General features: G+C 45.7%; 2 protein-coding genes across 2 annotated transcripts; both read left to right on the top strand.

Moving 5' to 3' along the window:
• The first annotated feature begins 15,628 nt into the window (after nucleotides 1-15,628).
• Nucleotides 15,629-47,360, top strand: Cadm3 (cell adhesion molecule 3). Its single transcript, XM_050142991.1, has 9 exons — nucleotides 15,629-15,841; nucleotides 36,218-36,358; nucleotides 36,926-37,078; nucleotides 37,756-37,893; nucleotides 38,233-38,403; nucleotides 40,645-40,735; nucleotides 41,130-41,299; nucleotides 44,354-44,479; nucleotides 45,258-47,360. The coding sequence occupies exons 1-9, from the start codon at nucleotides 15,760-15,762 to the stop codon at nucleotides 45,374-45,376; spliced, it is 1,191 nt and encodes a 396-aa protein (XP_049998948.1). The 5' UTR covers nucleotides 15,629-15,759; the 3' UTR covers nucleotides 45,377-47,360.
• A 1,502-nt stretch (nucleotides 47,361-48,862) lies between these two features.
• Nucleotides 48,863-50,496, top strand: Ackr1 (atypical chemokine receptor 1 (Duffy blood group)). The gene is made up of 2 exons (XM_050142998.1): nucleotides 48,863-49,031; nucleotides 49,458-50,496. Exons 1-2 carry the CDS (start codon nucleotides 49,011-49,013, stop codon nucleotides 50,472-50,474), a joined length of 1,038 nt encoding a protein of 345 aa, XP_049998955.1. The 5' UTR covers nucleotides 48,863-49,010; the 3' UTR covers nucleotides 50,475-50,496.
• Nucleotides 50,497-52,535: the final 2,039 nt, after the last annotated feature.

Raw genomic sequence — 52,535 nt, 5'->3', positions numbered from 1 at the left:
TTTTTTTTTTTTTTTTTTTTTTTTTTTTTTGTACTTTCTCCCTGCATGACCTCAAATGGCACAACAACACACACTATTGACTAAGAACTAGAAACCTCCATATTGATCTACAGGCCAGACAGCTCACATGGAATTAAGCCTGGTGAACACAAGCTGCCTTTGGATAGCTGTCCACTGTGACTCATGGGCATCTCAATTGCAAAGTGCATAAACCTCAGCTCCATGAATCTGCTCCTCACAATCCATTTAGTTAATGGTAGCAGCATTTCATTCATTAATTACCACCTATTTATTTATTCATTCTACAAATCTATAAATAACTGTATCTGCCAAGAAATGTGCTGAATTTTGGAGATAAAAGGATAATGATGATATCACATGTAGTTCTTAAATTAAAAATATTTTCATTCAATATACTTTGGTTATGTTTACCCCTCCCCCAACTCCTTCTAGATCTTTCCCACGTTGTTACCTACGCAACTTTATGTTTTCTCTTTCCCTCTCTTTCTTCCAAAGGCAGCAGGGGGAGAACCACAAAAACTAAAATCAAAACAAACAAAAACTTTTCATGAAAACAGAAAAATAAACCAAATCATAAAAAGAAAAACATTGCCCAACTCTACAGATGCATTCAACGCACTAAAAACCCAAAGAGGGCTGAGTCACGATCAATTCTGAGGATTCTGTATGTTTTCTAGAGCTATAGGCCTAAGCTCATGCTTAAAATAAGAACAGCTTTTAACCAGTTATAAAAGCATGTGTGTGCATCTGTGCATGTGCATGTGTGTGTGTGTGTGCATGGGCACACGCACGTGTTGGGTGGAAGCTAAGGAGAAAGGGCACTCTGAACTAACAGCACCAGCAAAATGACAACCAAACACCACCTGTGCAAAAAACTACAACAAATGAGATACTGGTAAAGTTTATAGCCTGGAAGTGGCAGTGGTTGCCTGCAAGTATCAGGTCATGAGGTTCCCTCAGTGCCAGGTTTTAATATTCTTATCCCTCACCAGATGCAGGAGCAGCGAAGGGTTTTAGGACCAGAGAGCTGTGATATCATCTACACTTCAGATACACGCCTGCTGTGCAGAGATCATCTCCAGAGGGCACAACCAGGGTGCTTCTGTAGGTAAGTTATAATGGAGAGCTAAACCCCAGTAGTAGGACACTTCAGGCAAATTATGATTTCTCTTGAAGGTAAACGTAATGCATCTTATTTCACTATCACCCAGAGAAGAGCTAAGAGTGAATTGTTTTTTAATCTGTCCTTCCAGCCCCCACTTTGTGACATGTAGTGCTATAGCACTCAAAACTCAATAAAGGAGAAAGAGTCCAAATGAAAGGGTTAAGTCCCATACTGGCATCCCTGGGTATATGGTGATATTTCCTTTCTAAAATGCCCTTCTCTTCTCCCTACCATACATCTGTCTGAAAAACTGTTCATCGTCCTTGACTCAGCTGAGTCACCTCACTTTCTGCAATATTTCTCTGACTCCCACAACAACCCAAAGCAGATTGGATCACACCCATCTTCACACCATCCCTGCACCCTGTGCATATGGCTATTGGAACCCTGAGCGCAGTATATCGCAATTAATTTGTACACGTCTTTCTCCCACCAGATGATGAGCAACTTCAGCTCTTTCTGCCCTTGACAGTCGGAGCAGTGCCTAGCACACGTGCCTGGAGTTGCTCAATATATATGTTCACTGGGGCGGGGAGGGAGCGGGAACAGACAAGCTGGTGGAGCAGTTCTCTGCCCTTCCTAGACAACCCCTCACTTATTCATACTTTAAAATAGAAGTATTAGATGGGAACTCTTAAAATGAGACCTGAGAATTATATATACATCTAAAAGAAAGCTAAGCTATACTAACAGCTAAGAGTTAATCTTTGGGTCCCAAGCCCAAATCATACGCTGATGCCCCATATATGTATACATCCTTATAAAAAGAGAAACAAGAGGGTTGATCTTTTCCTTTACCCTGAAAGGTACAGTAAGAAGGTGACCATCCTCCAAAAAGTAGAAGGCCAGGCCCATGTCAATACTGTAAATGTTAGGATTCCAGCTCCAAACCCTAAGAGAAATAAGTGTCTGATGTTTCGGCTACCCAGTCTCTGCTTCTGTGCTACAGCAGCCTGAAACAAGACACGTCTTCCATCTCAAAATATTACACCCCACAAAAAGCTTTTCCTGACTCCAGTATTTCTTTCCATGGTTCAGCATTTTCAAGACATGCAACTACCAGGGCTGAGAACTGTATCTCATCTCTTCCCCTTTCTTGCTTCTGAAACCACCACCCAATATTCTGTTTCAGGGTCAAGTGCAGGGCTGTTTTAGTTCACCCCCAGATTCCCGTAATCATCATTTGACTGAACTTCTTGGAATAAGCTTTCAAATGTAAAAACTTTAGTCTTTTAGTATACAAACACACCATCATTGCACAAATAGCAAGAATGGGATATAAACAATCCCCTTGAACATTCAACCCCACTCTCACTAACCACTGGCATTATAAATAATAATTTTTCAACTTTATAAATTTTTTTTTGATTTTTCGAGACAGGGTTTCTCTGTAGCTTTTGGTTCCTGTCCTGAAACTAGCTCTTGTAGTCCAGGCTGGCCTCGAACTCACAGAGATCTGCCTGCCTCTGCCTCCCGAGTGCTGGGATTAAAGGCGTGTGCCACCACCGCCCAGCGGATTTCTCAACTTTAATATGAAGCTGAAGAACAGAAAAACTGGGGGCTGGAGAGATGGCTCAGTGGTTAAGAGCATTGCCTGCTCTTCCAAAGGTCCTGAGTTCAATTCCCGGCAACCACATGGTGGCTCACAACCATCTGTAATGAGGTCTGGTGCCCTCTTCTGGCCTGCAGACATACACACAGACAGAATATTGTATACATAATAAATAAATAAATATTTTTTTAAAAAAAGAACAGAAACACTCAGCAAGTGCCTACTGTGTGCCAGGTACAATTTTAAACAGAATAATATACTAATACTCAAATCACACAATTCTTAAATGTATGTAGATGGCTGTCTCTATTTTCCACATAAAAAACGGAAATGCTAAGATGGTGAAGTACCTTGCTTGGGGTCACAGAACCACTAAGTAGCTATTCATGTACTTAAATGTACATTTACACATACACGAAATTTTGTATATACATGTACACCACTTTAACCTTTTTTGCTCTATTTTGTACAAAAAGATAATCATGTGTACTTCTTTACATTTTAATTGAACAATACATTTTGGATATTTTTCTATAATGGTTCGCATAAATTTACCTCATTCTTTATAACTGCAATGTGTTATTACAAAGTATGACATAGCCTTATTTATTTTACCAATTCGCTATTGATGGATTTGAGGTTGTTTTTCATTTCTCACTACTGGAAAATATGACGAGATGCACACCTTTGTACATGAATCATGGCACTCATGTGTGAATAAATCTATACACAATTTGTGGAAACAGCACCTCTGGTATTTCCATTTTTAATTTTGATGCATCCTGCCAAAATATCTCTCAGAAAGCTTTGCAGACTTACATTTTCACTCATAATATATGAAGGTACCTATTTCCCTCCACACTTACCAACACTGTGTGTTATCCATCATTTTAATTTTTAGCAGTCTGATGTGTCTCTTTGTTGCTCCTTAACAGCCTTTGTTCCCTTTGGTGCTTTAACTTATATTTTTCAAAATTCAAAAGCAGTTGATCATCTTTTCAGATGATAATTGGACAATTGCATTTTTTCCTGACAATTTCCATTCATAACTTTTGCCCAATTTTCTATTGGCTCATTTGCCTCTTTATGTTTACAGTCTGAATAATTTATGTATTGTCAACTTTAACACTTTGGTATATCTGTTCACTCTTTTTCCCAATCTGTAACTTACTTTTGAATTTTGGTGATGTTGTTTAGAAGACTAATCATGTCAGGAACACAACTCAATCCTGTCAACAATTTCCTTTGGAGATCTTGTAAGATTATTTCTTAAGAAAAGCTTCTCAACTTTCAAGAGTAAATGTATTTTTTCACAGTTTAAAATTTTAATGTAGCATGTGTGTTGGCATAAACCTTTAATTTCAGCACTCGGGAGGCAAAGGCAGACCCATCTCTTAGCTTGAGACCAGCCTGGTCTAGAAAGTGAGTTCCAGGACCGCCAGTGCTACACAGAGAAACCCTGTCTCGGGAGGAAAAAAAAGAGTATATTTTGTTTATAAAATTTTCCAACATGTCCATCTGTTCTGTGCATAGTATAAAGGAAGTTGATCTGCTCCCACCCCAACTGACAGTTAGCCATTTATTCTACTGCACTCTACAGCCCAATCTTCAGTTACAAAGAGCGAATATACAAGGAAGACAACCCTTTGTGCCAAGCACTAAATCCACACATTGATTTGAAAGGATGCCATGTCTTCGCTGTGTTTTAATGATTAGAATTTTTAAGTAGCTTGGGATAGGTCAAGGAACTGCTTCCTCTTTAATTTCTTATGTCCAGTATGATCGTTCCTGTCTTGCTTTGGCAAGGGAAAGTTCAAATCCTCCTGTCAAGTACCAGAAAACATCTTCATGTGGTTTAGCATAGTATAGCACTGGATTTACAAATGAAGATCTAACACATCTTTACCACCCTGAATACAGGACTAATATAGTTAAAGACTAATTCAGTCACATGACATCCTGCTGCAAAGTCATTCCAATCGATGCCGGACTAGCACTGAAACCCTTCGAGGGCTAGGGCTACAACTCAGGGGTAGAGCACTTGCTTAACATCTGTGAGGCTTTGGATCCATTTCCTACAGGGCATAAAGATAAAGGGCTCTTCAGTGTCTGGTTCTCCAATCTCACTTTCCTAGCTTTGGTTTAAAAGCTCTCCCAATTAATTTTCCTATATTCTCATTTGCTGCATTTTTTCAAACAAACTAGTCTACATATTCTATTCTAAATAATTCTTCAGTCTCTGGGCTAAATATAGAACACAATTAGAGAGAAAAAAACAGATACATCCTTTTTCATATAACTCACCAACATTTTGTGTCTACCCAAGATCTACTATTAACCCTTACCAAGGCATGAATGAATATGATTTCTTTACTAATTTGATGTGGGGGTGCAGGTCGTTTTATGATTAAATAAATAAAGGTAATAAGGTGTGTGTGTGTGTGTGTGTGTGTGTGTGTGTGTGTGTGAATTCCTAGGAGAGAGAACCTTACATGGGATTTGAAGCAATCCAAACTCAGCATGCATCTATGCTGCGTGCATCTGTGACAGGTGAGGAACATGGAGGAAAGGAAAGAAAAATGCTAAAGTATCTGAGTTCTTAATAATATCACCAGAGGAGAAGACACACCGAAAGGGCCTTTACATCACACAAATGCTTACTACTCAGAGGAGCTGAGGCAAGGATTCCTAGATGCAGAGAACACAGTGCATTACAGCAGAGCCGCCACACCGAGGGGGCAGAGGATCAGAAATAACGAGGGGTCAGGGTGGCCACACGAGGGTAGCAGAGAGCAGGCTATGTCGCCAGCATGCAAGTGGCCTGGGTAAAAGTGAAGACGTTGGCCTTGTGAAATCTAGATCCAGGCAGTGCTTTATACTAAGACAATGAGAGAGTATAAGACAAGAGTCTGTACAAGGCAAGCGCAAGAAAACAGCCCTCAGGCAGCTGCTCCGAGGTGAAGGAGTCGGAGAGGAAACTAATGAGTATGTGCTCAGTTCCATGCTAGGAGTGGTACCTGAATGTGCTCACTTAGTGATCTTCACAGTGAAGCTGTAAGATTGGCAGTAATAGAGCCTAATGTTTAGCAAATGAAAAAGACCAATGGCAAATACAACAACACAACGTGTATTCTAGTCTTGGCTGAGTCTAACCTCAACCGGTGGTTTTCCCTGTGCCGTCTTCTCATCCTTCTAAGCTTCTCCTCGAGGCCGGAGCCAGGACCCCCTGAGCTACCTTGGGGGCAGAACACGCGTTCCCGTCTAGGTTTGCACGATACACAGAAAACGACCCCAGATTTCCCATGAATTCAGCAGGAGCAATCTGAACACATCCCCACCCGCTTCGTTTCTAATTTACTCAAGGGAGCCATAAGGAAATCCTGAAACCAGGAAGTCTAGTGAGAAACCTCAACCGGTCTCCACTGGCAAAGGGATACTAGTCTAGTGGTAGAAAGCTCTTGAACCTTAGGGCTTAAAAATATCTTGGGGCCAAAATAGACCACAAGCTGGCTATGTATTGGGGGGGTGCTTTAAAAATCAGAAATGCAAAAAAAAATGATAGAAGTTTTGGAGCAGCATCTCATGCTCAACTCACCGCCACCAGTCCTGGCCTTACTAACCTACTATGGCCTATCCTGAACCCAACTAACAAAGAGAAAGGGATTAGAGAAGAGATCCGGGAATGATAAAGGAACTAGCAGAAGGTTATGAATTGGGGCACTTCTTCTGATGGACAAGAGGCCATGGGCCAATTTAATAACAGCCTAAACCCTCTGGAGGGATGTTACATAGTGGTCAGAGAAAAGAATGAGACATCCTCTCTCACCAGGAACCAGAGGGAAGAGCCTCAAACAGCAGGCAGAGTTTTGCCTTGGACCAAAGACAAAGGTCCTTGAGGATAAAACCAAATGCTTCTTCAAATGTGACAGTTTGAAGGGAGTACAATCTATTCCTTGCATCTATTCAACCAGGGCCTACCAGCGTGCTCTAGATATCGGTGTTACACACAGCATCTTCTAGTTTTTGGCAATATAGCTCTAATCAAAATTGACAAGGTTTCCTTCCCTTTGGAACTTACACTTGACTCTGAGAAAGGAGCTAGATGATAAATAAATAGAAGAGCAATTCATCAAAAATAATAAGTGATTTCAAGAAAATAAGGTATCTCCAACGAGGTGGTATCTAAGCAGAGAAGCAAATGCAAGACTAATCTCTCCGCACAGGGCACAGGAGAAGCATTACAGTTCGGAAAGGTGGACATGAGCTTGGTGTTCGGAAAGGTGGACATGAGCTTGGTGTCTGCCTGTTAGGAACAAAACACCGGAGCCATGAGGCTGTGTGAAGCCAGATAGGAAGGCATGGGTCACACTGTGCAGTCTTTTATGAGATTTGCAGTCAGTGGAGAGGAAGCACTGAGAAACTCAATGTCAAAAGGCAGTGTTGTTTCTTAGTGTGAACCATTCCTGTGAACTGTTCTAATGAGGTATTTACATGGTTTCCTTGGGGATCAATGAACTTTGTCAGGAGATGCAGCTGTAGCAAGTCGTTTCTTAGGGTTGTCAGGGCTTAGGAATCACCCACAAGCACTTGGCACTAGAAACAGGAATTTTCATTATTAACTCATGGAACCCGAGTATCCTGGGGAATCTAAATTGTTTGAGTAAGTGCCTCCAAGTCAGTCTTTCTTTGATCAGGCAAAGAAAGATATGTTGGAATGACCAGAGGCTTTTAAGACATCTAAGATTTCTAGAATTAAGGCTATGGCTTAGCTAGTTAAGTGCTTGCCACATAGCATATAGACTGCAGTTTATGTCCCTAGCACCCGGGTATATGCCAGGCAGATGTGATAACCCTTTCAGTCCCAGTGTGGCAGAGAAAGTGATGGTATTCCTATACCACATTGGCTAGCTAGAATAGCTCAATTGGTGAGCTCTGTGTTCTATTAAGAGACCCTACCTCAATGTATAAGATGGAGAATAACTGGAAAATAAACCCAGCATCAACCTCTGGCATTCACATGCAGATGCAACCACACACATGTGACTGTGGGAATGTATACACACCTACACACAGAGATATCACCCCCACTACTTAACATATAATTTATAGGAAACTACCAAATTGCTCGAGTCACAAATTCCTCATCTATAAAAAGGGAATAATACTGTCTGCATGCCATAAGGCTGTGCATAAAGAATACATAATGAAGAATATGCGAAATGCCAGGCACACAGTAGGCACCCCATGACTGCCAAATAAAGAAGTGTATGCATGAATATATTAAAGTTACACATGAATGAGAAGTGTTTGCATTGACTTTTTACTGTGCTTGCTGTTTGAGCCTATAACATTCTTTTCCATCAAAGAGAGCTCAAGTCTCAGAGAATGATGATGGAATCCAGGACCGGGGACCAACCTCCCTCCCCGGTTTGCTACTTGGTTTATGAACTCACCTTCCAGTCAACTGCTCCAGCTATCACCCCTAACCATTCTCACTGCTACTGCCCCAAAGCAGAAAATAATTCACTCAGTTTCTTCTTGCCTGGCCAGTTTGCCCTTGACTTGACCCATGGTATGGGTTACTGGGGCTGCTGCTGAATGCAGACTGTTTCTTCTAGGAACTGAAGTGGTGACCAGACATCCCAGTTTTATCAGCAAAGGCTCTGTTCATGGTCACTGGAACAGTCCAGTCTTACTACTAATCTACATCATAAAATATAAGCTGCTGTGAGCCAATGTCTATGTGCAGAAGCCTCATCTACACCATGTGTCAGCCCAAGTCCTAGACTGACGCTCTAGATATTTTCTCTAATTTACCTGTATGATCTAAGACAAGACCACACTCAGCAGGTCTTAGTTAGTGTCATGGTACTGGTTTTCTGGGACCCAGGGCGGTCAGGCTTTTGCAGCTCTTATCCATCATCTACCCAGCACTGCCCACGTTATCGCTCTAAAATGGAAATCTGACTTGACATTTCTCTGCTTAAGCCCTTCAATGACTGCTTGTGTGCAGAATAAAGAACAATCTAGCATAAATTTCCTCAGAGTCTAGCCACAACTTTGGTGTTCCCCGATTCACCGTTTCAGCATACACTAGTCCCTCCTTCATGTCTTTCATTCCTTTGACACCTGGCCAATTCCTTATCTCAACGTTTCTCTTAAGTTTAATTCCCATCTCTCCTCTGTTCCCTCTGTACCTCACGTATACACACTCCCACACCATCTTGTCATGGTGACTGTGTTTGCAAGCCTGTCCTTGCTTTTGGACTATGAATTCCTCTAATGTGGCTTTCATGACTTCTTCTTCTTTGTACTCTGTTTTCCAAACACTGACATTTTGCAATAGAATTTTAAAATTCACCTTCACAGAAGGATTTTTAAAAGCAACCTATTTCTGTTAGAATGGTCTCAGTTATCGAGTATTGGTATTCCCAAATAGTAACCTATTCTTGACACTTGTATTATTTGTCACAGGTAAATATGGTTCACAACTGGCATGGGGTTAGAAATGGGGTAAGAAAATTGGCCTACTGAATATTTAATTTTGTAAATTAAAAATATCTAGCTAGGCATGGTGGCACATGCCCGTAATCCTGGCACTTGAGAAGTAGAGGCAGAAAAATCAGGAGTTCCAGGTCATTTTCAGATACAGATAAAGTTAGTGGCCAGCCGAGACTTCTTGAAATGTAGTTTCAAAAATAAATAAATAGACAAATAAATAAATAACGTGATTGTTTATGCAATTTTTTAAGAGGCTACCACAAAATATCTAACTTTCTTCCAGCCAGCATTGTTCATCACATAGAAACGTCTCAACAGGCTATGAAGAAAAGAAGCCATGATTAGGGAGTGGAGTTCAGATCTGGACAGAACGTGGTGGTTTCTTACACAGCCTGGGCCTGTTTGTTCAACAGTTGTGCTTCTAAAGACTCTTGTGGCATTTAGTATATATTTACAAATGCAGAAGAACGTAACTGTTCAGAAATGTTCTAGAACTCTTCTTTGGGAACTCTCTTAGGAAGCAGCACATAAATCAACCAATAAGTCACTGACTGTTATTTTAAAACCGAGTCTTAGCTTTTTTTATTGCTCAGAATGAGTCACCAATATATATACAAAGTGTGCATCCTTAAAGGTATTTGTCCAAATTACAAGTGATATTTAAAGGATGAATGTTTCCCACAACTATAGCAGTACAAAAGAAAGTTGCATGCAGCTAGAAATGAGGCTTGTGGGACAGTGCCAGGTTAGCAAACTTTAGGACTGAGTTAGAACACAAGATGACAGACAGACAGGTGGTAGATAAATAGGCAAGTAGCGTGAACTAAAGTCAGTTATAATAATTATAAAATGCATCTTATGTAGATAAAAAGTATTTGTGCATGTATATTATAAACAGTCGAATCAGTTTATGAATAGAATATCCATACAACTAAATGCATGCATACCTGTGAGGCATATGCCATCAAATTATGATTATATGCATGTATCTGCTTATATGGAAAATGGTTGACTGAGCCTATGTTTGTAAACTTGACATTTGGTTTAATTCAGAATTAAGTAAACTTGCTATTCTTTTAGGTTATACACTGGGAATAATGGACTCATGGGTACACAGTTAGAGAAGAAAATTATTGCAAAATCTTCAGAACACAGTGAGAGATCCGTAATAGTTAATGTATACATTTAATATAATAGTAGCGCCCAGAAAGAAAGATTACCCTCAGCTGGAAGGCTTTACACAGGTGGTAGCACCTCATCAAAATTTGGATGGATAAACACAATTTTCATCAGGCTCGATGAGACGGGCAATCCCACCTACAGAGAAGGGCATGTGCAAAGATACTGAGGCATGAAACAACTAAGTGTGTTTGGGGAATTACAAGCAGCTTGATATTGCAGGAACACAGAATCAAGGTGAGCAGTGTGGAAGCTCTTCACCGGGGAGGCTACCGATCCCCAGGTAACTGGAAACGCGCATTTTCTTTTGCAGAAGATTATATACGTCTGCTGTCTTTCCATAATACATCAATCAGCCTGGAGCTGGAACAATGGTGACACACAAATTTATTATATGATTTTATTTTTGCTTGAATTTATCACAAAACAATTTCCCCCGCCTCTGCTCCTATTTGTTCGGTTTCCCTTCTGCTCCCTCACATTTTGCTCATTTCCCTCCGTAATGTAGTAATCCTGGCCCCTTCTGCCTCGCAGAGTCTCCTCCTATATCAATCTGAGTCTATCGACAGCCTCATAGGTCATCCTCTTGTCTAATGTCAGGCAACTCGGCTTCTCTGACATTAAGAACTAAGCCCACATGACCTTCAGAGCCAAGCTCTGAGCAGCTTTTCTGGCTAAGCACAAAGTTAAGAATGTAGACTTTGAGGCCTGGATTTGTGTCGTTCCCCATCATGGTGCAACCGGGCTTCTTCGGGCCTGCCATCCTCATCTGTCACAGAGGTGATGAGCACTGCGTAAGGACGTGTGAATATTAAATTGTGTAACAAGTGTAGAGAATTTAGCTGAGAACCTGGCCCTTAGTAGTTATTGCTAATTATAAATTCCAAGTGTCTAGAGATTGTCATCCCTAAGTCACACACACATACACACACACACACACACACACACACACACACACACACACACACACGGCGATTTAATTTGGTAGCTATTTACCTTGACTTTATCTGCTTGCCTGGAAAACTGTGGGAGGCAGCGCTGCCCTGTTACACAACGCCAATTAGAACGATGCCCCCTGGGGTTGTGCAATATGGCTACTCCGAGAAGGCGAAGGAGAGAAGGCTTTTCTCTGCAGTGAGTTCCTTTCTATAGTCTGAATATTTTAACTCCATCAATAAATTAATGTTTCCAAGTACCAATAGGGTCTGTGGGCAGGGACACGCAGGGATTTTGTAATTTGCTCGATCTCTACTTTGTTCTGTTACTTACTTAAAAATAAAACAACAACAACAACAACAAAAACAGTAATGATATGTAGAAGCTATTAGTTGAGATTTTAGGAGAAGATGGGCCAGAATTACTTGTTGGCAGACAGGAGGTGAGTACAGGGTCATGGATCAAGCAGGCCTGGCTGTGGATCCCCTGATTACGAATACAATCATGTTACACCCTGTTTTGCAATGGTAACGGAAGTAATAAATTCAGCCACATTAGGTAGCTGCTGGTACCCACATGAGATACTGTGTGCATAAAGCACTCAGCATGAAGGCTGTAAATGATGGCTTCGTAATTCCTGGGATCTGTGGCCATTTTTTACCCTGTGCATGTTGCTTTCTTCCTTGCCGGCTCGAACCTGGTTCCAATGGAGATACTAGTTAAAATTGATAATTAAGTTGGGGCGGTTATTAGGACTGGTAGTTAGAATCCTTAATAGATTAGGGTTAGGATTAAAATTAGAATTCAATTAAGGTTAGAATTAAAATTCGTTCTGAGGTTATTATTAAGGATGGTGTTAATTAAAACTGGATAATAGAAGTAAGGGGCGGTACTGCCAAGTACTGGTTTAGTTGGGTGGAAAAATTGAAGAGGAAAGCAGTGTAGGTAGGGACCTGCGTAGAGTCGACTAACAAAAGTCACAGAGAAGGAAAGGGTCAGAGTGCGAGGAAGGATCTGAGGGACTGCAGAGGTACATCTTCTCAGATGTGATTTTCCCTATAGGTGCTGCTGGTCCCTCCCAGAGGAACACATAAAACTCGCCCTCTACAAGCTAAGCTCCTTCTCTCTCCCCTTGGAGCAGAAGCTGCGTGGGGAAGGAATGCCCAGGGCCCACACAGCTGTGTCTAGCCCGGCATCAGTGCCAGTATCACATTCCACACCCCCAGATACCCAGGCTGTTGCTGAGTGGACAGGGGCATGCAGGAGGCCACGCTCACCCTCTCTCCACTCCCCTTCTTGACTCTCCCCAAATTTCCCAGTAGCTGCCAGCTCTGTCATCCCACAGACAATCCATCTCAGACCTTGTGCAAGTCTCTGGGAAATGCAAATTGTATGTCATAGCATTTTCAAGTGAGGAGTAACCATAGAGATCACAATCCAACATAGATACTTACGTTCTACCTATTTTTATGATCGGATAATCCTTATAGGTCAGTCTTTCTTTGTAAGGCTCTTTTTCTAAGCAAATGACATGCTTGTAAGATTCAAGGGGCTGATGCAGACAGGGCAATAGAAGAACTATAGAGAATGGCTTCTGCTAAGTGGAATATATTCCTTGTAGGAGAAACTACCATTTTGAGGTAAACAGGAGAAGGGAACCCTTCAAACTGGATGTTTTTCTTTGTTCCTGGGTCTGTCTGATCCTCCTCACCCTTCTTGACTTCAAACGGTACTTACTATCTGTTCCTCACCCAGTCCTGCCAGCCTTCACTAGCTAGATATTGAACACAGAAAGCCACTTGGCTTCTGAGCTTCATTTTCCTCATCTGTTCAACAAAGACCCAGTTTAAAAGGATGATCTTCAAGGTTCTTTGCAGCTCTAATACATTTTTATTCCATAACTCTAAAAGTCAACGGCAACTTCATATTACCAAGATCTAAAAGGCTGCCAAACTCATTCTGATGACGCGACGAAGGAAAGAGGAGCCAGTAGGAAAAGAGCATCCCAGAGTCCCATTTGCTAGCCTTAATAGTGCCTCACCAAAACAGCTCTCCTTCTTCTTCCCACCCCTGGTACCCACCCCTTACAGTAGAGGGCGGGGCCAGAGCCGCAGTCATCAGAGAATTAAGGACAGGCAGAAGGGGATCCTGTGAAGCACCAGATGGAAAAGATGGCTAATTAAAGGACTTCGGGACTTAATCCCACATCCCGCCTACCCCCACCTAACTCACCTCCACACCCCTTACCCTATCCTCTCTAAATCCAAGGCTAAACATTTCACGTAGCTCAAATACTCTTTATCCATCAAGAGCCTTTAACTAGAAAAGCCTGATCCTTCCCACCGAGGCTGACAGTTTGCTTTGTTGTTGGGTTTTGTTTTGTTTTGCCACATTCCTTCCTTTTCTTATCATAACCAACCCCATACCAACCTGGTCCCACCTCGATCAAGAAGTGTAATCTTCCTACAAACTCTCCTTACCCTGTCTAACCTCCTCCCCCTCTTACATCCATGTCTCCACATCCCTACCCTGTATGTTACTCCATTGTCACTGCTCAGATTTCAAGGTAGTAGAGAGCTAGGGGAGGCAAAATGAGTCAGAGTCACCAACACAGGTCCAATCAGACGTTGTTCAATATCATCGAGAAAAAAATAATACCCACCCAGACAGTCAAGAAATGTCCAAGAGGCAAGCAGACTTCTTCTCTAGAAACTATAAAGTCCAGAAATAGTGAGAGAAAAATATCAGAGCAGACCCAGACCAGCCTGAAGGCTTCCCTGAACAGTATATTCTCAGCCCCAACTTCACTGCTTGTCATTTAGACAAGGCTTTACCCATTACGGATTAATGTTCTGCAGGCTGTCCTCAGGTTCTTAGATGACAGGGACATTAACTACATCACCATCCTGAACTAAGAAACCTTGACATAGGGACAGAAAGATTACTCAAACATTAAAGGCTAGCACAAGAAGGCAGCATGGGAAATGGGCTGCGGGCGTTATTAGAGACACCCACATCTCACTTCTAGAATGAAGCACCATATACTCTTCTCTCTGATGCTCACTGCTGTGTCTTCTGCTGTTGAGTGAATATAAAACCTGGCTTAAGTTAGAGCAGGTTTATTATTTTTAAAGAACTCTTAACATACCTATAATTGCCTGATTTTTGGGATTCTAAAGTTTAGGAATTCATTCCCCAAAGCTAGATTCCGACAAAACTGACACAGAAAGATTGATCCTTTTCTGAAACATACAAAAAAAAAAAAAAAAAAAAAAAAAAAAAAACAAAACAAACAAAACAAAAAAAAACAAAAAATCCTCTCCCAGAGATAACCTGAAAGAACAGCAAACACTGGGGACTTGGGACTCCTGGATGTGAGCAAGTGCACTGTCTTTCTCATCCATCTTCTATATAGCCTTGGGGACCACGGAGGCATTCGTCACACCGTTTATTGGTCTGTAAGAGGGTGCGTGGGTCTGCCTTTCACGGTGGGTTCTTACTAGCTAAAAGTTGAGAAGATGAGAGTCTCTGGAAGTCTGAGAAGAAGGGGTTATTGAAGGGCTACCTGGGGCTAAAGAGGGCATCGAGGAGAGAAACTTGGAGTTACTTTGCAGGACATTTCTTTGGTGATGTCTTTGAAGAAGACTTGAGAGGGATCGAGTCCTGAGTCCCGTGATCTCCTTGGGTCTGCTTGGCAAAGGAGGTTGCCTGGAGCCACAAATTGTTGCTGGACAAGTAGAAGGTCTTAAAGAAGAGGAACTAAGAAGGCTAAGCTTAGGAGAAAGGCTCGAGTAAGTAGGTACCCTGGGGAGGTATACTTGGCCACACTGCTGATAGGGGTGCCCTAGCTTTGGGGATCCCGGTTGCCTAAGGAGAAGGCGGGGCCGGAGGATCTCAGGCTAGTGGGCACGCCCTTGCCCAGGCCTGCAGTGGACGCTCTCGCCAGCTGGCCCACCGCCCTGCCCACCTCCCCTCTCTCCACCCCAAGCCCAAGAGGGGTGCGCGTGGGGTCCCATTGCTGAGCCAGCTCCCTTCCTTTGCTCCACACCCGAGTGGTGCTGGAGGAGCTCCCGGGGGAGAAGATGGAACGCACCACAAAAACACGGAGGGGGTGTGGGAGGCGGGGGGAGTAGGGAATGCGGCATCCAGGCCCCCCCGCCACCAGCCCAGCCCCCCGTCACCCCCCCTCCACCTCCAACCGAATGGTTTGCTCCGAGCGCCCTATTTAATCCCGGCGACTGCAGCAGCGCCGGCTCCCTCCCGGTACCCGCCTCGGCCCCGGGCTTGGAAGCCGCTCCGGGGGCGCCCTTTTGGACAGCGACGCCGTCTACTCAGTGCCCCCGGCCCCAGTCCCCGGAGATACAGGCTCGCCAGCGCCAAGCCGGGGAGGCGGCCAGGAAGCGCGATGGGGGCCCCTTCCGCCCTGCCCCTGCTCCTGCTCCTCGCCTGCTCCTGGGCACCCGGCGGGGCCAATCTTTCCCAGGACGGTGAGTGAGGGAGGGGGCGGCGCCAGGGGAGGTGACCAATGCCCCGAGGTGGGGGTTCAGATTGGGAGTTGGGAGCAGGGAGCCTGTTGGCTTTGTTTAGAAGCGAGGGTTCAAGTCGCCAGCCTCTTGGAATACCCTTGTGTCTGTCTCTGAGCATCGCTGTCTCTGAGGACCGTGGGGTGTGCCGGCGTGTGCACCCTTCTATGTACAGAGCCGACTGTGTGTGTCTGCGTGTGCAATAGGGGTCTGGATCTCGGGGGGTTGCTGTCTATTTGGAGCAACCGGGGTCTGGAAGTGTTGATGTCCGTGTGTGTCTGGGTGTGCGCGTCTATGTTGGTGTCTGGTGCTGCGTTTCTGTGTCAGAGTCTGTGTGTATGTCTGTGTCAGTGTGTGTTGGGGGCGGAGTGAGATTTGTCGCTGTTTCAGTCAGGGCGTGTGTTGGGTGTTTGTGTATGTATGTCTGTAGGGGTTGGGTGGCCAGAATGATCCCCCAAACTGCTGCATGCAAACATTTCTGCTCCCCTGCGCGTCCCCCACCCGCCGCGGAGCTCTGAGTGGGCAGGGAAGGGGGCCTAGGTGAGGCTGTGGAGGGGGGCGTGGGCAAAGGAGAGGGGCTTCTCCTTGAAGCAAAACAACAACACTGGGCGGAGGGGGGCCCCAGTTTGGCTCTAGTCCTAGTGGTGGCAAAATCTGGGAAAGGAAACCTATACTTGGGTGCGGGGCAGCAAAAGGAGAGAGCAAGATATTTGGGGAGAAGGATCGATGGGAAGCCCAAAGCTTTCCTGAGCTGAGCATCAATTTCCCCAAATTTAGGGCGGGGTAGCAGACTAGCCTCTTTGCCCCAGTCTGCAACTCAACCCTTGTTGGGTTTGGAAAGGTAAAGAGGTGAAGGAAGGGAGTGGGGGGGGTGAAGAAAGGAGGCGGGGCCAAGGGAGAGGGGACTTGGGGAAGAGCCCCTCCCGCCCCAGGCCAGGCTATGTAGGTCAGCGCTGTGGGGGCACCTCAGCCTTCTTAAAAACTGTTCTTGGTTAATGGGGTGGCTTGAAGAAGTGTGTAGAGATAAGAAGAAGGGCACCCCAGTTTAGAACCTCAGGTCCCCGGAGGAGGGGGGACTAAAGGAATGCATCCTCCTCCTCTCTCTCTTGGCCTGTCAGAGGTGGGCTGGGTGGGGGAAGGGAAGGGAAGAGGAACGGGAACAGGACCTCTGCGCAGCAAAGGGAAGTGGGGAGAGTAGAGGGAGGGTGGTGGCTATGCCCGGCCAGATGCCAACGGGGGAAAAAAAGAAAAAAAAAAAAAAGAAAGAACCGCAGGGGAGGAGAAAGGGGAGGTGGTTCCTGGGCGATGGACCCAGTGGCCAGCTGGGATGGGCACAGGGCGGGGCAGGGTGGAGAGGGGAGGGGTTGGAACTGGGGAGGATGATGTAGAGAATTTCATCTGAGGAAAGCCGGCTGGGAGCCAGGGTGCTGGAGGAATAATAGCTCCACCTTGCCTGACCTCTTCCCCTTACCCTGTCTCCGTCCTGGTAAAGGAGCTTCCCCTGGTGTAGGGACCCTGGGGATCCCCTCTCTACAGTTGGTTGGCTGACTCCTTTCACTCTGTACTCCCCAAACTCCCCAAAGGAAGTTCCTCCTGTCACCACAGGGATGGCAGTCTCTTCTCTTGCACATGGAGTCCCTGTCCCCAGAAGACTGCACTGGTGACCCTGCTCACAGAGGAGATGAGCAGTCGTGGGGGACAGTGGGTGTTTGTGCCTCAGTGATGACTCTCCTAAAAAGCCTTGACTTTCAGTGAGGTCCCTGTCTTCCCAAAGCAAGTGCCTAAACTACAATCCTTTGGCAATAGGAACTAAGAGTGCCAATCTAAGACCTGAAAAGAGAAAATGATCACATCAGTAAGCTTCAGGCTTTTCTTCTTGAGAACATAAATGACAAACTGGAGTAAATTTGTTCAGTGACCATATCTTTCCTCACCTAATGCATGACAACTCTTTCTTGTTCTTCAACTTGGGAGCCTACCCCCTATTTGGGCTTAAAGTTCAGAAAAAGAGAATTGTTGTATTCTCGGCTTAGAAATAAATATAGTTAGAGCAGTAACTTGGAGGTAGGAGGGAAAGGTAGTGACTTCTGTATGAGGAACTGAAGAGAATGGGTCAGGAAAAGGGAAAGAGTTAGGACACTGTTTCCAAGGAAAAATCCAACCACGCCTCCAGAATATCTGTGCAGAGGGCAGTGCCTACACTGTTTGAAACATAACCATTAGGTATCCTCCACTAAATTAATTCTGTACCTTGATTTCTGAGTCTGAGAAAGTGAGTGCCAATGATGGAAAATAAATTTATAGATTATATACTCCATGAATGCCACTCCTGGAGGCCATTCTGACTAGCATCATGAAGGGTGTCTAGCACCCCTGAGTTCACCTGGAGCTCCTGAGCAGGGTGCTAGGTGATGCTTAACTCAACCTGTAATGTTTGACCCAATCTAGGAGAGATGTGGTGTAAAGACTTAAGGACCAAATAACCCAGCATGCTGAAGCCGCAATGGTCAAAGGTGCTGTGACCGGGAAGCTAATTCTACTGAGAATCAGAAAAACAAACTTCATGTGCTGCTGAGGTGTAAAGCTCCTTTGGGTACAGCATAAATATTTAAGACTCATAAAGATGAGCAGGGATTGAGAAGCTGAAACAAGGCAGGGCCGGCAAATGCTATCTGAACCTGGCCATTAGTGCTGTGGCCACAGGGCTAAAAATTTGCCACCTGCCCTCCCTTCTGGTCTTTCTCTACTAGGACTGGCAGACGTTGGCAGCTCCAGTTTGAGAAACACAAGGTCTGTGAACTTAATGCACCCTGTGGTCATGTCTCTGGTGAGCAGCTTGACATTCAATATTGTGACCAGCCTTCTCGGGGTTCTTTATTCCCGAGTTATTTTCAGTACAGTGATTTAACCCAGTGGATGGGACAACCTTGCTTTGCTTCATTCCAGATTATAGCAACTTAACCTTTCAGTGTCCCACACACGCATTAGTTTTCCTTCCCAATGACCTTCTGTCCACTGCCATGCATTCTGCAGCCCCCTGGCCAGGTGCCCAGTGTGGAGATCATGCCCAGTGTGCCGGAGAGGCCCAGCATTCTCTGTAGTGCTGCCCACGGATCTGCTTGGCAGATCTGCTCCATTGAGTTTCTGTTCCTTGTTATAGCTGTAAGAGTTCTGTCTGTTTTTATTTCTGTTCTCTTCTTAGTTCCTGCTATAACTCTGGGGAAGGACATACTCTCCCTTAAGATTTGCACAGCGTCTGACACAAGGAAGTTAAGGCCATCAGAGAGATACTGGGATGACATAGTTAATTCATTGACTATTCAGTTTGCCTAATGTGGATGTGAAATGGCTACCCAGAAATCATGGCTAGATATCCTAGCTTAAGTTCGGCCTAGGCATAGGTGGCACTGTTGGTTTTGATAGTTTTTTCTGGGGCCCTGGTCTCTCCCTCATTAAGGAAAAGAGACCACCGGAGAATTGCCGAAACTAAGATCTGGAGCCTCTGCCCCATTCTTGGCTTCTCTGTATTCTTTAAGCTACACCTGGCTTATGCTACAGTCCAAAATTCTCTGCCCTCCACCAAAAGTCAGCTGAGCCATCAGAGTGCACTTAGACTTCCTTTCTTTCTCTTCCAACTGAGGAAAGAAGACCTAGTCCAATTTTAAGAGTGACATGTTGGAGATACTCAGCATCCTCTTGAAGTGGGTGACTCATAGTTCTGCAGCCATGAAATTCCACAGATGGCATCTTTTGGGTGTTCTGGTCATTTTGAAATGGCAGACGGGACGTGATACCATTGCACTGTGAATCTTTAGATTGGACTTAGGCATTTCTTGCTGCTGCTCACTGCACTCTGATATGTAGAACGGTGTTTAAAGCTGTTTGTTCTTAAGTCGTGTGGTAGGGGGAAATCTCACAGTTGTCAGAGAAAGAAAACCCTTGGGGGCTGTGCCTAGTTACATTCCACACTGTCTCCTACTCCAGTGGAGCTGCCTATTGGCTCCACAATCATTTTTTTTTGTCAGCCAAGTCTCTGTAAAGGAATGTCATCTAAGGATGGCAGTCTAGGCTCTTGATTCTCCTGAAAGCAGTCAGCTTCTTGCTGAATGAAAAAACCAGAGCATTAGAAAATTGGAGAAATGATATTTTCTTTTTATTTTTTCTCTCTTTTGGTGTGTGTGGGAGTTTAACCTGTAGACTCGTGAATACTTGTCAAGCTCCCCACCACTAACCTCTACGCTATCCCAAGATCTTCTTTTATTTTTAATGTTAGAGTCTAGTGCTGTTTAACCACTGGCTACAGGTCAATATATGACCCCTGTATGGGGTCATGTCCGGGATGTCAACATAGGCTGTGAGAATAGCAATCACCACAGGAATGCTTTTAAGACAGAAGGAGGGAGGGAGGAAGAGAGAGAGAGAGAGAGAGAGAGAGAGAGAGAGAGAGAGAGATCACAAAAGAGTCTCATAAACCACTAGGAAAAGGTTCAAGTCTCTAAGAACACAGTCAAATTAAGAATAAACACTCTATATCATTTTCAAGTGGAGAAAAACATGTCTCCAGGGCAAAGACCCATCTCTGCTGCCAGGCTCAGCAGTGGTAATGGTTCTCTATAAGGTCAGAAGCAGCTGGGGCTCAGGCTCATACAACTATGCCAGAAAAATTTCAAGCCAGCACTGTTGTATGTGACAAGGAGGTCCATCCATTCTAATCCTGAAAAAAAAATATCAGCCTCTCAGGAGTAGAACACATACATCTATTGAGATATTTTTTCCACACACAGTGGCTCATTAAAGCTATATAATCATTATTGATCCAGCAAGTATTAAAGAATCACTTATTAATTTACCAAAATTTTTTTAAGTAAAAAAGCCAATGACTAAATTTCTCCAATGAAAACAGAGGACTTTAAGTCCTGGTGACACAACTCTTTTCGGGGGGGGGGGGTGAGATGTTGTTTTGTTTTATTGAGACCACGTTTCTCTGTATAACAGTTTGGCTGTACTGGGACTTGCTTTGTAGACCAGAGTGACCTCAGACTCAAAGTAATCTGCCTGGCTCTGCATCCTGGGTGCAGGGATGAAGGCATGTGCCACTTTGCCAAGCAGATACCACTCATCTTAAAAAGTCTGGTCTCATGTTTCTTCTCCTTTTTTCATCAAATATTGAACTTTTATAGAAAATTGGAGACTATCAGAACATTTGTGTACATCATATAACCTGATGATTATACACATTTTGGCTTCCTTATATCCCAGTGTTTCTGCAGGGAGCAGGTCACAGAAGCTTTATGTCATCCCCTTCACTAGACAATAGTCCTAACTTTATTTTTTTTAATAACTTGTAGCAAACTAAAATCTCTTCGTCATCACTCACACTTAGATAATTTGACTGATGATCACACACTAAGTGGTGGTGGTCCTTCTGGGTGTATGTAACAGACTCAAAGTTCTTCAGGAAAAAAAAATTGATGGACGTCACGTGATGCTAACAGAAATCTGAAATCTGGCGTTAAGTTCTGTAGGCACCACTTGCGATGCCAGGTCCCATGTCCCCTTTCAAATAAACTACCTGTGCTTTGAGCTCTCCATGGTGCTGGCCCCTCATGGTAACACTCCAGGCACTTCTTGTTGCTCTCCATGGTCCTGCTCCACCAATGCTTTATCATCTCTGCTCTCCCAGAGCAGCCCTCAGAACTGGCTGTGCTTCCTCCCCTCCTGCCGCCCCCCCCCCCGCCGTCAGAAACACATGCGGCCCTGATATTTGAAAAGGGAGTCCACACCCTGTTACAAAGATATAGAGTTCTCCTGACTAATCAACCCTAGGAAGGAGTGGTGCGGGAGAATTGTCTGTATTCGGTCAATCATGTTTGAAATAAACGCTGATTGGCCAGGCAGGAAGTATAGGCAGGTCAACCAGACAGAAAGTAGAGGCAGGGTGAGAACAGAAGAATTCTGGACTGGGGACTGGAGGAACAGAAAAAAATATTTCTCAGGTGTACATGTTCAGGAAATTGGGGTCTACAGTGTCCTCAGATGGCCTTGAAATTGACATGGGAGATGTCCCATGTCAATTTCTACATGAATGACCCAGAGAAGTGTCTAGGAGGCTGGATACCCAAATGAATTGCCAGGGTGTCTCCTTCATTTCCTCACTTGAAGCAAGAAGAAGTTTCATCCATCAAGGGCAGATAATGTAAGTGATTTATCTCTATGAGAGAGCCTTCATAGATAGGACTGAGGTTGCAGCAACAGCTGGAGTATCTTGCATCCACTCATTTCCCTGGACACTCTGCTCTAGAGAAGAGCAGGCTTATTTCCAGAAGGGTTGAAATGCAGATTCTAACATTTTTCAGTATGTCCTTCATCCCTGTGTGAGATCTTACATCTAGAAAGGTGTCCAGGAGAAATACACACACACACACATATACATATATAAATCTATATATGATTGCATTTGCTAAAGACTTATTTTTTCTTTTCCCCAGCTAGGCTTGTACTAATTGTATATTGATTGCTAATTATAAACACCTTTAGCTCATTTACTTCTACTTCAGGGTCAAGAAGGTCAGGAGTAGCGCCTTGCCCTGGGGAGAAGAAACTGTGATGGAAGTCTGTGTCACAGCCACTCATCTATAAGTCGACCACTACCTGTCTCTCTTCTTTGTCTTCAAAATTGTCCCAAATAGTAGCAAAGTCAGATGAAGATCTAGGACTCTGAATATCAGGTGCTATTCAGAATGGGCAAGACCTTGTTTTCTGTGTTTGTTTATTTATCTTCTATGCCTCATCTTTCCAGCCAAAACTTCACCCAGGTAAAAAAGTTCCTAATTGTGAATTTATTCATGGAGCCTCTGATTTAAATATTTGATACCCTTTAGAAATGCAGAAAAACTCTGCGTGCATCAGCGACAGATAACATGGAACTGACCATCGTGTCCACCCCTTTAAGGAACCTGAGGCCAAGTTCTTCCATTATAAAATGAAGGGCCAGTTTTACCATCTGCTCCTAGCCATTTGTCACTTGACAAACACAAAATTACAGTGGGACAGTGGCACTCACTAGTTCTCACACTTCCGGATAATGGCATCTTTCCCAAAGACATAGTATATGTTCCCCCTCCAACTCACATCTTATACTCTCACACAAATATAAAACACAGCACCACTAAGCCCCTGAGCCTTCCATGTTTTCATTTATCCTCAACTGCTGTTAATGCCAAGTCTTTTCTGGTTTCCAAGCCCTGGAGTCCAATGTCAGTGACAGATGGACTGAGCCTCAGCCCTGGGGAGGAGAGGATTCTGGTCCTTTCCTGGGGAGTTTGAGCAGAAGAAAGAGACTAAATTCTGCTTTGGGGGGAAGCTCTGAGGTTAAGCCATATGGTTTTCTGGAAGTAAGGGGTTCTGATTAATATGAGCATGTGAAAGGGGCTCTGTATCTGGGTCATAATAAAAGCTGTGTGTCTGAGACAGAAAAAATAAAAACAGGCATATGAATAATGAGAATCATAGTGTGTTGAAGGACACGTGCTGAAGGAGAGAAAAAGGATGGCCGAGTTGGAAAATACAGGCATCTTAGGGAGCTAAGAGAAGACATAGCCACATCAAAGCTGAGACACTCAATGGAGGTTTAAAAAGAGGGAAGGAGGGACCTTTCTGTCAAAACAGCATTATTTGCCCTTTAGGAGACTGTGAGATTTGTAGACACGGAAGAATGTGTCTGTCTCATAGAAGAGTTAAACTACCAGAAAAGCACAAAGTGAGGCTAGCGTGTACAATGCAATGCGGCACTGTTAAAAATACAGATTTTCTTTTTCAAGTGATAAGAATGAAAGAGAGAGAGAGAGAGAGAGAGAGAGAGAGAGAGAGAGAGAGAGAGAGAGAGAGAGAGTCTAAAGTCTCATTTAGTCTTAGGGGAATCAGGGAAACTAGAGTAGTGTGAGTGGGTGTATGGAGCAGAACACATTTTTCTTCATGTAACACTCCTAACCATTGCCCTGAACCTGTCATTCACGCCCAGCCTCTGATCATCCAGTGAAGGGAAACAGTAAAAACAAGTCAGGAATATCAGAACCAGCAGAGATAAATGCTTTCCTGTCTGCCTCATAACAAATTACGCTTTCCACAGCATTGCTATCCCTCCACACCAAGCCGTCACCCCAAAAGATCTAAATCACCACCAAAACAGCGATGCATGGGGTGGGACCCTGTAGGAAAGGGAATTTGCATGTGCATGCAGACAGGTCAGGTACCAGGCACCAGGTAGGAATGGCAGGATGAAAGTCAGGTGTGAGATCTCTCACCCTCAGGAAATCTGTTCTTTGCATGTCCCTGGTTGGCTGAGCTTTATCACTCAGTCTCAATCAATCCCCATCTTCCCATGCCCTTCCTGTGCACTAAGTGAGTTCCAAGTTCAATTCTGTTATGTTTCCTTTCCTAACAGCTTTCTTATTTCTGTTTTGAATTTATTTATTTAGTTGCATTTTATGTATATTGGCGTTTTGCCTGCATGCTTATCTGTTGGATTCCCTGGAATAGAAATTGCCGACAGTAGTGAGCTGCCATGTGGGTGCTGGGAATTGAACCTGGGTCCTCTAGAAGAGCCCAAATGCTTTCCTACAGTATGGGGTGTGCATATTTTTTCTAGTTCTAGTGTGTGTGTGTGTGTGTGTGTGTGTGTGTGTGTAAGAAATAACAAGTTTTAGGAAGGATATAAAACTCTTCTGCTCAGGTTAAGGGGGCATCCAAAACTTCAGACAAAACCAGCCTCTTGTCTACTGTATCAGAGTACACAGCCCACAACAAATCTGCCCTGATTTCTGAAGAATGAGATCACTGTGGGAAGGCATGAGGAGTTGAGGTAACAGACCCTGCAAAAGGCTGCCATCATCCCAGGTACCATCCTGTACCTACACAGAACCTGTTCTCCAGAAGTTCTCGGCGATGCCTTCCAGTGCTCTGCTCCCTCCACCCCATCCTCTTCACAGACTCCTGCTGCAGAAGGCTAGATGTTTGTTTAAAATCCACACTTGCAGAATAAGGGAGCTAAGATGAACAAGGAGCTGTTTAGGATCAGATGCCCCTCCTTTATGTCTCCCAACTGCGCTTGTCCTTATTACAACTCAATATTGGCTGCAGAGGGGCTTGTTTTGGTTGGGGGCCAGCCTAGGGCTCCCTCTCAGCGCTAATGCACCAAGAACACTGACTCAGTAGCAAATCAAAGCAACAGCTGTCCCCACCTCCTTCTCTGCCACCCACTTCCCAGTCTCTGCTCCTCAGAATCTTAACTAAGTCTGTGAGCATCCCCCCCACCCAGCCTACCACAAGCCCACTTCTGCCTCCAGAATTTTTTTCTTTCTAGCTCAAGAATAGGACATGCTCCTCTGCATTTTTCTTCCCATCTAGTCTAACCTCTCTCTCTTCCACATCACAATCATGTACATGTTCCCATGGCTGTGCAAGTTACACGCTCCAGCAGGTAGATTGAGGAGCATGTGCACACATGCATACACACACACACACACACACACACACACACACACACACACACAGTATGCACAAAGTCTTATTCTCATGGCCACTGTGTTTAGCTCCTAAGGACACAGCAGTGGCTTCTGACTTTTAAATTCCTCTTTTGTGGGAACTGAAGTCTGTCTTAAGGCCTGGCATTTGTGAAAATGTGGCAGATGAGACTCCTTTGTCTCATCCCAACTTCTCCAACCTGTCTGATAGTAAGCTTACTCCCCTTGAACTTTGGGGTTTTTCCCATATGGTGATAAGAAGCTGAGTAGAAATCACCAGATATAAGTGTCACACTCAGTGGCAACTGAATCTCTGAATTAGCTATTCCACAAGGACTCCTATGATGTGATGAAAAGCACAAAAGACCAGAGTCATAACTATAGTTCCCACTAACTGCCTGTGGGACTTCTTCCAATTCTCACACTTCTCGGGGATTTCAGTTCCTCGTTGTTAAAATGAGCAGCTGGATTTGGGGATGTGGTTCAGCAGCTTGTAAACATGCATGTTCACATGCACACGCACACAGCGGTATTGGACTGACTGCCACTTACGATTGTGTCAGCTCTGAAAGGCTGTACCTGTGAAAGTCGTGGAGGAGAAACCTTGTTGTGTGACTTCATTATAACAGAAAGAGGAGAAAAATCATTGACTCTGGTGCCAGAGTCAGAAAGGCATCCTTCCCTTTCTGTCTGATAGTCAACTATTTTAGGAGTAACCAGCTCTGGCCATTAGGGGTCAGTAGAAAATACTGATGGAATATGGAATCTGGCTTAAGAAACACAGCTGTGCACACATACATGTACACACACACCCCACGCACACACCTGCATGACATCTTAAAATTTGATAGATTTTTAACATTTTTATATGAAATTTTTTTTTTTTTTGGTTTTTCAAGACAGGGTTTCTCTGCGGCTTTGGAGCCTGTCCTGGAACTAGCTCTGTAGACCAGGCTGGTCTCGAACTCACAGAGATACGCCTGCCTCTGCCTCCCGAGTGCTGGGATTAAAGGCGTGCGCCACCAACGCCCGGCATGAAAAATTTTTTTGAATGACTGTATTTTTATTTACTTTTAATTTTAGTGAGAAAAGATTATTAACACCGAGAATTATTTTTTTTCATTTTAACCACATCCTCACACCTGCCCTTGACAAGCTAGCCAAATATCCTGAGGATGTTTCACCTCATTTAACTTGGAAAACTCTTTGCTTCCTACCTGTTGAGGATGGAACCAAAATATGCCCCTGAAACACATTATAAAACCTGTTGGAATTCAGACTGAGTAGCTCCTAACCTGACTCTCAGATCTTCTAACAGTGTGAAAATGACACACTTCTCAACTCTTGAGTCTCTGGTCCAGGTTTTATACCAAACTAAAGGTTAGCTAGCACAACAGGAAGTTCCTGGGGGAGAAAGGAGTGGAAATCTACCCTTCCCCCATCTGTTTCCACTTACTCTCCTGTGCCTCTTAGGAGAATCAAATCAAGCCGGGAGAGAGTAATGACTTTGGGCCCAAGAGGCTGCTTGACAAACAAGACTGCAGGAGGGAAAAAAAACCAGACAGCAACAGAAATAATAGAGGGAGGACCAAGAAGGAGCAACATCTCCTCTCAGCATCCCAGTGGTGAGAAGAGATCAGCAGGGGACCAGGGAGGCTAAGATCAGAGGACAGCACCAGAGGCATGACTGAGCTCTGAGGTCTGGGGTGAATGTGAGCTAAAGTGCACCTGAGTTATGGACGAGGGTGATGTTCAAGAGGACTTCCTGGTCTCAATGCAGTCCAAAATCTCATTTCCGAAAGAAAAGGAAGGAAACACCTGAAAAGACAGAGGTGACTAGAAATCAGAATAAGCTCCATCTCTTAAGGTCCAGCATCCCTCTGACTATACCTTAAAATCCAGGTATTAGTGAACCGAGAGCTAAGAAAAAATGTGCAAAGTGAGGCAGGAATACAGAACAAGAAGAGAGCCGACCGCTAGCTGTCAGAGTTCCAGTCTAGAAACTGAGGGATGATTTTGGTAATCTGGCACAGTCGTGGCTGCAAAAAACCAACTGTAGGAAGCTGAATGTAAAGAGAGTCAGTCCTTTGTGAAGTCAGAGTGACTCTTCCAAATCTTGGAGTTATCTTCTAAGTCAGGATTCAGATGGAACTGGTCCAGTTTCCTCCAAATGCACATTCAAACATTTACTCTTAAAGAAAAACGTGGCTCTGAGGACAAGCAAACTTCCAGGAGCCAAATTCCAAGTCTCTTTTTGCTATGGCCGTTCTCTGCTGTCTGTGACCCGCATAGCAATCCACTAAGAAGCCAAATTGGGGGAGATTCTCAGGTCTGGGAGCCTAGCAATGAGACTCCTAGTGGTGGATACTCCATTCTAAAAGAGAGTCAGTATTGTGGGCCACAGCCCCCAGTATGTTTTTTTGCTTGGAGATAACACTTCTCCACCCACGTGTCAGGGTAGTCGTGAGGAATAACAAGTAGGCTGGGCTGAACATTATTTTTAACTCCGGAGTTAGAGAAATGCTGAGTCATCACCATCATCATCACCATCATCATCAACTCCTACTCAGAAAGCTGCTTTTCTTTAGAATCAGGGAAGTGAAGCTCCGGACACAGGCACTAGCGAGGCCGGCTGTAGTCATGCAGCCCAGATCTCTCGTCCCTTTGTTCCACCATCCCAAATGTGCACCCACGACACGGTTAATAGTTCTGCCAATACATTCTAGATCTCCAAAGCAAACAAGGCAGGGAAGATACATAAACCAAACAGTCAAGGGTAATGCTGGCATACTCTCATAGCCTTCCCTACCAGTCACTTAAATTGCAGACATAATACATTTTTATTCATTTGAGTAACTCACTTATTTATTCAATAAATATTTATTGAGCCCTTACTATGTGTGAGGTCCTCTGCTTGCAGTGAAAAACTGAGTCATTGGTGCCAATGTATGCTTTGAAGAGACACATTATTAAGTCGGCAGTTCCTGCCTCTGCTACTCCCAGTATGAACAATCGATCATCAGGAATCCACTATAGGGGGAAGGATTACTTTTCCTTTAAAATACTGAGAATTCTAACAATATCAGAATCCATGGGTAAAGAAAAGAAGAACTAAGAATCATTCAAAGCGATTGAATGCCAACGAGATAACCTTTTCATTTTTAGCCTAGGTGCTAGAATGTAATGAAAACATAAAAGGATTTTGTCAAAAGTTTTAAATAAACACATCTGTTGTTTGGTTAACCAAAGATCCCCACACTTTAAGACAATTAAGGGTAGACAAAATAGATCCCAAAGTCTGGAATGAAGGCACATTATAAAATCCAGTTAAAAGCATAATTCACTGGATGCCAATCACAACAACACCGCCACCACAAGCATCCTCTCTAGCCTGTTTCTCTGTGATGTTTTATCATTCTGCAGGCAAGCATCATGAACGTTGTCTAGGGAAATCACCCCTGGCCAGAAATATAAGTCTTCCCTCACCTATTTCTAACCCACCACCACACACCTGCTTCTGCCTCCTGGGGCAGGCCGTGCAGTAGGAAGATGCAGAAAGTTTGGGCTTCATGGACAGAGAGACCTACGTCCCAACCTAGCCCTTATTAGGAGCATCACGTAATTCCCTAGTTGCCTAGAGTTACACCTATGAGCCTCTTAAGTCCTGAGATTAAAACTAGGTTGTGGTCAGGGGTAGGGTGAGGTTTTTTTTTTTTATATATATCAAGTCCTGTCTTGTAGAGATCTAGATGTCCATGTAAGTGTCGTCCAAGCTTTGCTTGACCTACTCCTTCCTGTGCTTTTGGATTTGCTATTTTCTCTGCGTTAACAGATTTTGAGCTCTGTTCCCACAACAGAAGATACTGATTCATTTGATAAATAAATATTTATTAAGCACCTTCTATGTGCAATAAGCTATATTGAGGCCATTATTGATAGGAAGATGAATTAGATATCAACTGTTCTTGCAGGAGCTTTATGATTTAGGAAGAAGCCCCAGTGGCAATGCAGGAAGAAGTTCTGCGTCATGAAAGGAAGGTATGGAAAATAATGCAACCCAGAGATAGGGGAAAGAATTGCCAACAAGGCCACCAAGGAAGCCCTCTTGAAAGAAGAGCTGCACAAAGTAGGCTTAAAGGCTAGAGTTAAGACCTGTGAAGATGGGTGAAGAGCATTTAAACCAAGTTATTATAGAAAAGGGAATGGCCAAGGAATGGCCAATGCTTTAAGTGGAATTCTAAATAGCTCCTATGTCTAGAATGTGGGATCAGTGAAGTGGAGAAAAGACGAAGTTTACAGGTGGGTTGACATTAGACTGTGTAGAACCTGGAAGTCAAGGCTAACCAATGTGGGTATTATCTACAGAAAACGTAAAGTCAGCTGGGTATATGACTCAGCAAAGAACTTGCTATGAACCTAAATCCACGTTTCTAGCACTCGTGTAAAAAGCCTGGTATAGCAGCATGCATCTGGACACCCAGCACCAGTGGCTGGGGTGACAGGTGCACACCTTTGTAGAGAAACTAGGTAAAGAGCAAGTTAACATGGTAAAGGAGCTTATTGCCAAGTCTGAAAACCCAAGTTCAATCCCAGGACTCCTATGGTGGGAGGAGGTAACTGACTCCTGCAGGTTCTCCTCCAACTTCCACACAGACACTATGGCATGTATCCCCACCCCACACAAATAAATTTAATTTTTAAAATAAAAGCTGGAGAATGAGCAAAGAATGCACACCATATCAGTTCCTGACGTCTATGTGCACAGCTGCATGTGCATGTAGGCACATACTCATGAACTCACAAGCTCACATACAACTCTCTCTCTCTCTCTCTCTCTCTCTCTCTCTCTCTCTCTCTCACACACACACACACACAAACACACACACACACACACACACACACACACATGGAGAGAGAGAGAATGGAAAGTCAGAGAAGGAATGTGCGCAGATAACAATATGACTAGTAAGCTTGATGCCTGACGTTCCCCAACTCATATGATCAAGACTAGAACTTTTCTCTTTCCTTCATGGCTCTCCCCACATAGGGAGGGTGTTCTTCACCAGTGGCTCTGTGCCAGCAGCTCCTTCCAAGGTCCCTGAGTAGAATCCTTACTAACCCACTTTAAAACGTCCATATGTCCCCTTTAGAATATTCCTCAGTTTCATCCCTTTCCTGTCCAAACATTTTGAGGGAAATCATGGTGATGTCATAAATGACTGGCACAATTTTAATCCAAAGATAGCTCAAGCTTTTCATAAACCGGTTTATAATTTGGGTTACTTATCTGTACTCCTGACGATAGCATTGCAATCACTCACCTGCTCCCACAGGAATGGCCATTCAGAACCTATCACCAGTAGCCTACAATTTCATAAAATCGGGTAACTTTCCGACATGCTAACAGAATTCCCAAGACCGGAGATCTAATATCAAAAGTACATTTCAGGATTAGGAGATCTGTCATGCACACCCCCACAGAAGGGGAAGCAATGCCCCAGCCATGTCTTGAACAGTTTCCTAAAATACTACAAACCAAAGTGAATTCTCCGCAAGCATATAGAGGCAATAAATCATGCACATCCCAAACATGTCATTTATTGAAGGTTATTTGTTGCTTTCTGCCTCTGAACAGTTCAGCTGTGTTTAAATGATGTACCTCGCCATTTGACTTATTTATCCTGTGCAGAGGGGGGAAAAAAAGCAACACACAGAAGTGGGAATGGGGAGATGACGGCCAAGCATGAGCAAGGAGAGACGTCACTAAGGAAGATGCAGAGGACAGCACAGATGTAGGAAGCAGGAGAGTGGAGACCAGACACTGGCTCCACGTGGCTAAGGTGCAGGATGCCTGGTGCCGAGGTAGCAAATCACTAGACAAGTCACATGCACCCAGAGCTCACCAGGATGGGCAGGTTAAAGAAACAGTAGGTGAAAATGGTGATGCTTCTGCCCCAACCACCTCAGAGTTTAGACGCAGAGGCTGGGAACCAAACAGATCGCAGTGAAGTGTGCAAAGGCTCTGGAAAACAGGGGCTGTTAGAAGCTGAGAACCCCACAAGGGGTAGAGGGGGTTCTTGAGAGTTGTATTATTTGGGTTCCTTTAGGTGAGCCAAGGATCCTCTTCGGATGTCAACTTTAAAAGTGATTATATCTGGCTGCCTACTGCTAGCAATTGTTTTGAGATTAAATGAAATCATGGGTGAAAATCCGCTCTGCAAACTGAAAGTCCCACACTGAAGTATGACAAGGCTATTTCCTCGGTCCATTTGAGTAAAAGCTGTGTAGTGGTTCTTAGATTGTGTGCTGGGTTACCAAGGCCCTGTGAGGGCGCTTAGACCGCTTGCCTTGCTCCTCCCGGTCCCTCAAGCAGCCCATGCCTTAGCATGATCAACCCCTGTTTCCTACTTGATGTTGGCACAGCACACTCCAAAATAATATGAAACCTGGAAAATAATATGAAACACTCACCAATGTCCAGTTGTCTTCATCCTTGGTGTCCCTAGGATGAGGGCTCTGCACCCCAGGACTGCCTCTCTGCTGAAACTGAAAGCGCTGCCCTCCGTTTTCCTCGCCTCTTTTGCCTTTCTCCATCAATTCTTCTTTTCCCATTAGAGATGTACCTGGTCTCTCAACGTCACTCAGAACCAAGTAAATCCCCAAATCTTCTGGGAGAGCCAGGTCAGGCGCAGTGGGAAAGGCTGTTGTCTACACTGCAGCCCGCCAACCCCAAAAGCTCTCTTAGAGCTTTATCTGATGCTAGGACTCCCCCTTGCTCCTTTCTCCTTTCCCCCTTTCTTCCTTCCTCTCCCTCACCCTCTTTCTCGGCTACCCCATCTTCTCTTTCTTTTTCCCTCACGGACTTGCTTTTTCTTCCGATTAATCCTCTCTCCTCAGTGCTCTCTCCTTTCTTCTCCGGAAAAGTCCATACCCCACTTTAGTCTTTTTTTCAGTTCTGACCCACCCACCCACCTGCTCTTTCTTAGCCCCACCTCTACCTTCTTATCCTCCCCACCCCCACCCAGACCTTGGCGCCTGTAGGGACCTTTGACAAACTTGTCCCTGTATGCTGTCCCAGGAAGAGAAGCAACTCCAGTGTCTGCTCAGCAGCTGATGATCTCACTAATTTTGCGCGATTTGATTGGCCACTCTAGGGCTCTGTGGCGGGAGATCTTGCAGGGGGGCTTAGCTGGTTTCTTTGTCCCTACGCTCTTTCTATCTGTGAACCCCAGACACTACTGCATTTCACAAGACAGTCTAACAGCGATCTAGTCCTAAGAGAGGTGGTGACTATTGCCCGGGTGACAAGGTTTGGTTGCATCAGAGCGAAGTACAGGCTCAGGTCCTGCGAACCTAGAACGAAAACTTAGAATCTGAGCGCAGAAGGTAAGACTCTGGCAATGTGTAGTGCAACTTCTAGCCCCAACTTCAATCTTTCTTCAACAAGAAAGGTGTCTCACCTTAGAACAAAGAGCATCGGATTTGAAAGCAGGCATTTCATTTCCAGTGTCTACTCAATTTGCATGACTTTGGGCAAGTCATTTCATTCTGCTTCCACCGAGCAAAACAGGAATGGCGATATCAGCACTTTTCATAGGTCAAGGGAAAGAGTCAAATGTGAACATATGCTCTAATGTGTTAATAGATAATGTGGTACAACAAAAAGAATCCTGGTTAAGGAGTTTATAATGGGTTGTTTTGTGTTCAGTTTTCTGTAGTGAGTCCCTCTATCTTTTGGGGACTTCTTTGTCCTCTTCTGTGAAGTGGGAAAACTGGGCTGAGTGGTCTCCAAGTTCTCTTTGACTCTCACACTACATGGTTGACAGATAAACCGTTACCATCCTCCTTTAAACGGCCTATCAGAGGAGAGTCTTTTCCTGTTCCAGAACTCTTGCTAATGTCTCACTTTCTCTTAGGTATGTTGGTGAAGCCATTTTCCATAGGGGCCTAGCCCCTCCCACACCCCCACAATGGAAGTGTAGACACAATCTATAGTAGTGTGCACAGGGTTCATCCCTGATGCAGGTTCTCTCCTCAGGCTACTGGCAGGAGCAGGATTTGGAGCTGGGAACTCTGGCTCCACTGGACGAGGCCCTCAGCTCCACAGTCTGGAGCAGCCCTGACATGCTGGCCAGTCAAGGTGAGAAACCAGGCCCTCATCTCAATGTTCTCCAGATGCCTCTCACCCATCCTCACATCATCTCCCAGTCGTGGTACTCCACCCCATGTTCTCACGCCTCTCATTACCACACAGCTTTCTCCTTCCCATTTGACATTTAGTCCTCAGTTCTGCATCCACCACCACATTTCCATGCACCAACTCCCTCTCTCACTCTGGCACAGAGACCTCTGTAACCCTACACCTCTTTCCAAAAATAAGATGCCCAGGAGAAATGGATTACTCAAAACAAAGAGGTCCTAGAAAGACATTGTCCAAGAGGAATTCTTCAAGTGAGACAAGGACAGAGGGATTAGGGGTTGGAAAATGATATATGTCAATTGCAAATGAAGGGCCCCAGCCACTTTCCATTGAGAAATTTTGAGAAAATTTCTTTCAAATTTGCTTAGTGGCTACACAACAATCTCAAAATCCAATTATAGTCTTAATTCTCCTTTCAGAGGGTCGCTTCAGGAAGAATTCCAATGACAACAGCTCCATGTTGAGGACAGAACAGAGAGTTACAGTGTTGAGAACTGGGGGGCTGAGTTTAGGAGTCTCTTCGCCTCCGTTGCCTTGCTGCCTGTGTCTAGGAGATGAGGAAATTGGATTCCTGGCCCCAGTGGCTCCCTCACTTCCAGCTTCTACAGTTCTAGGCAGTACTAAGCATCAGGCTTCATACTCCAATTCGGAAACTACCAGTCCTTAATGGTGTATCTTGCTTGGCATAATTTTCAGCATGCCTTCCCTTCTGAGGGCCTTCTCTTGGCTAGTATTTCCTGGAAATGCAAGTCAGGTGACTAGAAAAGTAAGAGAGAAACAGGCAGGTGGGGTCAATCTGTGGTTAAGGGAGCATCTATTTTGTTTGTTGGTTGGTTTTTTGAGTCAGGTTTCTCTGTGTAACAGTTCTAGCTGTCCTGGAACTAGCTCTTGTAGATCAGGCTGGCCTTGAACTCGCAGAGATCCGCCCGCCTCTGCCTCCCAAGTTCTGGGCTTAAAGGCGTGTGCATGCCACCACCACTCAGTCCATCTGTTTTTTTTTTTGTTTGTTTGTTTGTTTTATAGTGCTCTGTAGAGGATGTGGTAAGCATGATTCCTGATTTCCTACTGAGCAATGAATAGTGCTGGTTGAGGAATTCATTGACATAGAACAGACTTTTGGATGCTCCTGAAGCAGAGAAGGGAGGTGATTATTTTAGATTAGTTCTGAGGAGGTCACTGATGTTGGGTCACTAAAAGCGATTCTGAAGATGAGGGAATCAATACTAGGAATCAGAGTCCATGCTGTGAGAACTGAGCACAAGGCCTGGTGGGGGAAGCAGATGTCAGTATTGGAGAGGTTCACAGCTAGGCCTGAGGAGGAGGTTGATTTGGCATTAAACTGATCTATCCAAAAGATACCTGGATTTCTTCTTCCCTCTCCCTCTCTTCCTTCTTTCTTTCCTTCCTTCCTTCCTTCCATCCTCTTTCCCCTCTCTCTCTTTCTGGGTGCATGTGTGTGTGAGTGTGTGTGTGTTATTGTGTGTGTGTATTATTTTTGATATAGAGTGTATGCAGTCCAAATTGGCCTCAAATGCAGTATGTAGCCAAGGATAACCTACAACTTCTGGCCATCTGTCTCTACTTCCTGAGTAATGGGATAACATATGCGATCCATCACAACCAATCATTACGGTGCTGGGGGTCCAGTTTAGGGCTTCCTGAATGCTAGGCAAAGACTCTATCAACTGAGTCTGTGTTTTATTTAATTTCTCTAAGGAGAGAAGAGTTATAAAATATGCTTTCAGCACATTGAGGGAGGAAAACTTCAGTCTTTTACTCTTTAAATGATATCAGGGTGGTAACTTGGGTTTGTATTTGGAGAGACAGGAAGAGTTACCAGGAAAGAGAACAAACAATTGGATGTGGTTGTGCATGCTTATAATCCCAGTATTTAGAAAGCAGGGGCAGAAGGACTTTGGTAAATTCAAGACTATCGTGAATACATAGTAAACACCAGGCCAGCCAGGACTGTACAGTGAGACCTTGTCTCAACAGCAGCTACAATAATTAATAATAATAGTGAAAACTGATGATGAATTTGATGATTGGATTGAGGTTACTATTGGAAAAAATTTAAAGTGTGCTAAAATGTTTCTGTTTTTAATTTCTGTTTTGTTTATTTTGCCCTTTTGTGTGGATGAATGTATACACACTAAGATCCGGTTTAGATTTTTCCCTATTTTGGTCTTAGATTAGTAGTCATAATTGCTTCTAATGGTTTTGCTCTTACAGTAAGTGGTAACAAGAAGGCAGAACACAGGGTGGAAGATATGTATGTGTGTTCTTAACGATGGCTGCAAGAACCATGCCTAAAAAGACACACATGGAGTAGTATTTTCAGATCTGGGTGCCTTTACCCTTTTAGCATTTGTGACCCTGCCCATTCACCCAACATTCAACAAGGGATGGTGCTTTCTGTGTGTCCACAGTGAGAGAGAAGATCAGGTGTATCTCCCCTCTACTTCCACAGCCACCTCTCTATCCCTTCACTCATGAAGCCTGAAGCGTAGACAGAGACCAGAGCCTTGGGGAGAATAAACTAGCTGAGGCTGACTGTGGCCCAGTCATGGGTAGACATCCTTGGAACTCTATGAAACTAACTCTGCTCTACTCCTGCAGATAGCCAGCCCTGGACTACTGATGAAACAGTGGTGGCTGGTGGCACCGTGGTGCTCAAGTGTCAAGTGAAAGACCATGAAGACTCATCCCTACAGTGGTCTAATCCTGCCCAGCAGACGCTCTACTTTGGGGAGAAGAGAGGTAGTGTCTCCTGAGTGAGCTTTCTCCATGGGAATCATGGGCTAGGAGAGAGGGACAGCAGAGGCTAAGGCTATCTTTGTAGTCCAGAGGCTGAGAAGCACAAGGTATGTTCTTTGAAAAGCAATAAACTGTGGGCTTTTCTGTTGTTTGCAGAGAGAAACCAGCACTACAGCTCTGATATTAGCCATGCATAGTCTTATAGGTCTTATAGCCTCATAAGGTGCTGGAGCACCAAGCTCCAAAGAAGTGCTTATGATAGCTGATATCATACAGCCCCAGGCTTTTCCTAAGTAATTACAAAAAATACAGAATATAATACTGGTCTATTAAGCTACCATGTTTAGTGGTTCATGAAAGTCAGTGAATGATTCTGTCCTAATTCAAGGTGCGTTTTGTTTGTTTGTTTTGTTTTGTTTTGGTTGGGTTTTTTTTAATTTTTTTTTATTTTTATTTTTTGTCTCCCACCCCTACCATTCCTCCCTTCTCCTCAATGACGGTAGCACAGGAGTAGAAGATGAGCATGCAAGGTCCTGGTAGAACCCTGACTCTCCATTCTCATTTCCCCAGCTCTTCGAGATAATCGGATTCAGCTGGTTAGATCCACTCCCCACGAGCTCAGTATCAGCATCAGCAATGTGGCGCTGGCAGACGAGGGCGAGTACACATGCTCCATCTTCACCATGCCTGTGCGAACGGCCAAGTCTCTTGTCACTGTGCTAGGTGAGGCTCCTCGACCCCTGTGTCTTCGAGGCACGCTGCTTTGCAAACAAATCTCCCTCAGTTGATCCCCCAAAGCCTCCCAGAACCAGGCAGGCCTCCAATAATATCAGAAAAGGTCTGCACGCCTTCCTCTAAATACGAGAAAAGCAGAGTTCTGATCTGCTGTACTTACTATTTGTTCTGGAACAAATCTCTTTAAGAGTAAACCTCACAATTTATAGCAGGAAATGGTCATTCCCCTTCACTCTGAAAATTCCACGTGGAGACACAAGATCTACATAAAATATCTTATTTTAATTTCCAAGAAAAGTTCTTCAGTTGTTTGAATGCAATTATCTCCATCCTGTATTCTAATTCACATCCTCACTGCTCTGGGCCTTTTACCATCTGCATGGCCACTTAGCTGGACTCTGGGATATCCAGTCACTATCGTGCTCAGGCACCGCATCCCCACTCCGCCTAAACTCTCATAACTCCTCACCTTAGTCTTCCCATTTTGTCCTCAAGAAGTAGATCCAAGAGAACACTGACCCTTTGTGCTTCTACCCAGCTCTCTAAACCAAAGCAGAGCTCAGATATTCTGCCCCTTAGAGTGGACATATCTCCAGGGAGAACTTGAAGTGTGACTTCACACGGTGCCTCTCCTTCCTATCCTGTCTATCCCCTCTCCATCGCAGGAATCCCACAGAAGCCCATAATCACTGGTTATAAGTCATCCCTGCGGGAAAAAGAGACAGCCACTCTAAACTGTCAGTCTTCTGGGAGCAAGCCTGCAGCCCAGCTCACCTGGAGGAAAGGTGACCAAGAACTCCACGGTGAGTAGCTCCTGCCACGGGGTTACAGAAATGAGGTGGTACAGGAAAAGGGGAGGTGCAATATGTGTTTATATGGCACATAAGAAATAATGGAGATGAAGCAAGTGAATGGCAGTGACATTGTGGATATGTGTGTGTCAGGATCTACATTCTCTGGACACATTCATATCCATTTCAAAAGTCTTCTGAGTCTGTCCAAGATAGACTCAAAATCTGTGGGGCCCAGACAGTATCTGTATGTTAAGATTCAGTCTATCTGTATGTACTGACAATGTATCTCCTCTGTGTGTGTGTGTGTGTGTGTGTGTTTCTGTCTGTCTATCTTTTTCTGCATTCTAGGAGAACAAACACGAGTCCAGGAAGATGTCAATGGAAAAACCTTCACTGTGAGCAGCTCAGTGTCTTTCCAGGTTACCCGGGAAGATGACGGAGCAAGCATCGTGTGCTCTGTGAACCATGAATCTCTAAAGGGAGCTGACAGAGTCACCTCTCAGCGCATTGAAGTTTTATGTATGTCATGGGCTCTGGGGTGAGAAGGACCAGGTGTGAGGTAGGGAGTAAGGAAAAGAGAAGTGTGCTGCTGGCTACACGTGAGGCCACACGCTTAGTGAAAGTAGCAAAGCTTCAGTAAAGAAGGCCCTACAGTAAACACAGAAGGCTTGGAGAGCTGAGGGCTTTGTCTCACTGAGTTGACTCTGCTTGTGCTGCGGGAGAGCAGCCACAGACAAAGCGTAAACAAATGAGTTGGGCTGCATTCCAATAAAACTTTATTTACTAAAGCTTGCAACTGGCAAGATTTGGCCCAGGGGCCAAGTTTACCAGCCCTTGGGCTACGCTGGTGGAACTGAGCTAGGCTGTAACTTAACAGTGGTAAGAGTAGCAAACCCAGAGTCTCGGCTGTAGTTTAGTCTGTACTGCACGCCACACTGATTGTGTGGTGTGAAGACAGCTCTCCTCCACGGCTCGTGGTTGTTTCCCTCTGAAACGAGAGAGGTGAGCTTGGATATCCTTATGGCTTCTTCTCACTCTAACATTCTGTGATGCCAAGAGTTGTGGGTGGAAGCGCGGCACAATTCTCTCCGGTCTTGCAACAGTCCAAGGACTTCTACCTCTCAGTCACATCTCTGTTTGGCCCCCTTCCACGCGCTTCTCCTTGGGATTCTGACCTAAGGTGGCCCGGGGCTTCGCACTTTCTCCACACCTCCGCATCCTCTTCGTGGACTCTGCCTTTAGTGCCAGTCAAGAATGTCTGCAAAGCTGGAGTCTCTGCAGATTTCTCATCTGGGGAAAATCTGGAAGCCTTTCAAAGGCGCTTTTCCATGTGGAAAGGGAAAGGAGTAATGGAAGTGTGGAAGTCGAGCATGGAGGCGTGTACAGCCATGCATTGCTTTCCCAATTTACCAAAAGGCTGGGGATTTTCAAAAACAGTGATAGCTTCTAATCTGCTTATGGAAGACACAAGCTGATTAATTTCGGTGCCATTTAATCAGTGGCTAGACCCTTTATCCAAACTTTAACATTCATTAATTTTGGATGATATTCAATGGACAGACTGATGAGTAGCCTCCTAGCCAGTACTGTCTGTCACGCACTAGCTGTATTGGCTTCACCAAAGCATCTAATCTCTTGGTGAATCTGCCTTACTCCCCTGAATTATATTGAGAAATAAGGAATAATATGTATGAAAGAACTCTATTAACTTCCAAGTTCTAACTTGCTATAAAGTATTTCTGTATTTACTAGTTCCAAGTGTGAGGTCCTGGGCCTAGGGCGGTTCTCTTGAGCCCTGGTCCCCAGCCGTAACTGAAGAATATACCATTGGAGTCCCACAGAGTCCTCTCTTAGAAACCAGGCCATTTGGTGATTACTCTGCGTGGTCCCCTTTGGCCTGTGATCAGCGGTCAGTCAACAAATGCCCCATTCCAGGTGCTCTGCTAGAGGCCTCTTCGGCTGTGAAGCCCCGGAATACCCATTTTTCTCACCTGACCTGTCTCTTTGTCCTGTGTGATTTAACGGACGCATGTTCATTAACTGCTTGTTAAGGTTGGCTCTGTCCTTAGGGATAGCACATCCTCTTTATCTGTGGTTCCAAACCAGCATCTGGTCACATTGTTCTAAGCCGCCATCTGGACCCAGCCTCCTAAGCAGCCTTTTGGCATCATTGACAGATGTCATTATTCTCTCACAGAGCCAGCCATATTGTCTCAGGCCTTTTTTTTTTTTTTTTTTCCCAGCCAAAATTTGACCCTCACCCCTTGCTGTTTCTATACTCTCATTCCATGTTTGGGCTGACCGTTCAAAGGGATGCTTTGTGTTTGGGCGTTGCTTTCACTCCAAGCTCCCTCACAGAGCAGACAGAATTGAGAGGTTGTGGACTCAGTCAGTGTCAAGTTCACTTCCTTTGTTCCTTTAAAAATATGTATTAGATCCTGTCTAGGTGCCAGACTGTTTGCTAGGCATGAATAAACCATGGGTTCTCCTCAGCTCCGCTAAGACATCCCATAGGCCCCCACCAAGGACAGGCCTGCTGGAATGCCATCACTCAGAGGTTGAGATACACCAGGTTGTTCTCAGTCAACGGCACTCATAGTCCGTGTTCGCAAGAGCCAGGAGGAAGGACTTGTTCACAGCCTCTCACACTTCTGAGACTTTGGGAGAATCTAAAACATGTAACTAGGTGATTCCCACAGTTTTAGGGATCTCCTATGCAGAGTGAGGAGCTTGGCGCTGCTATCCTGTGCTTCTCCACAGACACGCCGACAGCCTTGATTAGACCAGAGCCTGCGCATCCCCGGGAAGGCCAGAAGCTGTTGCTACACTGTGAGGGGCGTGGCAATCCAGTGTAAGAAGAGCAGTCCATGGTCTCTGATACCCCTCAGATAACCCCCACCCCTTGGGTACCTGCCGAGGCATAACTCCTGGTCCCCTAACTGTACGACAATGCTTCTCCTTTATGTCTACAGCAGAAGTGAGGTTGGAGTGCTCCCTAGCTCAGCTCCCTCTTTTCCCCTAAGGAACAAAGTCACAGTAAAATATGGTTCAAAACATTTCTGCCTTCTCTAAATTGTACCCAAGACGGATACCTCACCCCTCCATCAACACTTACCCTCTGGCCCACACAGCATCTTAAACCTCACCACACAGTTTCTGATTTCCCTGCTACCAGGTTGTTTTTAATTATTCCAGCCCTTTGGTCTGAGACATCCTGAGCACTTCCCATCTTTCTATCTCAACAGTCCCCAGCAGTACCTGTGGGTAAAGGAAGGCAGCGAGCCACCCCTGAAGATGACCCAAGAGAGGGCTCTCATCTTCCCCTTCCTGAACAAGAGTGACAGTGGCACCTACGGCTGCACAGCCACCAGCAACATGGGCAGCTACACAGCCTACTTCACCCTCAACGTCAACGGTGAGTCACTTTGGCTTCTCTCCTCCAACATCTCCCTTCGTTGGCCATCTCTTGCTTTCTGGATGGCAACCGCCTCCCCTTGAGTGGTAGGTAGTAGGGTGGATGGAAAATGCCTACTACCAGAAGGCACTCCCCTTTGGCCCTAGGGATGTGTAACAATGGTAAGTCTTATGGTTTCTTAATGTAACCATAAGAAAGATGGGCTTCCACCGTCTCTGCCTGCAGGCAGTGGCTCCTCTGAAACCATCTTTATCCCCTAATGGGGAGAATGTCAGCTTCATTTAGAGGCCCCTCTTGATGGCAGGTGTGCTTACTGTAAAGCTCCTCCTCCTAGGACTAGCTACAGCATATGTGCCGCTGCAACCCATTTCCTTCCTGAGGACCCTGTGTGCATTAGAGTTTGGCAAAAAAAACAAAAGAAACAAGCGTGTGTGCGCTATGCCGAGAGATGGCCCGAATCTCTTCTCTGGAGCTTCACCTTCCTAAGGGACAAGAGGTTGCTTCTTTCTGAAGTGCTTCTCAAAAATTGGAGCCACCAGGTGTCTAGAATGTTGGGTTGGTCAGTCAAGTCCCTGCCAGTTGGAGCCAAACAGAAACAGGTGTGGGAGCTCACATTTGTAAGCCCGGTGCTGGGGAGGCAGAGACGGCCTATCTTATTTGATGAGTTCTTGGCTAGTGAGAGATGGCCAAAATGACCCTGTCTCAAAGAATCAGGTGGATGGCATTCATTTCTCTGACCTCTACAGTTAGTGAACAGACATACATGTACATTAGCACGCACATGCACATTTACACACACACACACACACACACACACACACACATGAAAAATACATTCAAACCCAGCTTCAAGGGAAGTGACAGGCTAGGACAGCTGTGAATTTAGAGGGAATTGGTAAGGAATTTTTTTTTCTTCTTTGGAAGACATCAATGTCATTGAAGTTCTTCCAGAAAGTCTTCAAACCTTTCTGCAGAATAGGGGAAGTGCTGAAGAAACTTCAGGGTCTTTCCTCATTTGAAATGCTCAGTAAGGCAGGGATGCTTAACACCCAGAATCCCAGGCATGAGAAAGAGGCTTAGGTGCTTGAGACCAGAAAGTCTACATCCTGAGTCAGCCTTTCACCCCATGGGGAGCTGCTCGACACAACAGGGCTAGTGTAGGATTCTGAGAGCTACAACAAGGCTCTGAGATCTCGACTCATCCCCTGGATCTTTCCAGACCATTTCTGATGGCGACCGGCAGTGGAAGAAAGTTAATATAGCCTGCAGTTGGTATCTTGTTGATCCTTCTGCCCTGGGATAAAAAGTTAAGGAGTAGGTTAGTGTTTGCTACCAGTGCTGACGCCTGGTGGTGAAAGGAGTTACTGCAGCCTCTTCAGGAATCTTCCTGCTTGAAGACCTCCCAGAAATGAAATGCAAGGTGCATTATACCCGCAGACAGAGGGTGGTTGTTGACAGTGGAAGACAGTGTTTTTTTTTTCCAAGAACTTTTTTGCTTCTCTAGCTTCCAGAGTAAGTACCCAGGGTTGATTTTCCCAGTGGATTACAGCTCATGTTTCTTCAGTCATCTTTCCCTGAATCATGTCAACACCCCTGCCCCATCATGGAACTCCTGGTCCATCCTCCATCTCCCTTCTAAAAAAAAAACATTAAAAAAGAAGTACAGATGTTTTCTTTTCAAATAAGGCATTGGAAGTCAAGGAACTAAAAAGCTGGCCCAGTCAAGCCTGAGAAAACATAAGGTAGGAAAGAAAAAAAGTCTAGGAGTCAATGAGGCTGCAAGACTCAAGCTAAATTCAGGGAATAACAAGAGCTCTCCCATGGGTGGGGGAGTTATAGCTGCGGCTAATGTAATTGTGGAGACGTCAGAATGTCCTGGGTTTGTGCACTTATCCGTAGACATTGGGCTTCTGACCAAGGTTAAAGTTTTTGTTGACACTCTTGGTCCAGGTTGTATTATGAGATCAGTCTACACCTATTATGGATGGCGAATTTTGTATAGTGAGTGGAGGTTAACACTAACACCATGGGAGAAATCAAACCAGTCTTGTGCACCAACTTTTGGATGATGTCAGAGTAGAGATGAAATATTAGGTCTCTTTCCTTGGATGGGTCAGAAGATTGGGTTTTATTGAATAAGTAGTCTTCCTTGCCAAGAAGGAATTACTGAAGAAAAAGACCAGAAGACCAGATATGTTTAAGAGCATGTGGGTTGGGGAGCTTAAAGAGGAAAGAATGAAATACCTGGGAGTAGAGCTGCTAAATGCTATGGGATAAGGCAGGTGTCTAGGCCACAGTCCAGGCTGGATTAATGATCCTGGGGGTAAAGCTTGAGGTCCTGGGCTCATCCTAAAGAAGGAAGATGATTTTCTAATTCACATCAGACTATTACCTTGCTCTCTAGGGAAATTTAAAAGTTTTATACAAGGTGGAACAGTCTAGCATTTTCTTTGCAAGGTGCTTTCCAACTCTTAATTCCTGGCTCCATAAGTTTTCACTGTTTGTTCGCCATCTAATTTTAAGACTAGGAGAGTTGGCATAGAAACCCCTAAAGGGACTAGTGCAGAACAGCAGACAGGATTGAGAAGACATGAGAGATAGTCAAGGAGCAAGATAACACAGATGTATCTGTGTGTGTGTGTGAGAGAGAGAGAGAGAGAGAGAGAGAGAGAGAGAGAGAGAGAGAGAGGCGGACAATAGACTGGGGTGGAGAAAAGGGAGGAAGGGGAGAATTTTGATATTGCTCATAGCTATTAAAGTAATGATCTCTGATTAAGGTCAAGCTTTGATGCCAAGAAGGCAATTTGGATAGTGGAGTGAGAGCTGGTTTGTGTATTGCCTGATGAATAATCACATTTTTTTTTCTTTTAAGAATCACCACATTGCCAGTGTGATGATACTCACCTGAGCACAGACTAAGGCATGTTCCCTGTGCTTGCATACACCTGGATTCCCCTGATGTTGATGTCTCTTCTGTGATATTTAAGGCCAAATCAGCATGGGAGCTAAAGGGCCTCCCCATCCCAGTTCTAACTATATGCCTCTTCTCTGCAGACCCCAGTCCGGTGCCCTCGTCCTCCAGCACCTATCACGCCATCATCGGAGGGATTGTGGCTTTCGTTGTCTTCCTGCTGCTCATTCTGCTCATCTTCCTTGGACACTATTTGATCAGGCACAAAGGTCAGAGGCATTAATCAGGAGGACTTGGGTGGGTGGGTGGGGAGACCAGTCAGGAAAGGACAGACAGTAAGAGGGCTTCAGGCAGGTCCCTGTAGACTCATTCAGCCCCTTAGGGTGTTTGAGAAAGACATACAGCCAACCCATGCAATGGCAATGCTGTGATCACTGGGCAACAGCCACCCCACAGTCAAGCCTGGCCATTTGGTAAACATCCAAGTACAATCAGACCTTCCTACTTAGCCAGCCTCTCCTTGCTCCTCTGCATTTGATTTAGCTCCTTCCTTCTTGCCCCTGCCTTCTTTTCCATCTCTTTGGCTTCCTTTTCTTTCTTTGTTCTTCTTCTTCATCCTCACGCATATCTTTTCTCTCTGTTCTACTTTCCCTTCTATTCTGTTACTACATGCAGCCAGTAGCCTAGCTGCCTAGACTGGCCATGCCTAAGTCATATCTCCACCACGCACGCGTGCTCGCGCGCACACACATACACACACACACACACACACACACACACACACACACACACACACCTCTTTTATCCCTTGCCTACATTATAGATGAGATTTTAGTTAAGGGTAGGATTCATTATTCATGGGGGTGTGGTTAGGTGAGGGATGTTGGCAGCGAAACGCAATGCAGATTAGAGAAGTTGGGTGGAAGAAAGCTCCAGGCAAGAGAAAGACTAGATGAGCGCTATGTGAGTGGGTGGGTAGGGAAGTGGGCAGGGTGGACTTCAGAGGCAGAGACACTTCTGCAAAGAGGAGCTTCTGTCTCCACACAGGAACCTACCTGACACACGAAGCGAAGGGCTCCGACGATGCTCCAGATGCAGATACGGCCATCATCAACGCAGAAGGCGGGCAGTCAGGCGGGGATGACAAGAAGGAGTACTTCATCTAGGGGCACCCACTCACCTCCTGTGCCCCACAGGGGCCCCATGGGGACTGCTGGGCTGTCACCAACCTGAACTTGTACAGAGCGACCCCAGGGCCGCCCCTCCCGCTTGCTCCCCAGCCCACCCAGCCCCCTGTACAGAATGTCTGCTTTGGGTGCAGTTTTGTACTCGGTTTGGAATGGGGGGGGGAGGAGGGCGGGGGGGAGGGGTGGGTTGCCCTCAGCCCTTTCCGTGGCTTCTCTGCGTTTGGGTTATTATTATTTTTGTAACAATCCCAAATCAAATCCGTCTCCAAGACCGGAGAGGCAGGGGCCATGGAGGTGAGGAGAGCAGCGCATGTGCTGTGCCCGGAGGAGCAGGAAGTTGGAGGGATGAGAAACGAATGAGGAGCAGGGCTGGTTTGCAGGTGGGGGCTCAAGATAGCCCTCCTTCCATTTTCACGGCAGACCCGCTCCCCAGGTGTCTCTGAGGAACCTGGGAATGGAAGCAGGGGGTGGAGGCAGCTCTACCTCTGCCAGCCATGTATTGTGAGCTACAGAGAGGGAGACGGGCGTCTCATGCCACCACTCCTCTTGCATTACATAAGAAAGGAATGAGTAGGAAAGTCCTCAAGAAGATGTGAACTGAAGATGGTGTGCAGCCACACAGGGCTTCAACATGTCCCTCCCAAAGAGAACAGATTTCCAGAGAGAGGATGGCGGAAATGGCCCTGTCCATTCACTGCCCCCACACGATGAAAGATGCTAGGCTCTTTTCACAGAATTGGCCCTTGGGGGACAGCAGAGCTCAGCTTTCTCTCCTAGCAGTCGTGAAAGAGGCACAGCTTCTGGGCCTGGACAGCATCTGCTTCCCCCACCTCGGATGGGGCCCCTCATTCTTACTCAAGACCCTGGACTGTTGCACGGCAACCGCTTCTCTCATGGCATTGCTCAGCAACTACTCCTCCACCCCGTGTCACCCTGTGCCCTTTCCTGTTCCCTGTGCCAGCCCTCGGTCCCTCCTCCCTCAGCAGCCAGGCAGACATGACAACAAAATTACTAAAAGGAGCTTCATTGCAGTGAGCTGTTTCCTGCCCAAACCGAGGGAATAATGTGAACTTTGTGCATGTGTGTGTGTGTGTCTGTTTCTGTGTGTACGTGTGTGTAAGTGTGCATGGATGTGCATACATGTGTGTTTGTGTGAGCAAGAAGTAAAGGGATTGAAGAGAAGGACCAGGGATCTTGGGTGGGCGCCAGAGCATGGAACACGTAAGGCATGAGGTGAGCTTTGGGAGTAATGGCTCCTAGTCAGGGTTTGTACCTCATCTAGGGGGGCTGCTCCATCCTAGTCATTTCCAAACCACTCTTGATGCCTGTCTGAGACAGAGGGGGAGTCCCAAGATGTGGTTTCCCAGCTGTGCATTTTGTTTCTCTGTGAAACACCACACATTCACCACCCTTCCTGGACCTCCCATCTCTGAGCCATGGAGCCAGGGCCACAGCCTCTGCTATGCACCCCTCAAGCCTCTCCCTGGCACTGACTCTAGATTCCCATCCTCTGTACCTAGGGACTAGAGGACTGGGTCCCCCATCTCAGCTTTTGTTTTACGGTCTTCCTTCTATGACCACGCTGGTTGCTGTGGAGTTGAGATTGCTCACCCTCTCCATCCTGATTGGTCTGTCCCTCAGACTCAGGATGCACTTGGCATCACTCTCCTCCTCCTCCTCCAGCATGTCCTCCCTGCTCTGACAACAGGTGTGCAAAATGGGGCAGCTGCAATCCAGCAGGCCTGCCTACTCCTTCAGTTCAGGTAATACTTTCGTGAATCTTCCAGCCCCTGGTTAGGGTCCTGGGTACCCCAGGCATCCCCTCGCTTCAGCCAGGGATTCTCCTCTTATAGCAGCAAGGGAGCCCTGGGCCCCAGGCCTGTCCAGGCTCCTCATCTCCCAGCACCCGCTTTTGGGAAAACGACTTTTCCTCTTCGAGCTGAACCACTTTGTCCATATTACACAGAAGCCATATTTGTACTGGGCGGGCGGGGGTGGGGGGAAGAGGGGCCGTTGTGCTGTGTGTGTCTGTCTGTGGGCGGGGGCGGGGGAAGGGAGCAGGGAGGGGATCGTGTATCTTTATAATCTTTCTAACTCTCCTGTGCTAATCTCAGAGGGACCACCCTCAATATATCTGGATTATCCGTGTGGTCAGGCTGCTTCCTTTCTGCTCTTCTCACTGCTGGCTGGGTTCCGTGTAACAAAGGGCTGGCCTCATGTCCCTGGCACCTGGCACTCAAAGGGTACCGCTTCCTTGCCATGTCACTCTCCGGAACGTCTGTGTGTGGAATCAGGGGAGAGAGTGTCTGAGTCATTTGCTTTCCCGAGCACATTTGGATTTGAGGCATTTCAACCGACTGCTACCCTGTTACCCTCTGCCCAGCAATGCTGGCCAACACCATGATGGAGGTGACGACCCCACTCACACCATCCAGGAAGGAAAGCTTCACCCATTTTTGTCAATCCACCTTTCTGTCTCCCGCCTGTTAAACCTGAAACTTGACCTGGGTACTCAGCCTTCTGCCCCACAGTCTGAGGGGGTTAATGGGAATCCACCTACCGAACATGGATTCTGTATTTCTCCTGGCCAGAGAAATTCTACGTCCCATCAAAAACTCCACTCATTGCAAAGACGGCAAGCCAATGAAGCAGTCTCACAGTCTGTACGTGTCTCACAACAAAATGAATAGAGATTACCCGGTGGGCTATACTCTCACATCAAAGTATGCTGTCCCATGGTCCCCCAGAGGCTATTTTGATGTGTCAGACACCATGTGTTCTGCTTGGTGTGAGAGATCCATTCGTTGAGTCTATAGGTGGTAAGGCAAATGCCCAATTGCTCCCTGAAGGAGAGCCATTACATGGACTCGACAGGCCTCCCATCTTCTGTCCCTCTTAAACTGAAGCACCCATGCCTCTAGATAGCGAGGCACACACCCAGGCACCACCTAGCAGCTGGCACTCAGATGGAGGCACACTGATACCGAACCCAGGGACACAGATGAATAGGTACATTCCCTGGCTCATTCGACCACACACAAAAGGCATCGACTTAACTGCAAATTCTCAGTCTGGGTGGAGCCAACAGCCAATGCCAGTAGCACACTTTCCCCCACAAACAGGGGAACTTTTGAACTCTTTCCTTGGATCTCATTCAAAGGAGTAGAGAACAGAGAGAGTCGTCAGATGCCTGGTCACTGCAACTTCCCAGCACCCCTCTCTTATCTCTGCTTCATATGTCACCCCTGGCCCCTCATCCTTCCTTATTCCTGAAGGATCCTCCCTTGCTGGAAAGTTCACAAGACTTCTTCCTTGCCATCTTTGGGAAAATTCCCCCTTTGTGGCCCTCATTATGTTCTTTTCCCAAGGCCATTCTGACCAGCCAAATCTGACTTCAAAACAGGAAGTCCCAGGACAGCCCCCCCCCATGTTAGCCTAAAGTTTAAGTAGGCAGTAGGCATTGGGTAGTTTCCTGAGTGTGACCCCACACACACATCCAGGCTCTGCCCAGAAGCTGAGCGTTCATTAGCCCTGGGCACTTATCTTGGAGTCACAGCTGCTGACAGAGAGGCCTCCTTGTTCCTTACTCTGCCTGCTCTGAGCCTGCAGTGCCATGGGGAACTGTCTGCACCCGGTGAGTGTAGGGGCCGTGCTCCAGAACCCTTGTCTCTGTCTTCTCAGGATTTTATACCCTTTCGTTTTTTCCCTTACCATATCCCTGTGCTTCTTTGTTCTGTTTCAAAAATCATTTCTCTTTCCCTCCCTCAGCCCCCTGTCCCTATTTGCTCTTCCTCCTCCACCTTTTAGCCAGTCCCACGCTGGTTCCTCCTCACTTCTCTCTGTCCTTCTGCTTCTCTAAATCTCCACATAGCTCTACCCAGGCTTCTTTGTGGCTCTGACCCTGCAGGTCCCTCAGCTTCCCTTCTCACCATGCCCGCTGTACCTACGTCCTGTAGGCAGATCCCTTGTTCTCCAAACCCACATATACTCTAGCCTCTTCATTGTTGTGTTAGATGCTCCCCCCCCCCGACTGACTGTCCTTTCTGGGTGTACCCTATAGGTGGAAACCTCCTTTCCAATAGACAAGACTGGAACTCAGTATTTGGATTTTTCGAATTATGCATATGAAGATAACGGCACCTATGACTCAACTGTTAGCTACGATAACGACACCATTGAAGCAGCTGCTCCCTGCCACTCCTGTACTCTACTTGATAATTCTTCACTGCCCTTCTTCATCCTCACAAGTTTCCTGGGCTTGCTGGCAAGTGGCGCCATCCTGTTCGCAATTCTCAAACCTCTCTTCCACTGGCAGATCTGCCCCAACTGGCCTATTCTGGCACAGCTGGCAGTAGGCAGTGCCCTCTGCAGTACTGCGGTGCCTGTCCTGGCACCAGGGTTAAACCATGCCCATAGCACAGTCCTGTGTTTCCTGGGCTCCTGTGTCTGGTATACTTCAGCCTTTGCCCAGGCTCTGCTGATAGTGTGCTATGCCTGCCTGAACCCCAGACTGGGTATAGGTCAAATCCGTGGCCTCACCTTGGGACTCACTGTGGGACTTTGGGGAGCAGCTGCCCTGTTAGGGCTGCCAGCCACCTTGGCCACTGACGTCTACAATGGCCTCTGCACCCTTGCATCCACAGGGGGCCTGGAAGCTTTGAAGTCCACACATTCTGCAATTTGTTTTACCATTTTCACTGTGTTACCACTGGCTCTTTTGGCAGCCAAGGGGCTGAAGAAGGCATTGAGCAAGGAGCCAGGCCCCTGGGTTAGTGTCCTTTGGGTCTGGTTCATTTTCTGGTGGCCTAATGGGATGGTTCATATATTTGATGCCTTGGTGGGATCCAAAATCATACTTCTGAAAACATGTCTGTCCCAGAAGATTCTAGATATCACGCTGAGCCTGGCAGAAGCCCTGGCTATCTTGCACTGTGTGGCTACACCCCTGCTCGTGGCCCTGTTCTGCTACCAGACCACCCGTCGATCCTTGCCCTCTCCGTCCCTCCCTACAAGACAGTCTTCTCATATGGATCCCCTTGTAGGCAAATCCCAGTTCCTTCCCCACATGTCAACCTAAATTAAAGTCTATACTGCTTTTATGAAGCGGGTGCTTTCTTATTTCATCTGGAACTAAAGGAGAAAGACCATGGAGAGAAAGGAGGGCAGTGCATGCCTGGCTTTCCTGTTCCTAGAGTTGCTGTGGAAGAAAGAGAACGGTGGCTAAACACCCTCAGGGAATACAGATGTTCTCTTGAGGTGAGTGAAAACTGTCTTCTTGTGGGACAGGAAAAAGAAACAACAACACGAGTGGAGAAATGAACTCTCCAAACAAGAAAACAAGGCTTCACGAGGAAAAAAAAAAGAGAGAGAAGCCATATTTCATAAAATATGTGGAATAAGTATAGAAGCAAAAAGGGGGGGTCAGAGGTGAGGGGCAGAGAGCAAAGCTCAGAGTGTATTGCTGCTCTCCTGTCTCCTGTCTGACCCCTCCAGGTAATCCTTACTTGGTTGTCCTCTCTGACTTTGTTTGGAGGTTGGAGTGGTGGTTGGAAATGAAAGAAGCAAGCTCAGGGGCACTGGGGAGCAGCTACCCTGTTAGGGCTGCCAGTGACTTGGCCAGTGATGTTACCATGGCCTAGACTAGGGCATATACCAAGAGAGTATAAAATGTTGCTTCCTAGGAGCTGTCTTTTGCAAGCTAATTCTTCATCATGACCTGGATACCCCCCCAATCTTTCCACCTCTCTCTCTCTCTCTCTCTCTCTCTCTCTCTCTCTCTCTCTCTCCCCCCCCCCTCTCCCTCTCTCTCTCTCTCTCTCTCTCTCTCTCTCTCTCTCTCTCTCTCTCTCTCCCTACCCCCTCCTCCCTCCCCCTCTTCTTCTCTCTACATGCACATATGCACACTTGAAGGTTTTTTTCCCATTACCATGACCTTGGTTCCTCTGTATGCTTGTCTCTCTCCACATGTTATAATGGATGCATGCACTCGGTGAAACGTGTCTGTGCATGAGCTTACATCTCAGTCAGTATCTGCACTACACACACCATATCCGTGTGTGTGTGTGTGTGTGCGTGCGTGCGTGCACGCACACACAAACCTCTTACAGAGCCCCCTTCCTAACTTAGTTCTGTGCTGCACCTATCCAGGGTGTGGGTGCAGAAATCCTTATTCAGCAAATTCCCTCCTCTTGCTGTTTGTGTGTAGCACATTTGTGTGTGGTGTGGCATGAAGGAGATCATGAAGGTAGAAACGGTGAAACAACTGGAAGGCAGACACCCTGCTCCAATCCATCGTGTGACACAAACGCCCACGTTTCCCTCTCAGATCCCAGCTCTCAAAGGAAGCCTTTACCTCGCGCCTGTCTTTCTCTCCTCCTCTTGCCCATCCAGTATCATAGGACATCTGTCCCCCATACTTGCCTGCTTCTCTGTGTGTTTCTTGTGACTTGAGAGTGTTGTCTTCATGCCCTGCTCAGCAAACCTTGGGTAGTGTTTAGGAGGACAACAAGCGAGACCCTCTTCCTATGGAGTACTCCTGCCAGCAACAGTCTCACCCTATTCCTGGAAAGACCACAATTTCTCCCTGCAACCGACCTCCAGCCCACCCAAGAAAAACTTGAGCAAATACTTCACCTCCATCGGAATCTACTTCCAGTCTCCATACTCTCAAAGATGTTCTTTACTGCCTTCTTTCCTAACATATCTATGCATGATGCTCTGGGTTTTAAGATTGAGAGGAAACTGTAAGAGAGGGGCAGGGATGACTTAAAACATCCTGGGCTGGAGGGTGCATAGGGATCAGGGAATTTTCCTGGGTGGGTGCCTTGACAAAGACTCTAAATCTCCCTCCTCTGGTCTCTTAGCAACCACCAGGTTTAGTTCCTGATTGGTGCCTCATAAATTGAAAGGCGGGATTATGGGACCGATTGAGACGCGGGAGACATTCTGAAACATAAAGAAAGGAAAAGAAAATGAGGAAAAGAGAAATAATTTACAAGCCTAAATTGTGCCTAGGTCTCCAACCATAGTGATGGTGAATGTGTCCTGGTGTCTTCATTTTCTATTTCCTTTCTAGTTGTCTTTTACACACAGAGAGAGAGAGAGAGAGAGAGAGAGAGAGAGAGAGAGAGAGAGAGAG

Source organism: Alexandromys fortis, unplaced genomic scaffold (assembly GCF_014885135.2).
Source record: "Alexandromys fortis isolate MF-2015 unplaced genomic scaffold, M_Fortis_MF-2015_v1.1 scaffold_51, whole genome shotgun sequence".
Classification (NCBI taxonomy): Eukaryota; Metazoa; Chordata; class Mammalia; order Rodentia; family Cricetidae; genus Alexandromys; species Alexandromys fortis.
Note: the sequence above shows the minus strand (reverse complement) of the source record. Positions and strands in the feature narration are given on the sequence as shown.

Bases quoted from the DNA above. Each gene is read 5' to 3' on its own strand.
- Cadm3 (XM_050142991.1), top strand. From the start codon at position 15,760: ATGGGGGCCCCTTCCGCCCTGCCCCTGCTCCTGCTCCTCGCCTGCTCC. The intron at 36,359-36,925 runs GTAGTGTCTCCT...TCATTTCCCCAG, and splicing joins CTACTTTGGGGAGAAGAGAG to CTCTTCGAGATAATCGGATT. The intron at 37,079-37,755 runs GTGAGGCTCCTC...TCTCCATCGCAG, and splicing joins GTCTCTTGTCACTGTGCTAG to GAATCCCACAGAAGCCCATA.
- Ackr1 (XM_050142998.1), top strand. From the start codon at position 49,011: ATGGGGAACTGTCTGCACCCG. The intron at 49,032-49,457 runs GTGAGTGTAGGG...TGTACCCTATAG, and splicing joins TGGGGAACTGTCTGCACCCG to GTGGAAACCTCCTTTCCAAT.